Source organism: Rattus norvegicus, chromosome 9 (genome assembly GCF_021556685.1).
Source record: "Rattus norvegicus strain SHRSP/BbbUtx chromosome 9, alternate assembly SHRSP_T2T, whole genome shotgun sequence".
Lineage (NCBI taxonomy): Eukaryota > Metazoa > Chordata > Mammalia > Rodentia > Muridae > Rattus > Rattus norvegicus.
The window spans coordinates 124,812,047-124,884,135 of NC_141542.1; positions in this window are offsets into that span (position 1 = coordinate 124,812,047).

Below are 72,089 nucleotides of genomic sequence, written 5' to 3' on the forward strand. Positions count from 1 at the left end.
GCTGCTGCCATACTTTCCAGTGGACTCCCTGTTCTCCCCTGAGTCAGGCTTCTCTGAATGCACTTCTCTCAGCCTCCTGGTCTTATAAGCTACTAAGGGAATGAGCCACTAAGCTCTGCTTGTGCTACTCAAGGGCTTCCCTAGCCTAACGTTCCAACATCTTCCACATTCATTTTGGAAAGCAGTCCCAAAGGCTTGGGAGTCACACAGAATGGCTAAGTTTATTACAGCCACAGCCAGTTTCTTCATACAAATTTTTCTGTCTTAGTTACTTTTCTTGCTCCTGGACTGAACTGTCCTGACGAAAACAATGTGAGGGTAAAAAGTGCTCAGGCTCACAGTTTAAGGGCACCGTCTCCCATCACAGTAGGAAAGTCACACTGTCAGGAGGCAGAGAAGGCAGCCGCTCACCTGGCATCCATGGTCACAAGGCACAGAACTATGAATGTGACTGACTCCCTTTTTATTAAAGGATGCCATCCCATGGAAGGTTCCACCCACAATTAGAGTGCTTCCTCCCATGGCAACCTAATCTAAATAACCCTTCACTGACCTGCCAGAGGCTTATCTCCAAGGTGATTCTAAATCCTTCCATAGAATCCTTCAATAATGTAGGAATTCTTAAACAATTTTAAAAGTATTTATGTGGTTTCCAAGTTTCCTTCTCTTTTTGGAATCTAATTAAATTTTGCTGTGATCTGTTTGAATGATTTAACCTTATAAATTTTAATCAGATTGGCTCTATGTTCTAATATTTGTTTTATCCCGAATAACTCCCTGGGCACACTTAAGACTGTATTCTGTAGCTTGAACAGTCTATAGTTCCTACTCAAATTATACGGCTAAAATTCAGTCATGGTTGTTTGGCAATATTCTTAGTGCTGTTCTGTTTAGTGAATATTTCAGTCATTAGACTGGAAAACGTGAGTGTGCTGATTTGAACATGCTTGGCCCAGGGAGTGGCACTATTAAGTGTGCCCTTGTTGGCGGCCATGTGTCACTGTAGGGGTGGGCTTGGAGATCTTTCTCCTCACTGCCTGCAAACAGCCTGCTCCTGGTCTCCTTTAGATGAAGATGTAGAGCTCTCAGCATCTCCTGCACCACATATTCCTGGACACTGCCATACTTCCTGCCATAGACCCAAAGAAGCTAAACAAGAAGAAAGGCTCAAATGACAGTGCTTGAATCTTACTTAGACAGTGAAATAAAATAATCATAGGAGGCAGAGGGAGGGTAGGGAGAGGAGAGGGGAGAGGAGGAGGAGCTCAGGATCAGGAGTGGGAAGAGACAGGAGAGCCAGAAGGCCAGGAGAATGAGTGGAAATCTGGAACATGGGGGTTGGGGGTATCTCCAGGACATGCCAGTGAACTGAGATGGGGGGAGACTCCCAAGAATCAATGTGGGAGACCTTAGCTGAGACTCACAGCAGTAGGGATGTGGAACCCGAAGAGGCCATCTCCTGTAGCCAGGCAGGAACAAATCAAAATGCAGAGTTATGGAGCCTAGCTCCATCTACAGAACACTCCTCAACCTAGGCCTAGGCTCCATAACTCTGCATTTTGATTGGGTTGGGTCCTTTTCCCATTTGTATATGAGCTAGAATGTTTGAGCCTTTATTTATGTCTTACATTGTATACAGAGAAAAGCGTTGGATAATATGCTGCATCAGCCTTGGAACCTGATTTCTTCCTCAGCACTTGGTTTTTAAATAGTCTCATATCACATATCCTCCACAGAGTAGGATTGATGAGCCCTTTGTTTCATATGCTAATGGCAAGCGTCTGAAGCTGAATGTTTTACTTTACAAAGGGAATTGTTTGCTTTTGACTAGAGAGCTTAGAGGATCCAAAGAGTATGGGACCACCATCTTAGTGAGAATTCCCTGGCTGTAGAAAACATGGCCAAGAAGCCAAACAGGGAAACAGACACATAGAGGAGTCAGATGGTAAGGCAGAAAAATCAAAAGAAGTCAGACAAGGCTTGCTTTGCTGCTGCTGCTGCTGCTGCTGCTGCTGCTGCTGCTGCTGCTGCTGCTGCTGCTGCTGCTGTTAAATAACAACTTTGGAAACAGTGAGTTCCATCTTGAAGATTACATCAGTCCCTCTTAATGACTCAAATGACATAAACACCCAACTGGCTCTGTAGCTGAAAGACTCCACCACCTCTTCACTAGCTCTCTGACCAGGGTTTCAGCACAGAAATCTTCACAGATCATAGCCAAACCCCATCAAAGCCATATTGCTCCTTTACTTATAGTAGCCTAACTTTCACTTTTAAGCCTGGCTTCTTAGGGTTCTGCCCCCGAATCATCTTTATCTCATTGCCCTCTAAGAAGCAGTCAAGGTTTTTTCCTTGAGCCAATAATTTTTTTTTCTTTTTTCTTTTTTTTCAGAGCTGGGGACCAAACCCAGGGCCTTGCGCTTCCTAGGCAAGCGCTCTACCACTGAGCTAAATCCCCAACCCCGAGCCAATAAATTTTTATTGTTTGGCCCAAGAGATTTGTGTGTGAACAGCTCTAATTTTCAGGCATTATAAAAGTTAACTTCCATTTACTGTTTGATCAGTCATTCAATAACTAACTAGAATCTACTCTTTCTCAGTTCTGGGCTGGACATGCAGTAAATGCTGCTCAGACTTACATTTAGTTATGCGTCTGTGAGCATAACAGGCTGTCAAAGGGCATGATGGTCAGTTCTTACCCAGGGATTCTTTAGTCTCTTGTTCAACTCACTGGGATCCGATTTGTGTGCTGGTGAGGTAGCCACAAGAGTTGGTTGCTATTGTTTTGACTCATACCTTGAGGTTAAGACTTATTCTGAGGAGCTAATCTTTAAGTTTGATAACTGGGAATCTGTCTTCTAGTTTCATGGGTCTCCCAGGTGACTAAAATAGTTCATGACTAAAATATCACATGAGAAGTCTAGGACCAGAACTTTGTTTTTCAAATTGAAGTTTAAAGTTAGATCTGTCTCCTTGTTGGTATGAAGACACTTCAGCTTCATGGTTCTGGAGAGCTGAGAAAGGAGTTGCCCTGGTTTTGATTGTATGACAGATTTTGTGGTGGTTTTCTTTTTTCTTGCATTAATAAGCTTTTGTGTTTTTATTTGTTTATTTATTTATTATGAGTACACTGTCACTGTCTTCAGACACACCAGAAGAGGGCATCAGATCCCATTACAGATGGTTGTGAGCCACCATGTGGTTGCTGGGAATTGAACTCAGGATCTCTGGAAGAGCAGTCAGTGCTCTTATCCACTGAGCCATCTCTCCAGCCCTTACTTTTGTGTTTTTAACTGAATTTTCAGAATGTGAAATGATTCATATTGACAACATTACCATTTTTAGGTTTTGTTATTTCTTTTACCTTTGAAATCTGAAGTATAATTATATCATTTTCCTTCTGAACCCTCCCTTATGCCCTACCTGCTCTCTTTCAAATTTACAGCCTTTTAAAATTAATTGTTGTTACATGCATATATGTACATACATATATTCCTAAATATGTTACAACAGTATTTTTAATTCCTAGAGAATTTTGCATGCATACACTGTATTTTTGATCTTATCTATTCATTCTTCCAGATTCACTCCTTACTTCCCATGTCCCTCTCAACTTCATATACAGTCCACCATAACCAATTTGTTCTGCCTACAGACTCATGGGCATAGAGCAATCTATTTGAGAATGGTTAAAATTCCACTGGCTACAACCTTAAAGAAAATTGACTCTTCCTCTCTCGGGAGCCATCTACCATCAGTAGCACTCAGTCTGGGCTGGGGGCCTCTGAGACTCTCGCCTTCATTGTGGGAATGTTGACTAGCTGGATCCTGTTCAGTTCTTATGTCATCTCACCAATATTCTCATTGATTTTATGAGATAAGTAGACACAGTGAGAGCTTTGCTTCCTCCCATGGATCTCACCTGCCTCTGCTCTTTAACATAAGAATTGAACACCATTGGATTTGTTACTTTTATTTATTAATAAATAAAGAGCTCCTCTTACTTAGTTTATGGGTGAGAAGTCAAATACTGATTAAAACACCTTGGTAAATGAAATTATATTTTGTAAAACCCAGTTGTACTTTCCAACATTCTAAGTTGAAAAGTTTCAGATTTAAAGTACAATGTTAACTAGCAAATCATATTAAATTGGTAGCAGCACTATCAAGAGTTGCCTTGGTCACAAGAATATAAATAGTAAACCTTTTATCAAATACTGAAAGAATTTATGTGACATAAGTTTTAGTGCATTAGATTAGGTTATATGATATTATTCATGTGTTTTCCCAAGTTAATACCATAAAAAATATAAAACACTATATTCATGACAGTCAAGGCTGTGCTGCATTCATTTACAAATAAATAAGATACCTATTTTGATTTTTATTGATATATACAAGTCAGCTTGCCTGTGACAAAGTCAACTATGCATTTCAGCTACAGAAATATAAACATTTTTTTCAAGTGTTAGGTTTTTATTTGAAGGAAAAATACATCATCCTTCCGTCATCAAGAAATTTGTTTTTATCAGATTTTCTTTTTAAAAGTCAAACATGAGGCTAAAGAGATGGCTTAGTAGATAAAGTCCTTACCATAAAGAGCTGACAACTTGAATTCAGATCCTCAGAACCCATGTAAAAGCCAGTCTCGATAGTGTAAGTCTGTAATCATAGAAGGCTCCCCCCTCCTGCCCTTTCCCCACCCCCGTGGGAGATGCCTATAGGCATGATAATTATTCTGGGTTCACAGCAGTGCACAGAAAGACACACCCTGTCTCAAAAGTATATGAGAGCAAGCCTGAGCCTGAGGTTCTATTCTAATTTCAATGTGCATGCCTTCTCCCTCTCCCTCCCTCTCTCTCTCTCTCTCTCTCTCTCTCTCTCTCTCTCTCTCTCACACACACACACACACACACACACACACACACACACACACACACACCCCATTTTTGAAAGAAATCAAACTCGATGGTTAATTTTGATCAACTGAAAAGCTTTGGCTCAGAAAGTGTGCGGTTACTCCCTCTTTCACCTGCAGGTCTTTCAAGTCGCACAAGAACTCTTTACAAGATCAGTATTGTGCATGTTGGTGAAGAGAAACTTCTCACCAGCCGTGTGAAAGGTGATGCTCGAGTCTAGAGGAGCCCCACCATTCCTTTTATTTTCACTCATTATTATTTGCCGAGTCTCAGAGAAGTTGAATGAAGCCCTTACCACCACAAGCTTCCAGCAATCTTTCAGAAGAGGGAACATCTTGCTGTGACGCATGACCTTGTGCTTACTGTGTCCTGTCAATGGCGTCCTCAGAAACCTTGTGTCTATGTGACTCATCTATTAAACAGGTGAGAACGGCCGCTTGCATTCCATTAGTTCAAGGAAGCGTGCAAAGCACTTAGCACATTTCTCACACATCTGAGCTGAACGTTAGGCATCAGAATAGCCTTGACCTTGGAGGAGATACTAAATTTTAAAGGAGGTGAAATAGTTTTAACCTAAGGACTCTTTGGGTCAACAATCAGTAACACGTTACTAGCAAACCAGCAAGTAACAGTAAGAAAATACAGAACTTAAGTGTATATCCTCACAAACTTCATCCAAAGGAGTCTTTGCTCATGTTCTCCCCAAAGATGCTTTATTGCCAAATATCAGAGTTATCAATGTTCAACAGCTGTTGATTATGAACGATTAAAATCTACATTATCTCACCCCCCCACACACACAAAGAGTATATACCCCTTGAAGACAGTCATGCTTTGATTTGCTCTGAAGAATCAGAATCTAGCAAGCACTAAAGAGATAATACTTGGAAATTTAATCAAGGTTTATGTTTCAAAAAGTAATAATAAAAATTAGGATGAAACTAAAGAATAACAAAATAAGATTTATGCTTCTGAGTCATTAAAAATCTTCCCAACGTAATGGCTTGTTCTGGTAATGAGAACAAATCATTCTATTAATGTGATTCATGTCAGAAATATAAGCAAAGATGCTGTGTGTTCTCAGTAAAGCAGGCTGACACGTCCTGTCTTATCAAATGTTCCCAGGAAAATTGATAACCTCAGTAAAGGTTTGTCTGTGTGGGGAGAAGAAAGAACATGAGATGGAGACATCTGAAATCTCCTCATCACTTTTAGCATAATATTTATCTCTTATATTATCAATCAGTCTTTTAACGATTAGTTCAGATTCACTGAGCAGCATAATGCCTAACTCATGATCTTCAACATCATGTCCAACAGTGTCTTACCTGGTCAGTCTCCCGTGTGCTCATGTTTAAGGAGCCAAGTGCTTCTTAATTACCAAAACAATAAGATGGGTATTCAATGAACATTTCACCAGAAAGAAAGCCACTGGACAAAGGGGGACTCTGTAAATGAAGACTCTTCTTTGGAGAGGCAGGACCTTGTATTCACAGTAACAATGTACCTTCTACTCTGGATGTCTATATTAAAAAGGAACACTTTATGTGCCTTTACTTTTGAAAAACCAAACTGATCCAGAGAACTGAGATAACCTGGCAATTTTCCATCCAAGTATGCTACAGAAATTACATAGGAATAGGATAATAAACACAGCCATACAGAACAAGAAACAGCATTTAGGTGATTTAACTCTGGAAAAAAACTTCTAATATATGAGGTAGAAATATACATGTTATATATATTATGTATATATGTTATATATACATACATGTAATATATATATATATGAATGCATATGTTTATGTATATAAATGTGTGCCAATATACACACATACATACATACATACATACATACATACATACATACATACATACATACATATATACCTACATACTATTTTCTATCATTTGCCCAAAGGATTTCTTTCTGACTAGAGAATTCAGTGTTAGCCTGCCAGGCTATATGGAAAAGAAATGAAAAGACTACAAATTCAAAGGTGATATAATGGTCCACATTAGGGCCTTTCTGACTAGTAACCCAGAGGGGGGGGTACTGCATGAGTGACACTGAGATTTTCATTTAATAACATGTGGAGAAGTATTCTCCCTAAGGTGGGAGAACTGCCATTAAAAATCCCTTCTAATAATGAACATTGTTATTTAGCTGACAGACAGGTTTGGTTCCATAAGTCTTCATACTTCCTGTTCCCAAGGCATCATCCTTACCCCTGATCATCATTCCCATCTCCTAGTCATCCACCCCACCCCCATGTCATCATCCCCATCTCCAGATCATCATCCCTATTCCAAAGTCACCATCCCCATCATCGGGTCATAAACCCCATTCTCTGGTCATCATCCCTATCCAGAGTCATCATCTTCATCCTGAGTCAACATCTCCATCCCCAGATCATCATCCCTATCCCCAAGTCATCACCCCCATCCCTGGGTCATCATAAATGGGAGTGATTGGTATTGTACTATAGATCTGAATTATATTTTCATGTTGGCTAATACTGTGAGACACCTTTTTATATGCTTGTTGGCACTTATATATCTTTTTTGGAGAACTTAGGTTCTTTGCTCATTTTAAAATATGCCATTAGTGTCGCTATTATGATGATGAGTCCTTTATGTGTTCTGGATACATCCCATATTGAATTTATGCTCTACAAGCTTCCCATGCTTTGTCTCGCAGTTTCTCAATGTTTCCATTTGAAGAGCAAATTTACATTTGATGGGGTACACTTTACTTTTGTTTTCTTTTACCCCTTGTACTTTTTTGATTGTTTCTAGGAAGCCTTTGCCTAACTCAAGGTCATTAAGGTTTAATTCTAAGAATACTATTTCATTGTAACCTTTCCCCAACTTGAGGTACTATTTAATTTATGATGTTTTGGAATAGGTGAGACTCCATTCTTTCTGGTTGTTCTGACACATTTGTTTAAGAGAACAAAATTTCAACTCAGTTCAATGTTCCTGGAACCTGAATACCATTACATTTTTTATTAAATGCAGAATAATTTCAGTCGAGCATGAGAATGTTCTTGATCAGGGCAGTGATATCAAGTACATAATTTCTCTCCTCTTTTCCAATTGCTATCATTATGACTCTAGACCCTCTAAAACCAGAATGCTTTATTACCAATAAATAGAATCAGAATAAAGTCTCAAATATAAAAGCCAATTTTTTTATTGGTGTATTTAATGTTGTCTTTGCTCTTGAGTACACAAGTGCAGGCAGCCTCTCACGGAGCAGCTTGGTACGTGGCCTGTTGCATAAGCACTTCAGTGTGTGATGCCATAATACCATCCCCATCATTTAGTGCCATTATGTCCACGTCAACTGAATACAGATAAATGTGATGAATGACTTCTCAGACATTCTGCGGTAACAGATGGAACTCGTTTCCCCACAGCCACTTAATCCACAGCAGCCCAATACAGTCCACGTATTGTTCATGAGCCACAGACATAGCACATTCATCTCCAATAAGATTTGCCCACGACAGAGAAATACTATGAACTGTCGTCCCCCATAGCAAGAGGATTCTTCAAGAACTTCAAATGCTATATAGAGAACACACCCCAAATCAAACATGGCTGGTTTGGGAAATTATTGTTAGACCGAAAAAAAAAATCAAACTTCATTTCTGTTGGTTTGTTTGATACTATTAGAGTACGAATTAAAAATTGCATTTCACGAGGATCGTCAATTTTTGGATTAGTAGGGAAAATACTCTAAAAATAACTGATTAAAATATAACTCAGCTGTTACAAGACAGATTTGATACTAGGTTCTAATATATGTATATATCTATATCTGTATCTATATCTGTATCTGTATCTATATCTTTATCTATATCTAAATCTATCTATTTATCTATCATCTATCATCTATCTATCTACCCATCCATCCATTATCTATCCATCCATTATCTATCTATCTATCTATCTATCTATCTATCTATCTATCTATCTATGTATCTATCTATCTATCTATCTATCTATGTATCTATCTATCTATCTATCTATCTATCTATCTATCTATGTATCTATCTATCTATCTATCTATCTATCTATCTATCTATGTATCTATCTATCTATCTATCTATGTATCTATCTATCTATCTATCTATCCATCCATTATCTATCTATCTATCTATCATCTATCTATCCATCCATTATCTATCTATCTATCATCTATCTATCCATCCATTATCTATCTATCTATCTATCTATCTATCTATCTATCTATCTATCATCTATCTATCTATCATCTATCTATCATCTATCTATCATCTATCTATCATCTATCTATCTATCTATCTATCTATCTATCTATCTATCTATCATCTATCTATCTATCATCTATCTATCTATCATCTATCTATCATCTATCTATCTATCTATCATCTATCTATCTATCATCTGTCTATCTATCATTTATCTATCTATCATCTATCTATCATCTATCATCTATCATCTATCTATCTATATCTATCTATCATTTATCTATCTATCATCTATCTATCGATCATCTATCTATCTATCTATCTATCTATCTATCTATCTATCTATCTATCTAATCTGGTATCAAAAGCACAGGCAACTAAAGAAAATTCATGACATGAAAATTAAAAAAAAATCAAAAGATACTGTTAAGGGGATGCAAAACAACTATATAATAAGAAAAAAAATTTTAAAACCATGTACCTGATTAGAGACTGAAATACAAAACCTATAAAGAGTTTTACAAAATGTAAGACTACAACAAATAGCCAATTTAAAGATGGAGAAACGGCTGGAAAATAAGTTTCTACGAAGAAAGCTAGCACATGCCCTGTAAGTACACAGAAGTATATTTGTTACTATTACTGATCATTAGTGAAATGCAAATCAATACCACAGCAAGGTGACACGTCATGTTCATTAGATAACTATTATTGAAAGAGTAAAATGGGAATGCCACACACATTGGCAAGGACATGGGGGAAACTGGCACTCTTGAGTGTTGCTAATGGAAATGTGGAATGGCACAGTCACTGTGGAAACAGTATAAATCAGAGAAAAAAAAATAGCATCTCAGCTAGCGAGTTCATGTATGTCTTCCAAGAAAGGAAAGCTTCAACATCCATGTCCATGGCAGCTCTCTTTGTAAGAGCGAAAACTCAAAAGCCACCCAGGTGTCCGCTAACAGACAATGGATAAACTAACTGTAGGGCCTAAACACTAGACGGTTACCCTACCTTAACAAATACGATTGTGTCTTATACCACAGTGTGAGCAAACCTAACTATATCTCTCTAGTTATGTGCCCAATCTGGAATTGACAGACGTCATACTGCTGGAGGGTTCACACGGACAAATAACGTTTTTTTAACTGTTCAGTCATTTAGCTAGGCTTGTTGGTTAAGTGAAAGCTTTATAGGTCTGTGTAAACCTGTCCATTTTTCTGACCTAGAATTTCCAATTTATTTTATATTTTATGTTATGTGTATGAATACTTTGCCTGCATGTGTGTGCATTGCCTGTGGAGGCCAGGACAGTGTGTTAGGTGCCCTTCGCTCATGATCAAACCTGTCCTTTCAGGAAGAGCAGCCGCTGCTCCTAACTGCTGAGCCTTCTCTCCAGCCGAAAATTTCCATTATTTTAAAGCTACCAATTCTAGTGAAATACACTGCTGTGTTTTAGCTACTGGCTTCTCTGAGCAGATTGCCTATTAGAACTCATAAATGCTTGTGGAATGTTCTATGTGCTGCAAATATATATATATATATATATATATATATTTCGGTGAATATAAAAGGAACATACCTTCTCTTTCTCTGATTAAGACTTTAAGGTTGTTGGGCACGATGGCATGTGTTTCTAATCCCGGCACAAAAGGGACAGACAGACAGGCGACTCTCTAAGTTCTACGTCAATGTGGCCTATATAGTTCCAGCCGTCCGTGATAGTTAGACTCTATCAACAAACAAACCATGAAACAAACACTCCCTCCCCAAATCACACAAATTAAACCCGCGAAGTCTTCATTTTCCTGAGGAACTTGCATCAGATATTGGTATGGTGATTGTTTTTTAGGTAGCTTTCACTTAGAGTCAAATAGGACAGAGAAGATGAGTTGGTTAACACACACACACACACACACACACACACACACACACACACCCTGTTGTATTTCAAAATCCTGGTCAAAACACATGGTGTCCTTGAATGGCCTTTGACCTACTTAACATGATATCTAACCCTAAGATTCACTATGAGCTCCTTTCACTGCCTTGAAGCCAAGAACAATCACAGTCATCATCAGTTAAAACTTGCACAGAATATGGGTAACAATATTGTCCTTGCTTTAACCTTGTGCAGGAGACTGACTTATTTTTTTAAGTTTCTTTTTTTTTTTTCCTTTTTTTTTCTGGAGCTGGGGACCAGAACCCAGGGCCTTGCAAGCTCTACCGCTGAGCTAAATCCCCAACCCCTACATTTACATTTCAGTTGTTATCCCCTTTCCTGGTTTCCCATCCATAAGCCCCCTATCCCATCTCCCTCCCCAAACACCACCCTGTTCCCCCCCTCCCCGCCCCGGACATTCCCCTACACTGGGGCATCGAGCCTTGGCAGGATAAAGGGCTTCTCCTCCCATTGATACACAACAAGGCAATCCTCTGCTACATATACAGCTGGAGCCATGGGAGAATGACTTTTTTTTAATCTTTATTAACTTGAGTATTTCTTATTTACATTTCGATTGTTATTCCCCTTCCCGGTTTCTGGGCCAACATCCCCCTAGCCCCTCCCCCTCCCCTTCTGTATGGGCTTCCCATCCTCCGTTAAAGGCTAAGGCTCACAACCAAAAATATAGGAGAATGACTTCTTAACCTGAGATCTCCTCTCTCCTCTGAAACAGAGGTACATTCTCATGTGAGCCGCTGTTAAATAAGTGCTGTCACTAAAAACATTTTCACAGAGGTCGGGTGGATACTTTACCTGGGTCAGCACTCTAGGGATTTTAACCATAGGAACAAGGGCTTCCTGTGACAATAAGGTAAGAACTGGATTAGTCATTCACCCTTCTTCATATAAAGGTAGAAGTGTCAGCCCAGGGTTTGCTATGAGATACTCTTGAATTATTTTTAGTTATTGACTTCTTAATCCAAATCTCTTCTTCTCAATATTGTTACTAGCAGCTGGAGCATTTATTTATTTATTTATTTATTTATTTATTTATTTGTTTGTTTGTTTGTTTGTTTGTTTATTTATTTAATTTTTAGCTGTGACAGGCTGCTGCCACCATGAGCTGATCTTCTTTCCATTCGGAGTTGACCCTGAGAATTTACAGCTACTGAATGTCCTTCATTCCAAGATTAGGGCTTTGCTGATTTCACTGTCAAAGTTTTTTATTAGTCATTTTATTTGTTTAGTTTTCAAATGATTTCCCCCTTCCAGGTTTCCCCTTCCAGGTTTCCCTTCCACAAAACTCCCATCCCATCCCCCTCCTCTTTGCCTCTATTAGGGTGCTCCTCCAACCACTCCTGCCTCACTACTCTAGCATTCCCCCTAGGCTGGGGCATCAAGCATTCACAGGACCAAGAGCCTCCCTCGCATTGATGTCAGATAAGGCCATCCTCTGCTACATATGCAGCTGGAGTCATGGCTTCCCCCCACCCATGTGTACTCTTTGGTTGGTGGTTTAGCCCCTGGGAGCTCTGGGTGGTCCGGTTAGTTGACATTGTTCTTCCTATGGGGTTGTAATTGCCTTCAGCTCCTTTAGTCCTTCACCCTAGCTCTTCCGTTGGGATCCCCTGGCTCAGTCTGATGGTTGGCTGTGAGTATCTGCATCTGAATTGGTCAGGTGCTGGCAGAAGCTATCAGGGGACAGCCATACCAGGTTCCTGTCAGCAAGCTCTTCTTGGCATCACTAATAGTGTCGGGGTCTGGTGTCAAACCCTAGATGGGATGGATCCCTAGGTGGGGTGGTCTCTGGATAGCCTTTCCTTAAGTCTCTGCCCCAATTTTTGTCCCTGCCTTTCCTTTAGACAGGAACAATTTTGGATTAAAAAATTTCAGATTTTTAAGAAGAATGTAAATGTGAACTTTAAGAAAACATAGTCCTCAGAAGGGCTCTTGGGAACTAATTGAGGCAAGTCAGTAATGGAGCCTGGTGGCCCCTTGCTCACTGGTGTCATGAACATGCTCTATGTTGTTTGGGAAAACCACACCTTGAAGTTTATCACTCTTACTAGTTCCAACTAGTAGAGAAAGAGCTGCTGCAAGTGTCCACTTACCCACCTGGAATGATGAATGAACTATGACCTGACAGCCAATCTTAAAACCCAGCACATTAGAATGGGGCAGGCTTGGAGTATTCCTTTCTAGCTTACCAGCCTGGGAACTTGGGTGGGAACATTCGACATTCAAGTTAATCCATCTCTTTGCCCTTCCGAGCACACCATGGTAGGGAAGGCTTTATATCCCTGGCTTGTAAACTTAACTGAAATGGAGCCTTTTCTTTTAAATTATTTCCTAGTGAGTTTCTTGGCAGTTGGCGCTCTCATTTTTATAGACATCTCTCGACTTCTAAGCAAATGGACAGAAGCCAGAGAAAGAGTAATTCGGAGTCTGTGTTGTAGTTTAGGGATTGCTATGGTAGCACAAAGCCAACTGGGGAAGTAATGTTGAAGAATCAGGGGAAAGAAAGAAAGAAAATCTCGTTTTTCCTGATATATGCTGGGTTCGTTTTTCCTGAATTTTAGGGAGGGAAAGAGGACACTAATGACATTTTGTTTGAATCACTTCTCTATTCTGATTCGTAGCCAGGTAAAAAACACCCGTCGTCCTTCAAATCACCTCCCGAGAGCCCTGCAGAAGATGCTAAGGTTTCCGACTTAATGCTCACAGCTCCAAGCTTCACCGTGGTGGCTCTACACCATCTGTTTTCTCATCTTCATTCCAAATTCAATCCTACCACAGCAGGATGAGCAATCACCGTGTGTTCAGTGGCATCCCCAGGCTGACGCAAGGAAGACAGACCATAAGCATTCATTTAACAAATGTATAAATGGCGATTGGCTACTCATCTGCTCCCTCCCACACTGTGAACCCTGTGAGAGCGGTGGTAACATTATATACTCAGCACAAAATTTAACTACCAGAGCATAAACATTTTTCCTGTGCTTTAAAGAAAAACTGAGTTTTCGAACTCGAAGTTTCCCATCATCTCTCTAGAATATAGGAATCATTTAAGTTCCTATAAATATAGGTGGTGTTGTATTTCATTCTGTCTTGTAATGCCTATGCAGCATATAGTACCTGGGTGATTTTTGTTAGCCTATCATATGCTTTGCATTTAAAGCTAAGCAACGGATCTCATCCAGCAGTAAGAATGAAAGATCTTTAATGTTGTTAAGTCATATTTATCTTAATCGTTAGAAATGCTCTCTCCTTGAGAAGGCAGATTAAACGTTCTTGCTGTTGTGTTTTAGAATCTGTTTTTAAATCAGAGTCTCATTTTGCTCTGGAGCTGTCCGCTGCATTGAAAGTTGCTTAGCAACATCTCTGACCACTGCCCTTTCGAATGCAGAAGCCCCTCCCCCGCCCAACAATCACGATGAGGAATTATGCCCAAAGCTGTTTCTCTATAGGTGTTGACAAGGGGAACAGTCACGGCTTGATATGATACTTGGCTTGATATGATACTTGGCTTGATATGATACTTGGATATTTCCCATACAGTTGAATTCTAAAGGAGCCAGTTCTAAAATAAATATTTAAAGGGGCAATTTTTTTTGTAGCAATGAAATAAACAGGTTTAACAATGATCCAGCAAAGTTAATGTTGAAGCATTCCCCAGGGCCCACTGAACCAATGTTACCTGCCATCTCTTCAAGCCTTTCACCAATTGCTAATGCTTTATTTATTTTTTTTAAAAAATTGGACATTTTATTTATTTGCATTTCAAATGTTATCCCCTTTCCCAGTCTCCCCTCTGCAAACCCCTTATCCCATCTCCCCTTACCCTGCTTTTATGCCGGTGCGCCCCTACCCACCCACCCACTCCTGTCTCACCACCCTAGCATTCCTTTACACTGGGGCATCGAGCCTTCACAGGACCAAGGGCCTCCCCTTCCACTGATGCCAGATAAGGCCCTTCAACTCCTTCAGTCCTTCCCCTAACTCCTACATTGTGGTCCCTGTGATCAGTCCGGTGGTTGGCTTTGAGCATCCACATCCTATTGGTCAGGATCTGGCAGAGCCTTTCAGGAGACAGCTGTATCAGGCTCCTGTCAGCGAATTGCTAATGCTTTAGGAGTTTAGTTTTAGAAGCAAAGTTCTTATGCTTGTTATGAATGCAACACTCACTGGGTGAGTCTTCCCTTGTATCCCTGGGAAAGCTGTGGAAGTTACTGGAGTTATTTTTGGTTCAAATAAGTCCTGAAGGAAGGAGCCCTTCAGCTGTCAGTCATCCCCATTTGTCTTTGGTGTTCAGAGTTCCTTTTACATTAGCTCCATCCTGTTGGAATGCAGACACATGAGAACAAAGCCCCACAGCAAAGGTGAGAAAAAGTTGAAGGGAATGTCATTTAAATTGCCTTCCTTCACCTGCTGCGTGAGGGAAAGTCTCCCTTTCTTAGCACAATGTCGCTCTTATATACCACTTACATTTTAGTCAGGGATTGAAATAATAGAGTGCTGGAAACCCAGAATAGTCTGAGCCAGCCTTTTCTTTTCCTTTTTAATGCACTGGAGTAATTTTCATAACCCCACAGACTACAGCTGTATGGATGAGTTTGAGTCTCGGATGACAGAAGTAAGACAGAGACACTTGGCTTCCAGGTTTTGCAAAACTGGTCTATTTATTGAATCATTTTCTTAGGGGAAGCCCTAAGAGGGCATTGTCCCGGTCATAGCCACAACCAGATTCAGGACCCAGTTACCCAATGCTACGCAGAACATCCCGAGGGGGTCAGTTCTTCCTCTGCTGGAGCACAGCCAGGATTAGCTCAGCAGAGGAGACACGGGCAGTGTGTAATTGCACTTAGTGTTAGTGACCATGGGCCAACCCCTTCTTCGTGGAGGGTGACAGCCAGGAACAAGTTGTATTTATGGCTGGTGGAACCCATCCAAGCCTCTAGGCCTGGCGGGCTTCTGGTGTGAGCTTTTGTCTCAGAGGTCAGCAGCTGTACAAGAAAGAAGAGGGTTGGTTTCCAACCTTTAGTTTTCTGTCTTTTACATGGGGACAATGGCACAGAGGACATGACTGTGTGCTCTGAACATCCCGTTTTTTAGGGCGTCTCCTGCAACCCTCGTGCAATTGCATTCATTTAACAAATGAGCTGCTCTTGACAGGACTTGCGTGCTGTCAGGTGGGAGGTTCCAAGCTCCTCTTTCTGATCATCCAGCTGAACCCCTCATTTTGTGGGGAGAGCAAGAGTAGTTAAGTATAGCTGCCAAGTCCAAATGAGTTATTTTTGGCAGAACCTGCCTTCTTTGATTTCCATAATATGAAAGAAATGTATCTCATAGAACACACTGTCTATATCTTATATTTTGATGACAAGGGGCAGAGGGTATTTTAATTAGCTAGGGCTACAAAACATGCCATAGATTAAAGAACAGGAAAATTTTCATTACAGCGCTGGAAACCTGGAAACCGAAAGTCTAAGATCAAAGTGCCAGAAGCACTGGTGTCTAGTGAGAACATGTGCTCACGTGTGTTTGTGTGTGTGCATGTGTGTGTGCATGTGTGTATGTGTGTGTTTGCATGCATAAATCTGTGTGAGTGTGCATGTGTATACTCATGTGTGCATGTCTGTCTGCACGTGATTGTGCACATGTGTATGTGCCCATGTGTGCTTGCGTGTGTGCGTGTGTGAGTTTATGTTTGCATTCGTGTGTGTGTGTGTGTATGTGAGTCCGTGTACACACATGTGTATGTGTGTGTGTTCGTACATGCACTTGGATGCCAAAAGTCACCAATAGGTGTATTTCTCTATTAATCCCAAAATTACTTAACTTTTTGAGACAGGGTCTCTCAGTGAGCCTGGGTCTTGAGTTCTAAAGCTCTTCGTTGGCTAGACTTTTCAGCTGTCAAACCCCATCGATCCTCCTTTGTGTCCACAATTCTAGGATGACAGATAGATGGTATCACAGGCAGATTTTGTGTTTCAGTTCTAGGAATCTGAACTCAGGGTCTTGTGCTCATGGTGTCATTGCATACATGAAGCCTTTTATTGGCTGAGCCATTTTCCTAACCCCAGAGTCACCCACTCATGGTCTCATATGACCATTCCTTAGTTCTAGTAAATGGACAAAGAGAGGTATCAAGTGTCTCCCTGCTCTTGCGATCTTATATGAACCTAACCATATCCCCTAAACCTTTTCCTAAATACTGCCATACTGTGACAGAATTTCCACCCAGAATGGGGGGGGGAGGCACGATCGAGTCTGTTGTAAATGGGAGGAGAAGTTTGGTTATATGACTCTTTTTGGACTTGGACACACTTAAGAAGAAGGATATTTGAATTATTACAAACTGTTGTTAGAAGACTGGTTGGGCCGCAGCCTACCTAGTGTAGGGATATTATCTAAGGTAGCCTAACAGTATATAAGGCAACGTTCACGACTTGCTCTGTTAGAAATCACTGCTGTACCAAAGAAGGGGCATTGTGCTGTATGAACAGCTCATGTCTACTGCTGGCTCCTGCCTGTGGCCACACCTTCTCACTGAGCTTTAAAGAGAAACTCCCCTTTCTCCATCCGACTACACTCCCAATACAGTTATTTTTAAGTAAAATGAACACTGGCTTCTCTTACTGTAACAGCATTGTGGCCTTCTCACTGTAGACTCCTTTTTTCACAACTCAATGTTCATGAGCTCCTGGAGCTGTACAAAATTACCCAGTGCGGGTAGTGGCCCCTGAAGACATTGTACCAACCGCAAAGGACCACTAGGAGGCAGTGTTGGCTACGCAGCACAATTAGCAGGAGCCCCTTCCCCCTTCTCAATTCTGTGGAACACCTATTGGAGGCCCGCATTGAGTAGTTGAGCTTTGGTGCCTTTCTGCCTTGCTGCTTTTTTTATCCACTGCGTTTTATGCCAGCATACTCTTAGTTTTATTATTTGAAGCTACGCAGAGCATTTTCCCTTCATTTCAAGATGACATTCTGGTAAAATAAAATCATTTCCGAAATCACAGTTACTCAACTTTAGTGCCACGAGCCTTGTAAGAGTACATCCCAGATATACTGGACATTTCAAGAATAAAAGCATGTTCAAATATGTGCTTTTCTACTTATTTTAGCTTTTATGTTGTCATTTATAATTCAGATAAGTATTGGTTTGTTCTGTTAGAGCACAAAGAATAAGTTGGAGAAGGCTGTCCGTTCTGAATGGTCTAAATTCTGGTTCTATAGACTTCACTATAAATGCTTCCTTACCAATTTGTTCTGCCTGTATCACTGTTAGGACCTGTTCAGCCACTCGCCGTGAAATCTTCCTTCTTTTTATTCAATAACAACTTAGGTCACCTCAAACGACTAATTGTGCTCAAGAGCATCTGTCCCTTAATCAATCGAGGTTGTTCCCAGCGTTGTCACTGACATGGTAAACTCCTGCTCTTTCCAGCATGGCACCAGTCAGCTGGTGTGAAAAATGAGCACTGCTGGACTCCCAATTAAGGATCACCTGGGTTTGCACTCTGCTGCATGGGGTCCTCCCAAACACCTACTCTGACAATTAACACAAAACCGATGAAGGGTGCAGATAGAACATCAGACAGAATGTCAGATAGAAAACAGATAAGATATTGACTAGAGAACAATCAATGTGGGTGCCACAGAAGAAAACCTACATAGCATAGAGAAAATTTAAATGCAGTCTTATAAAATATAGTCATTAAGGCTGTAGAGTTGGAAACATTTATTTATCTGGCCAGTCTTGACAGAATATCCATTATATCTGGCTCTGAGCTCAGGGCTAGAATGAAGCTTAGAACAAAGCGTCTCCAAAGACAGAGGATGCTTCCATTGTCAAACGGCTACGGCACATCTTAAGTTCTAACAATGATACTAAACTTCCGAACATGCAAAAGCTAAGTTACCAAGAGAGGGAAACAGAGGGGTTTTGGATTTCAGCACTATTGATGATGACATATGAATTTGTATCATTCATTTTCCATTTCTGGAAAAAGGGTGGTCATTGCAGTATATCCCAGGGCTGATTGTGTTTAAGCAACTCATAGAAGTATTTAAAGTAGAGCTGAAAGAGGATAATCATTAAAGAAAACAGGAAAGTCTAATGCAGGGGCACAGCAGTGATGCAAAAGTTTCTGATTGTGTGTAGATTCAACAGGGAAGGTTTTCATGATTGATTATTAATGTCTGCAGTGAGTGTAAGCAGAGGTTGTAGTGGTATGTGTGTTCTCTTTTTTTTGCTCTGTATTTTGTAGATAAAGACACTGAAGTGTTGAAGGATTAAGACACGTTACCAAGGTGACACATGTAATCAGCAGCAAAGCTAGAATTAGAATTTAAGCTTAAAATAATTAGCTTAACCCTAAAATCTTTTATTAGATACAAACAAAAGATTTCCAGGCAGAACTAGACAAATCATTTATTAAACAAAGAAGAGGAAAATATCTAACGAAATATTTATCAAGACAGCTATACACAGATAAACTTAGGGTGTTTGCTTGGCTTGTTGGGTTATATAGTTTAGAGACTAATGTAAGAATTTGATTGCTGAATTACATTCTTTTTGTATTCATATCTTTTTAAAAAAAACATATCTTTTAAATATACTTGTTCAAATTGAACCTAAAGTCTTTTCATTTACTTTTCTGTGCTATTAGGCAATATTTCCAAAATGTTTTACATAAGAAATTGCAGAGTTAGAACATATGCTAACTGCTTCTCCTGTTTAGGAGTTTGTATTCTGACAGCTTTAAAACTACCCACATTTTGTAAGTTATAATATATTAAGTGATAAATATATTTTAAATGAAATGAAATTACTAAGCTAGTCATTGAATTGTTGTTCTTGTGTTCACAAAAGGAATAACTCTTTTTTTGTAACTGGGGGAATTAAGACACAGAAAAATAATGACCCACAAGAAACCAAATTAATTCCATCAGAAGTGGGATTATTCTTTCACAGATTTTCAACCTTCCAGCCTCCTGTTGGCTGCCCCTCTTTCTACCCCTGGCACACACATGAGAAATCCAAGGGTTGATATTTGTAAGACTTGAATGTTGTGTCTCCATTTCACAAAGAAAAAGTAGTATAAGTGAGGGCTCATCAGTTTGCGACCTTAAATCTATTTAAAGCTTGTAGTTTAATAGTAGAACTCCAGCAATCAGGTACACGTTGGATGCCAATAATTTATTATTAAATCCCAAAGTATAATGAGTTGTTATTTGGTTGAGAAGAATAAACACACAAACATTTTACTTCATTTAAAGTTTTTTTTTCCTCCCAGAGCTGAGGACCGAACCCAGGGCCTTGTGCTTGCTAGGCAAGTGCTCTACCATTGAGCTAAATCCCCAACCCCTCATTTAAAATTAGTGAACAGAACCTGAGAAGAAAGGCAACTTAGGTAAAATGCTCACATAAAAGATTTGAATCTGGTCCCAGCAGTCTACTAAAAAGCCAGTCAGGGACTGTGATAGGGGCTTATAATTCTACCCTGAGGGGCACATACTGGTAGACCCACAGAGTTCCCTGGCCAGCTATCCTAGCCTAGTCAGTGAGGTCCAGGTCCCAGGGAGAAAGCCTGCCTCAAAAACAAGAGTAAAGGGTCCTGAGGAATGAGGTTGACATGTGACATTCAGATGCACATGTGCACACATGTGAATGCATTCCCCCAACTATACACACAAGTGTACACCTGCACATGTATGGAATACACAGAGAGAGAGAGAGAGAGAGAGAGAGAGAGAGAGAGAGAGAGAGAGAGAGAGAGGGGGAGGGGGAGGGGGAGGGGGAGGGGGAGGGGGAGGGGGAGGGGGAGGGGGAGAGGGAGAGAGGGAGAGGGAGAGGGAGAGGGAGAGAGGGAGAGGGAGAGGGAGAGGGGGAGGGGGAGGGGGAGGGGGAGAGGGAGAGGGAGAGGGAGAGGGAGAGGGAGAGGGAGAGAGAGAGAGAGAGAGAGAGAGAGAGAGGCAGAGAGGCAGAGAGGCATATAAAATAATTGACGGGGGTTGGGGATTTAGCTCAGTGGTAGAGCGCTTCCTAGGAAGCGCAAGGCCCTGGGTTCAGTCCCCAGCTCCGAAAAAAAGAACCAAAAAAAAAAAAATAATAATTGACGACCCAAACACTCATCTCTAAAAACCGTGGAATTTGTTAACTAATTAGGGGTAGATATATTTGTTGAATTTGTTCAAAGGAACATAAAACTGACAGGGTAAGTTGCATCATCGATATTCTGTATTAAACAAAAATCTTAGTAAATGGGCAAGAATGCGAAAAGTTCAACAATTAAACCAAAACGTGGGTGTTTTAAACAGACTCTGCTCCACTAGGACATTCCAAGGGTTTAGAATCATAAGCAGCCAGAGAAAAACATTGTCCAACATGTACATTGTAGCTGGTGTGGTTGCTGGGGGTCTTTCTCCTGTATATGTTTCAGTTCCTCAGGAGGGGCAGAGCTAATCAGATTTCTCTGGGAGGCTGGCCTCAGGTTCAGCAGTGGCATCGATGGCTTTGACTCAGTCCCGGTTTTCTAATTCTTGATTCTTGTGTTTGTACTCATTTATAAACCACACCTGCCATCTTCCTTATTGTTTAATGTCTCATGGTGGTTAACTTTCATTGTTAATTCCCTGGGCTTTAAATTACCTAGGAGACAGCTAGCCAGAGTGTGGATGTGGATGTCTCCAGAAAGGAACTGGATTGAAACATTCTATAAAATGCCAGGCTTTGTGATTGAATTGTTTCTCTCTCTCTCTCTCTCTCTCTCTCTCTCTCTCTCTCTCTCTCTCTCTCTCTCTCTCTCTCTCTCTCTCTCTCTGTGTGTGTGTGTGTGTGTGTCTGTATGTCTGTCTGTCTGAATATTCCAAAGATCCACGATGTGAAAGAGTTGTTGTAAATTTTCAATAGATATTGATTAACTATTCTATATAAGGAAGCAATCCATCTATAATACAAGATTTATGGGCCAGACATGATCTCTGTAGAATACTCTTATTAAATTTATTTATTTATCCACTTCATATCCCGACATCAGTCTCCCCTCTCCTCCTAATATCTCTACACACAGAGCCTTCCCTCATTCTATCCTCTCCTTCTCCTTTGCAAAGGGGAATCCCTCCTCTGTGTGTTACTCCCTATACTACCCCCCCACCTCCCACCACCCCACCCTGCACATCAAGTTGCTGCAGGAGTGGGTGCATCCTCTTCCACAGAGGTCAGAAAGGCAGACTGTTTTGGGGAATGGGATCCATTGGCAGGCAGTCAACAGGCTCATGGGCAGCCCCTGCTCCACTTGTTGGGGTGCCACATGAAGGCCAAGCTAATCTGCTACATATGCACAGGGTACCTGGGTTTAGTCTGTGCTCAGTCTTTTGTTAGTAATTCAGTCTTTGGGAGCCCCCGAAAGTCTGACTTACTTGACTCTGTTGGCCTTCCTGTGGAGTCCCTGTCACTTCAGGACAGCACGTGCTGGTAAAGTTGTGGAGCAAGGTGAACACTCCTCACTGTTGGGAGTACAAATGTGTATAACCACTCTGGAAATCAATTTGGCAGTTTCTCAGAAAATTGTGAATAACTCTACCTCAAAAACTAGCTATATCACTTCTGGGCACATACCCAAAAGATGCTCCACCATTCCACAAGGACACTGGCCCCACTATGTCCAATAGCAGCTTTATTCCCAAGAGCCAGCAACTGGAAACAACCCAGATGTCCCTCAACTGAAAAATGGATAAAGAAAATGTGGCTCATTTACACAATGGAATACTACTCAGCCATTAAAAACAAGGACATGGTGAGTTTCACAGGCAAATGGATGGAACTAGAAAATATCATCCTGAGGGATACCCAAAAGGATATGCATGGTATGTACTCACTTATAAGTGGTTATTTGTCATTAAGTATTGGATAACCATGATACAATCCACAGGCCCAAAGAAAGGGTCCAAGGGAAGATGGTTGAATCTTTCTCAGAAGGGAAAACAAAATAGATATCAGAGATCAATGGAAGGAGGGAACTGAGGGTAGAGGGCAGGAGGAGGGTGAGCCAAATGTGGGGAGAGCAGGGGAGAGGGTTTATAGGGGCAACTTCAGCTGAGACTTTTAGCAGTGAAGGATATAGATCTTGATGAGGCCACTTCCTGTAGCTAGGCAGGACTCCCAGTGGTGGGATAAGGACAGGAACCCACTCAGAAAACCTCTAACTCACAATGTGTCCTTCCTACAAAAAAGATCTGCAAGATCAAAGATAGAGCAGAGACTGAGGGAATGGCTAACCAATGACTGGCCCAACTTGAGACCCATCCCATGGGCAAGGGCCAATCCCTGACGCCATTAATGATACTCTCTTACACTCATAAACAGGGGCCTAGCATAACTGTCCTCTGAGAGGCTCTACCCAGTAGCCAATGGAATAGATTCAGAGACCCACAGCCAAACATCAGATGGAGTTGGGCGGGGTTGTCTTGTGGTTTGGGGAGTCTTGTGGAAGAGTTGGGAGAAAGACTGTAGAATGCTGTAAAAACAAAGCAAAATTTTTGTTTAATTTCTGAAATGTTGGGAACCGATGACTAAAAATCAAACACGTCTTCAGAATGTAAAGTCTTAAGTCTTCTGCCATCTATTTCAGGCTTTGGGATTCAGTTTCCCTCACTGTCTAGCACACAAGGTCTTGGAACAAGGTTTCCATATATTATGCCTGTTTGTGTTTTCTGAAGCCAAGTTTATCTCGTTCTGGTTACCTCTAGTTCCGTTTTCATAAAAACATCCTGATTTCCTTCAGCTCCCACCATGTGCCATTCTTCCAAGTCTGTCAGGCTAAAAGGCTCCTTCAAGAAATTTCCTTTGGCTTAGTTGAATAGAGTGATTTCCTCAGATTAAAATCGGGGCCTCTGTAGACACTGTGCACCAGAGCCATCTGATTAAGATCATTTCCTGTGCTCTACGGGAGAAGAAAAGTATCAATTAGAATAGCATGGCAAAAACTGTATGATTTTTTTTGTTTTGAATCTTCTTTCTGAAACAGTAATTTGATTTTGAAAGGCTAATCATATACAAATCATATATGCAAAACACGTAAGATTTATAGGGATTTAATGAAAACCCACATGCATACACAACAACATGCACACATGCACATAAGCACACACATATGAGCACACACAAACTATTTCTAAATATGTACCAGATCTTTGCCCCCAGTAATATCATAAATTCCATCAGCAATCATACTCATTGTCCTTGGGATGACTTTAGGCTTTCCCAAGCTTATCAAAGCTGCAGAAACTTGCCTAATTTGATTTCTACGCCATCGGAGCCAGGGGCCATTTAAAGAACTGAGCCATGAGCTGTATAAAAATACTTTTTAAAGAAATAGAAACTGGCATCTCTTTCTCTTTCGATTAAACTTCTACACTCAGACTATAACTGTTTAAAGTTAGAGCTCTGAAGATTTTAAAGGGGAAGAGAGAAGAAGGGAAGTAAGGCGTTTGTGTTGAAGGTACCTGGCAGGGGGGGAAAAAAAGGAAAAAAGAAAGAAATGTCTGCATCTAGGAGAATTTGTCCTCAAGCTCCAAGTCTATAACTAAAGGAACACGACGACCTTGACTCATAGATGAACAGAAACAACAGTGGAAGACTAGAAACCCAGATTTATATGAATTCTCGGGCTTATGGATAGCGGTCTGAATCAGATCCTTTATCATTCTGTTCCTGGAGATCCTTTTCATGTGATACTAGAGCCAGGACTTAAAGCAACCAATAAGGAATAGCTTCTACAGACTTTTGATAAATGTCCCTGGCAACAGCTACTTCAGAGCCAGGATAGCTTAAATGAGCCCTTTCCGCGGGGGCAATGGTCTAGCGCCTGGCAGTCCCTTAACCTGAGTCTTATACTGTTATGTTAGTGAGGACTCTGGACTTCCTGCCGTCTTTGGTCAGGATTCTGGACTGTCTCCACCAAAAGGGTCCCCTTCATCCTTAAAATCTGTTTATTACCAACCCTCTTCACTCCATTTACTATTCCATGGACCAAGTCTTCATTATCCCCATTCTGTGCTATTTCTAAGTATTTACCTGCCCGAGTTCCATTTTGGCCAGTCTTTTAATCCTCTCCACAGAAGTGAGGTCATGAACTTTTCCTGCCTAATAAATACCCTTCAGTAACTTCCCACCTCACTCATGTGTGGCAGACCCTCTTGTGCCCCACCAATGCGGCAGCCTGGAGCGGATGCACACCCATCTAAATGGGTTTCTAAGAGATCAGCATTTACTAGGCTTCTCCCAGGCTGATCCCCAGACTCTGCAGACTGCTCTTCCTGAGGGCTTTTTGCCCAAATCTTTCCCACCTCAATTTCAGAAATTGGTCCTCCTCTCATCTCTTGAGAAAACAGACCGAGATTCCAAGCCATCCATAAAATCATTTCCTCTCAGCCCATCTTTTCATTTTCATGTCTCCACGGACACCTTGATTCATTCCTGACCTTGACGCAATTCAGGTCACCAATGCTGAAGGAAAGTGTTACGATACGCCTGCAAAGCATAAATGATATATTAAAATAGAAAATTAAATATATATATATATGGTCCTAAAATAGGAAAGAGTATATACGTGCCTGGGCTTCACAGACGCTTTGCTCCTCCAGGCCTCCCAGCATGCATTGCGGCTCTCACAGGCCAGCGGCTACCTATGGTAGCATCTTATTACCTGACAGGGGTAGGTAGTTTATGTTGCCCTCTCAAACCCTCTCACAGCCTTGAAATCTAGATGGGCACTTCCTTTGTCAATTTCGAGAGACATTTTCTGCCTGTAAATTTTCCTCATTATGCTAACAAAATTTGCAGATCTGTTATTTATACTTCCAGGTTTGTTGATAGTTTTAAAAGGGTAGCTTTCTTTTATTAGGTCAATTTGAAACTCACTGTTGAGGCTTCCCGGAGTGTGAGGCAAGGGCTGCATTCTGTTCTGTGTTTAAAACAGAGCAAGGCAAACAAACAAAAGGATTCGATGAGCGGAAACCTCTGCTATTCTACGATATTTAAACCACACATAGTTTGAAATACTTTAAAATCTGTTCGTGGAGAACTAGAGAGATGCGCTACACCAAAGGTGGCACACTTGCTGGTTGAATTTGCCAATCTACGGCGAATGGTAAAAATCCTTGAGAGGAGTGCATCGACTGATTTCATGAGGACAGGGAGGCTACAGGTGTTTCCACCTTGATGGAGGTCATGGCATTAGGTAAAACTAGAGTTAGATAATCTTCAACCACAATAAAATTTTTGTATATTCCTCTGTACAAACTGTCACACATTTTTAGAGAATTAAGCAGGCTAATACACACATTCCTACATGGGGGAAGGGAGCTGGTCATAGAAAATGGTCCAAGAAGAAACATACAAATTGTCAATATTTATCTCTTAATATTTAAATAATATTTTAAGTTTTATCAGAAAAATTTAGGTTGGTATTTTAAAATGTTGCTTCCCTTTGCAGTATCACGTACTTAAGCAACAGCATAGAACTTATCAGGGGACAATGCCAGATTACAAATGCCTGTAATCTAGTCACTCAAAGACAGAGACAGGAAGGCCATGAGTGTGAGGCTAGCCTGGGCTACAAGGAGAGAGCCTATCACAGATAAACAAAAAAAAATAGTTTGCGATTGCAGTCAAAATAACTTTTAATATTGAAAGGTCTATTCCAAAATTATGGTTTGGGAAGCTGAGCACTTGGGTATACGGGATTTCTTTTGTATGAATCAAAGAACCCTAGGTTATTTCCAGTGACAGGAGTTCATAGAGGATCCCTGGGTTCTAGGCTTACTCATGTAATAGAAGTCAAGTGTGCTTTGTGTCCATGACCTATTTTCTCAGCCTCTTCAATCGGGCTGTCAGGTACTAGGTGGCAAAGACTGTCTAGATCACCGTGTCTCTGATATTTGACTGAATAACCTAGCACCCCATATTGTAAGAGATGACCAAAGGAAAGTAATGGCAATAGATTTAGTATGACTAATTTGTAGTGTACATGTGATTAATCAGTAAGAGAAGGCATTACTCTAATTCAGTAAAGCAGTAGACTGGGTCTATTCAGGCAAGACAGTAACAGTTTGCTTTTTTAATGGGGTATGCTAGGAATAAGGTTACTTGTATACTACAGAGAAACAATGACCAGCACTTAGAATGGTTTTAAATAAGCAGTCAGAATCAAGCATGACTTTCAAATGATGGTCTCAAACAGTGGAACATAAGTGAAAGTGGGGGACTGCTTATGTATGAGGAGAGCATTCTTGGGTGTTACTTAGGCATTGAGAAGCAATGAGATACAGACAGACAACAAGCCCTGGCCTAATCTGAGGAAAGTGTGAAGGCCATGGGTACCAGGGTTAGCCTCACACATATTTACTGCATGGAGTAGATTGCCTCCCATGATGTTAATAAGTCATTTTATTTTTTAAAATAAACTTATGTTTGGCCTCTACTGAAGGTAGGTTATGTGTGTAAAGGCTTCATGGGACCTGGTCATTAATCACAAAATTTCTCAAAACATTGGAAATACATTGCTTTAAGGAAATGAGAAGAGCGGGGAGACACAAGGAGGGAGCGGGTGTTTGAAGCCTGCCTTTACTCTGTAATCTACTGGTTGCAAAATGAACACACAAAAACCAGCAACCAGAAGCTTCCCATCTAGCCTAGAATAGAAGCCTCTGCCTCTTTATTCTCTGCTTTCCTTTGAGAACCTGCCCACTAAGGTACAAGCACCCCTGTCCGAGATCACCTATGCAGAAGGAAAAAAATAAAGAACCTTCATAATCTTCATTCCCTGCTAGGAACTTTCTTCCTCCTCCCTTGCTCCATCTAGGTCACCTCCTGCCTTCTCATTGTCCTGGCAGATCAAAGAGGCCCGGGGAAGAAGAGAGCAGTGTGTGTGGGAGGATCCCAAAGACAGGCCACTTGCCCTGAATTCACAACTCTACCCTGCTTCCTCGATCCTCACTGTGACCGACAGGACACCTCAGGGTTGGGTGGAGGCCGCTGAGTCATGAATGCTTAGTACACAATTATTATTTCAAAATAGCATGGCTATATCACAAATAACTTGCTAGACTCAAACATCTTGTTCACGTCAGTTTTCTGTTGTATTCTTTCTCCAATTTATTTTTTATTTTTATTTTTTATTTTTGCATTTTAAACCATTTAGTTCATGGAGAACGTTATCGAGCGTATATACGGTACAGGGCATTTTAACAAACTATTTTGCTCTAAACTTTCAATCATTCTCCTTAGGGCATCTACAAAGGTAATAATAATCCTGTATTCACCACCACTTGGTGTCTTCCTTTCTGTGGCCTGCAGAAAACAAGAGACTAACTGTCATCTGTCAGAGAGGGTGTTTATAAGTACTTATACATTGTACTTATGATGTTCAATATTTCTTCTTCCCAAATTGATGATTTTATTCTGAAAAGGGTGCCCTTTTCAATTATATGTATCACGTGCTATATGTAAGTAGTCTTACTTATTACACAAGTAATCTTACTTATTACATGAAACAATTCAGCAAAGAGGCTATCATTGTACCTTTTAAATTAATGTTGAACTGTCAAAGAGTAACATCGTAGGCAGGGAAATGGCTCCTCAAGTAAAAGTCCTTGATGTGTAAGTACGTGGACCCAAGATAAATCCCCAAAAACCCACATGAGAAACCAGATACAGTGCTCAGGCTGTATAATAGTAACAATCTCAGTGGTTCTGTGGGGAGATGAGAAGCAGAGACTGGGGGACGTGTGTGACACACACACACAGTGGAAAAACAAGGAAGAATCTCTGTCTCAGACAAGGCAGATAAGAAGCAGGGTTAGAGGTTGTCTTCTGTTCCCCTGTGCCCTGTGGTGCATGCACACCTGAATCTTCACAGCACATGTGGGTGTGTGCACATGCATGAGTACACACACTCATAGGCACACACACACTAATACACACACACTCAGATACACACACACTCAGACACACACACATGCACACACACTCAGACACACACACTCATACACACACATACTCAAACATACACACACTCACACACACACTCATACACACACACTCAGATACACACACACTCAGACACACACACATGCACACACACTCATACACACACACTCAGACACACACACTCAGACACACACACACCAAGTCATATGCACGTGAATAATTAGATACATGGACATTCACACACACACACATACACACACACTCATACACACACACAAACTCATATACTCACACACCAAGGCATATTCACATGAATAATTAGACGCACACACATGCACAGCACACTCACACACATACACACACACTCATACACACACAGATACACACACACTCATACACACACACTCAGACACACACACATGCACACACACTCATACACACACACTCATACACACACATACTCAAACATACACACACACTCACACACACACTCATACACACACACTCAGATACACACACACTCATACACACACACACTCATACACACACACACTCATATACTCATACACCAAGGCATATTCACATGAATAATTAGACGCACACACATGCACAGCACACTCACACACATACACACACACTCATACACACACAGATACACACACACTCATATACACACACACTCATACACACACACATACCAAGTCATATGCACATGAATAACTAGATACACACACACACACCAAGTCATACACACATGAATAACTAGACAAATGAATAAATATAATAGCTAACTTAAAAATATAACATCTTGTAGAAAACTACCAAAATTTCCTCTTGAGATGAGGTAAAAGTAAAGTCCCTGCTGTGTCCAGTGTTTTCAGCATCGTGGGGTGGTTGTGGCCAGGGTAACAATGAAGAAAGAGAAAGTCTTAGGGATTTAAATGAAAAACTAAATATGTCAGTATGTTGAAGCCACTCTTGCTTCTATAAGGTACTTATTAAGGAGGACAAAAAGTATGAATATATATCGTATATTTAGAAGGAGATAAATACACCAGAGTAAACGCCCTAGAAGATACGGAGAGAACTATACAGTTAAGCTGCTCAGTTGATAAGCTGTAGAGTGTGAGGGCCATTGTCTGGGTCTGACAACTCAGTAAGATCCCAGTAAGGAGACTCAGGTTTGTAAGCTGGGTGCTGGGGAGCAGCAAACGGGCAGATCGTTGGGCCTCTGTACAGCTTGTCTCCATCAGCAAGCTGAGTTCACTGAAAGATCCTATCTCAGGAAGATCAATGGAGAATAATGGAGGAAGGTACAATGCCAAACTCCAGCCTCTAGATGCACACACACAGGCTAATGCACCCCCCACCCCAGCCCCAAAGAAATGAGGAGAATAATGAGCCAGGCAGGTGTCAAATCTTTGCTGGTTGATGTATAGATTCCATCCAATTTAATCAAATCTGGACTTCTCAAATAAACCCCGAACCATTCCACTTGGTTTTATTTTTGAGTGGAAATTGGAGAGTTTATTCTGACATGTGACTGAAGTGTAATGATATCACAAAACAGTCAAGAAACTCTCCTTAAGACTCGACTAGAGAAAACCTGAAATGCTGAGCACCAAGATATAGTATTGAGTTGTGGGATTAAGAGTATAAAATTAATACGGTAAGCAAGACAGATACACCAGGAGAGAAACAGTAGAAATACACATGAACACATAAGGACAACTGGCCTAGGACAAAGAAACACTACAAAGTAGGAGGCTTGGGGAAAGGTTTGAGCAGTATGGCATTCTATGCTAAAATAACAAGCAAAGGTCCATGACACCCCTTGCTTATACACAAATCCATTGACGTCCATAGTTGACTTGAATGTGAAAATCAAAATAATAAAGCTATTGGGATATGACCGAATGGCTTTATAATCTCTAGGTAGGGAATACTGAAACAAGACTCAGAAAGCACAACAGAAAAATAAACTTGCTAACTTTTACTATATTAAAATTTAAACTATAATCTTATCAGAGATAAAAATAAATACACAGCTTGTGAAAATAAATCTATTTTAACATACAGCCAGGAACAAGACAACACTCAGCAAATGGAAATATCCCCAAATTCAATAAGGAAACAAAAGACAATCTTGTCTCATACGAATAACTCATAACCTGAGTAGAATTACAGAAGACATCATGGCATCTAGCAGGGATTCAAATGTATCAAATCTCTTTATTCCAGCAAAGTCCGTATTTAATGTCACAGTGACTATGACATGGCTGTGATACCAGTATTTGCTCACCATATTGGTAGAAATCAGAGTGTCTGACAATGCCAAAAGTTGGAAACGAAATGGAGAGTGAGGATCTTTATATATCATGGACAGGAACAATGTCTCGTAAACCCTCTTCAACAGAAGCTAACAGCACTGACTAAACACGAAGGACCATGTGACCTTTTCTATTGATAGTTTTGTAGCCCCATAGAAAAATTTACTTTCAGATACCAGATTATATCCACAGAGTAGCCAGAGTAAATGGCTTCAGAACGGGCTCGACAAGAAATGGTCAAGTATTCAACAATAACAGAAAAGATAAAACACTACACCCTAAGTAAAAATTCTAGGACATAATAGTGCCAGAAGTGAACTTCAGAAACATGAATGGATTGTAAAGATGCAGCATTGAATAAATAAAGGACACCAGACCTAGCTGAGTGAATAGTCCATGTTCATTTATACTTTCATCACAAAGTATCACTGAGTGCATGGTTTAAACAGAAGCTTACTTTTCACAGACAAGGGGCTGATATTTGAGGTCCTGGTGCAAGCAGATCTGTGCCTACTGATGTTTCCTGATTCATTCCCTATGTCTTCACAGGGTATGGAAGTGAGGTGGCACCTTGAGGTCTCTTTTGCTGGGACACTGCCCCATTCATGAGAACTTTATATGCTATATGATTTCCATTGGAGACTCAATTTGCTTGGATAAGCATTACCCAGATCAGCACCCCCATGATGTTATTTGAGTTCTAGATGCTCCTGGGAACACATTGAAGGGGATACTGGTTCTCGAGCCTCTCTTCTCTATGAATCCCAGGCACTTTGGGTCAAGATAATTGACCCATCACACTCCCCTCTAATAGATGCTCCCTGTCCATAAGCCCCAAAGAAACAGGACCAGAATTTCTGGAACTTTCAGCCAGGGTACATCTTTTGTTTCTTTATTTAATTTGATTATCTCAGGCAGTTGTCTCATTAGTGGAAAGCTGACTAAGATATGAGGTTAGTAGTTTAGCATGTGAATCTGTATAGTGGGCACAAATTCTTTTGAACTTCTTATCTCCCTGACTCCCTTTTCTTAGTGTTGGTATTAGAGATGTGTGCCGCCAGTACCCAAGTCCTAGGGACCAAACCAACACCTCGGACATGCTAGACAAGCACTCTTTCAGATAGATTCATCTAGATACAACTACACTTGTGACTATTATTCCCACTTTATAAAAGAAATTGAGATCCAGGTATGATACTGTAGCCTATAGTCCCAGCACTTGGGAGCCTGAGGTCAGGAAAATCATGAGTTCCAGGCCTAAGTAGCAAGTTCAAGGCCAGTCTGTGACATGTACAGTAAGACTCTGTTTTAAATAAGATAAAATAAAATAAGGCTCAGAAATGTATAGAAAACACTGTAAGCAAATGACAAAGCCAGAGTTGGCTCATTCTTGCCTGATTCGGAACATTTGTCTTCTGTAAATATTATTGTTAAAATCATAGTGCATAGAGGAAGCATGGAAGCTTACAAATGCCTCCTTCAGATATAACTGCCCGAGTAGGATATACAGTAGGCCAGCTCCAGGAATCTGCTGTTTTCAGAGGCAACCATGAAGAGGCAAGCAAAATGAAATCCAAAACAACCACAGTAAATCCCACTTCATCTTCCTCAGAGGAGAAGGAATTATTAATACACCCCCGCTGGAGGCTCACCCCCCCCTCTCTCTCTTGATTCCGAAAGGGACTCATTTTGACAGTTTGAGAAAAGGTATCTAAGCATCCTGGGACCATAAGCAGATGTTCTGTGTGAGTGGAAACTGTCTCTGCATCTGGAGTAAACGTTAACACAGCTCAGAGGGAAGCGTCAGAGGTGCTGACAGTGCGCGAGGCAGCCAATCCGCTATCTGCATCCGCTAAGAAGACCTCTTAGCATTTGGATGCAGTGCAGTGTTTCTGAGTCATAGAAGAAACCACTTTCTTAGGGATTCTGTATTTATTTTTACGTATGTCCTTGCTGAATATCCTTGAGTATTCCGGTGTATCTCGGCTCTTCTAAAGTTAACTCCAGACTAAAGTGTCAAGGGATAAAAGGAAAAACATATTCCCGAGATGTTCTGTCTCAGTGAAGAAATCACGGCTTAGTAACCTGGATGGCTTTTCTCCAACAGTAACGATACTGCCCTGCCAAAAAGGTGTGTGTGTGTGTATGTGTGTGTGTGTGTGTGTGTGTGTGTGTGTGTGTGTGTGTGTGTGAAGAGGACACAGGTGGTGATGGACAGGATCAGATGTGACTTCTGAGAGAATTGTGAAAGCAGGCAGAATGCCAGTATGCATGGATGAGCCATGGAAACCAACCTAATGTGACTCTTTGGTTGAGCCCGATGATTGCAACTTCTCTGTGAGATCAGGCACATGCCGTACCATTCTGTAAGTGCTGCAGAACATGCAGACCCCTGGAGCTGGAGTACAGTGTGACTGCTCCCTCAGTGGGCAATGGGGTGCTTGGTTGACGTCACTTTGGAGAAAGACACTAATGTGGGTGTTGAGTGGTGACAGCTGGCTCAGCTGTGCTCTGCTCCTGTGTACCCATGGATGCTGCAGCCCACACTCTGCCCGGCAGCTCCACACTGGTCGTAATACTTGGGTTGACTTAACATTCTGAGTCTTTGAGCATCTCAACATTGTGTTTAAAAGGAACATCACAGGATAACATACCATCCACTGAAGAATGTGTGTGTTCACCTTCCTACACAGTAAGGAGCCTAATCATGCCTTGTTGATGATGGCCTCATTCATGGACAAAGCGTAGAGGAATTATTTTTATCTCTGGAGCACTGGTCCAAGAGAAAAATCAAACATTTCAGAGGTAGAATTTTTTATATTCTTAAGTGAAAACTTTTAAGAGATTTAAAAATAGATACAAGGAAAACAGACTACCTTGAAATAACATAAAATTCTGTTATGACTCTAGTGAGAAACTACTCCTGTGTCTTGATTAGTTTTTAACAACACAGTCTATATTTGATATCTGTCATCGATGTGCTGATTTTGAATGAAAATAGAAACTTGGAATTAAGCCTCACACAGGGCTGAGGGAACAGAAGTAAGTGAAAGTGAAGACAGGCTTACTGGTGATGAAAGTGGGTGGTTAGGAGGTGGGGAGAATGGGGCGACAGGGGAAAGAGCATACACCATGATGAAGCCACACAGAAACCTCCTGCCTTCCTTCAAAAACAAATTAACAATTAAAAATAAAATGTTAAAGAGAAATACTCTATGGAGTTACATAATGTTGTTGCCTCTAGAAGCAGAAACTTCCTAAACTATATCCTCATGCCAAGTTTGGGATACCTCTGTAGGAGTTTCGTCAGGGATGCCCAAGAACAGCTCCCTAATAGTACAGCTGTTGCCTTTCCTCTTGGTTGTTCACCAGAACTGAATGATAAGTCTCTATTACCAAAGACACCACACACCATGGCTGAAAGCTGTAGAGAAATCAAGCAGGAATTGACCTAAAAATTTTCCTCCTGCTGGTTAGATTTCAGAGTGCTTTAAGATGTGGTACAGACTGCTGGGGTGGGAAGGAAATGTCTATACTGCTCACTGTTGAACTCCATGAACGACAGCAACCTGTGGCCCCACATGTGCAAAAGTGGCATGGCTATCCCAGAGATAACCAACTGCTCTCTGGTTTAGTTCGAAGCCCTCTCTGTGGAAGGGATCTCATCCTGGTGCTGTAGGTCTGATTAAACAATTATGCCTCCGGAAGTCACGGGTACTTTAAGGATAATTACTACTGATCGTAGCTAAATACATCTGCTGCCAAACTGCCTTCTAAATATGTATGCCAGCACTCTTAGACAAAGGCTATTCTCAACTCTAATCAAAGAGGCTTCTATCTGCAGTGAATGTAGAGCCACATGGCTGCCCAAAGGCTAAAAATAAGTGACAGATAAGAGTTAAGCGCTAAAACTATCCATTTATCTGCACACTCCTCCCAGGAAGGCTCAAGGAACATTGCCTTAGAAGAGATGGAAAGAATTTAAGAGCCAGAAGGCAGACAGGACAATGAAATTCCCTCCTCTTGACAAAACACAACTGACATAACCATGAACACATAATTACTGTAAAATACTTGCACTGGGTCTCTACAAGACAGGCCTTCTTGATAATCAGTCCAGAAGACCCATGGGGCTCATCGGACCCCAATCCTTGCTGCCAAACTGTAGGATACAGATAGAATCTGAAAGAGGAGGAGACAGATTTGTCAGTTGTGGGTCACCACACTCCAATATGTAGTTCTAGCTCTATGGCTACACAGAAGGCCCTGGTCAAAGTTAAAAGAGCAAAACCAAAGCAGATTAAGATTAAGATTGGCAGGGAATAAGCTTAGCAGGGAAGTGGGGTGTGCAGGGTAGGGAGAGATATAAGGCAAGGTGGGGGTGAGGGCAATCAGAAAACATTATACATGTGTGAAATCATCAAAGAACAAAATTTAATGTTTTTAAATGAAGGGAAAAGAAAAGAGAAGTGGAATTAAATCAGATCCTACTCACATATTAATGTTTCTAAAGCATAATGCTTTTAAAATGTACCAATAAACTTTCTGGCATGGAATGATAAAAGCAGTGTGTAATTTTGTTTGTTCAGTAACAAATCTAAGGGAGTTGCAGATGTCCATATACTGTCACCATCCCTCCTGGAATGCTATCATCCTTGAATGAACCACATAATAATTTCCTCGCCTCACCAACAGATCTGTAAGAAAGGAAATAATGAAACTGGGTTAACTCTGTAGTATAACATACCCAGAGCCTATAATGTGCACAATGAATACTTTTTCTAGAAAGAATAGAAGACTAAGGTTATTATATGTTATTGTTTGTAATAGGGAAAAGAATGTATTAAATGTGTTTCTTATAGTACTATAATTAAGGGGCTATCACTAAGAAAACACAACATGCTTATTGAGAGGTAAGTATAATTAATAACAGATTAAAAAGCAATGAACATAATGTACATTATATTTTGTGACTTTGAGCAGTAACCCTTGGTTCCTACTTTAGACCATAAGGAACTGCAATAAAATCCTCTCTAGCCCAATTTCATATCAGTCAAACATTTCTAGTGATCATGTATCATTTCCCTCAAAAAACTACAACTACACACTTTAGTGAAGATAGGACTCTTAGCAAATGCATAGTTATAAAAAGCTAAGCTCAAGAGTGAATAAACTAAATGATAGATTAATAGTACACTTTAGAGATTAGTAAGTGGCATATATCAGTATATTTATATGTAATCAATCAAATATTAATATTTTACTGAAGTTTAAAAGTAAAAAAATTAAATTAGTAATGAGAAGAAACAATTTCTCCACTACAGTTATACAAATTCTTTTTGTAAAACAATATGAAAAAAAAAACCTGTTTTAGCTACACTTTCTGGGGAGATGTTTTCCTTTTTGGTTTATTTTTCCATGTGGAGAAACATCCCCCACAGGCAAAATTCTTTTTGTTGTTGTTGTTGTTGTCATTGTTGTTGTTGTTATTGTTGTTGTTTTGTTATTTTTTTTAATTCCAAGATTTCCAAAATGGTGCAAAGAGTACTAGCTCATGAATTGATGGCATTTCTTTTCAACAGATGTGTGCTAAGGTTGTTATCTGCCCTGGACCGTATGGCAGTGATTAATGGTATGTTCTACTAATCTACAGAATTAAAATTGTCATGATTATACTCTTCAAATTTCTTGATTCATGATTCATATCTATAATAAATACCAAATGCACTGTGTCCTACTGTCGAGAACCATGACTTGATATTGCTTGTGTCATTTATAAATACTTCATTAAGTGGTGTGTGTGTGTGTGTGTGTGTGTGTGTGTGTGTGTGTGTTAATTTTTCCAATGTCATGTGGGCAAAGAGATATTATATTCCCCCAAGTTCACATGTACATTTCTTGTGGAGGAATTAAAAATTGTTAATATTTAATGTAATTTATAGAGAGTATAAGGAGAAGAGATAGCAATGAGTCAACTACATGAAAAATTTTTGTAAAACAGATTATTTCCATGTCATCCCAAAGAGAAATATTTAATTTTTATTAAATATAGAGGACAATTTTAAGACAATCAGACGCAACATCATTTATTCTTTTATTCTTATGAAGGTACCACATACAAGACACTGAAGACAGCCACAGACCTGAGTAGAAGAATCCCCTCCACCATGATAGCCACCCATCAAAAGCAATGCCAAGCATGTCAAAAGCACACCGTGGGATCTGTGTTCTTGGGGAATAAGGATGTGGCTGGGGCACAGAGGACTCCTCCCCAAGGTCCAGGAATATGAGATGGATTTTCAGAGCAGCTGACATTGAGCTGGCAACTATACAGAACTAAAGGAACTGATCCAAGGGCATGGGGGACAGTGGCCACACAGTGTTCGCAGCAGTAGCAAGAGCACATGCAAACATTCAGTAAGGAATGGTATTTAGAGAGCCTTGACTTCATTCTAGACATATGAGCAATCCTTGAGAGCAGAAATGGACCGAAATCAGAAACCTAATCTTAAAATGATTATACTAAATGTACTGTAAAAATGGAGGAAGGACAGGCTGAGTTCATAAAGGCAGCAAAGGGAAGAGGATGGCAGGTTGTACTTATAAGAGGGAAGGAACAAGATGAGAGGTGGTGAGCTCCCCATTGCATGGGAAGCCACCAGGTCATCAGGCTGTTCTGGATATGCTCCAGGCATTGCTAGAACTGCATTGGTCTCCTGATGCTTCTAGACTCCTTCCTATGGCTTCTTAGCTGAGGTTAACATACCTGGGTAGAAGATGCTTCCAAACGAGGTTGGACGCTTTAACTGGTGGTCAGCTGAATCACCCATGCACCTCCAGTTAATTCTTCAAATCCATGGTGAACGGCAGATCCAGAAGTGCTGAGAACTTTGTTAAGTGAGACAAGATGAAGTTTCTGTCAAGTGTATTTTCAAAATAGCATCATGACTTGAAATTCCCTAGAGAGGTTCTTAGATAGTCTCCAGCGGCCTTTAGAGATAAGTGGAAGCAGTTTGCCCAAATCATGGCACACACACTTGTGCATTAACCTTTATTTCTATGTCTTCAAAGCTAGATAATAAACAGATTGGACTGAGATATCGATACTGAAAATCACCAAGCTCTCCCTGTTCTCTTCAGACCTCAAGGCGGCCCAGGGGCAGCCCTCACCTTCTCTTCTGTCACTCTCCTCACATCTGTCCTATTATTTCTTTATCTTTTAACACCCTTTTGCTCCAGTTGCTAGAGGTGAACTATTTTCTCTCTTTATGGATTTCACTGTTTTTTTCCTGTAAAACCTAAGAACACACTGACCATCTACACAACACTGGCCACCGTGCAGCACGGACCCGATTACCTTGGGGCTGAGTCACTGACACAGTCTATATTCAGGCTTCTTTCATCTGGATGATTTTTACACTCCCATGTAGAACCAACAGCTCACTAGATTTTGTTTTCTTGTAATTCTGGGGATCCCATCCAAAATTTTGAATGTATTGGGTAAATAATTCCAGGTACACTCCCTGAGGGCGTGCTGCATTTTAACAAGACATATTGGTGTGTCCTTGTTGTCCTGTGTCTAGATTTTTATTGCAGTTAGGTGTGGCTGGGTGTGGCTGGAAGAAAACATCATTTTAAAGGATATATAAACACTCTAAATTCTTCAGTCCTTCCCTAAAATCTGCAAAGCAGCCCACTTATTTCATTCCGCCATTCTATTCATCTTCTCTTGGCTCACCTTCAAAAAGTCATCAAAAAGCCACACGGACATGTTCTCCATCTTGGTTGTCTCCTATAACTGTCAGGGATTTTTGTCTTCAGAAATTCAGAGGCCAATAGGACCATGAGCATAGCCCACACGTCCTAGTTTGCTAAAATAGAGATCAGAAGCATCTTGGGACAAAACTTCAGGAGAATGCTTATGACTCGTGCCTCTCTGTTCTTCTCTCTTGTAAGTGTTTCCCTTGAAGAATTCATGGAAGAGTTTCTATGGGGTCAGTGAGTTCCTAGCCCTAGGTTTCTTGGTGGCAATGTCTTGGAAAAGAAAATTTATCTCAATTCCTGATTTTACAAAAAGGTGAGGGTCTTAGTGTAAAACGGCTTCATGCATGTTTCTAATTGGATTACTATGGCTGCAATTCAGGGATCCAGAGGAGTGGAGAAAGACAGGCCATCGGCTTATGGTTTTCCTGGATTACATAAGGCTTCCCCATTATACTTGATGCCATATTTGTAGTTCTCTCTTAAGAGAAATGAATGGATATTTTGGAAGGTAGAAAAAGCTTTACTAGCCCCCTGAATGCAAAAAATTTATACATATATACATACACACATATGAACATACAATTTGAGATGGGGTCTTGCTATGCTGCTCTAGATAGCCTGGACCATTCCGGCTTTGAGATTTTGTTTCTTCTGTCTTCTCTCCCCCAGCACTGAGATGACAGGTCGCAGAACTGTGCTGAGCTAAAATGTCCTCTTGGTGGGAAGAACCACTCTGCGATTTTGTTTGTCATACTGAAGAAAAAAGCCAGTGTTTTTTGCAGGCTAGGCAGGTTCTGTACATTCTGAGCTCCACCCAAGCCCCTGAAGAGGCATACTGAAGGCTTTCTCATCAGTTAACTCTAGACTAATTGTTAATTTTGTCATATTTCATACATTATTTCATTTATTTTTTCAAGCCTACTTTTTCTGATTTATTTTATTTACTAATAAAATACCAAGGATGATATTTTAGAATACATAAATATACTCACACTTTTGTCAGTTCCTTATATTTTTAAAGATGTTTATCATGTAAAAACCATTGTGCAAAGTTTAGCTTTACTATGGAGAGTCACCTTTACAAATGTGCCAAGCTCACAGAAATCAGAGAAGAATGAACGCTCACTAATTAGTAAGATAACTTTCTAGGTTTGTAAAATGAACTATTTTCTGCCTTAATACAAAATATATAAGACAGACTTTCAAAGTCAATATTAAAACTATATCGCCATTGGAAGAATGTGCAAGGGAAACTAAAAATTTGTAATTTCTTTAGGAACTCACCTAGCTCTCCAAGTCATTGTGATTCTCTGTTAGCTGGCCCCGTAGGGATCCATAAAAACAGTTCTGGTTGAAAAGCTGTAACTAGCAGAGCAGAAGAGAATTGTGTCGGGTTTATTTAGTCATGACATGGAGCCTTGAGGAAGGCAATAAAATCCCCGATGCTCTCCAGAAAGGCAGAAGCTTACTGCATGAGAACAAAGTTCTAAAAAGGCCGTTACTTCTGGCTCAACTACTTTTTAGAGAGGAAAGCAAGAAGTCATGAGGTAATGGATACTGGGGGGAAGGGAGGACATTACAGGACTCTGTGTGTAATAAAAAGAAAATCAGGCCAACAGCACGGGGGCAAAGGGTACTATAGATGACCAATGGCACATGAGAAGACAGCCAGTGTCATTCATCACCAAGGAAATGCTATCAGCACAATGAGCTTCTACTCACATCCATTAGGGAGGCTAGAATAAAAGGGGCAGATTGAAACAAGCAATAGTGACAAAGCCCAGATATTCCAACACTCTATGCAGCTAGTAAGAATACAATGTGGTGGGTCCCTTTGAAGATGACCTAGAAATTCACTGAATACTAAATGCAGAGTTCCCTTATATGCCTGTAAAATGGGGGCCACAAAGGTAGTTCAGTGGATAACTGTGGGTAAGCTTGCAGGAAACCAGAGTTTGACTTCCTAGCATTCATGGTAAACTTGGGCATGGCTCCCTGCAACCATTACCCTACTGTGTTGGTGGGCAGGGACAAGAAGCTTGCTAGGGCTTGCTTATCACCCACCTAGCTACAGATTCAGTAGGAGGCTGAACAATGAACAAGAAAGTGATAAAGCAGTACATTCAAAATTGCCCTTTGGCCTCTTCATGGATGTGTGCATCTTCACACCCTCGCATTGATGTGCATAACACACACACACACACACACACACACACACACACACACCCCATAAAAAGATGTCTACGCAAACCTTTTACATAAACTGGGCATAGCGGCACATGCCTTCAATCCCAGTAACAGAGAAACAAGGCAGGTGGATCCTTCTGATTCTGAGGACAGTCTAGTCCACATACGTAGTTTCAGGCTGGTTGTAGTCACACAGTGAGACACCCATCTCAACATAATTATAAATGTCTTTATTTGGGACAGAGTGACACCTCCATGGTTGGGAGAATGCACTGGTCTTTCAGACAACATGAGTTTGTTTCCAAGCACATGCACTTATTGACTGCTTCTAACTCTAGCCCCAGGAGAATCAAATGACTCTGGTCTCCAGACACCTGCGCTCATTAAAAATTATAAAATAAATCTTTAAAAAAATTTGAGCAATAATATGCATAATTGACAGCATTATCTGTGATAGCCACAAGCCAAAGGTTAATAGATGTCTAATTAAATTAGATAGACATGGTAGATATGTTCAATGAAAATTATTTGGCCATAGAATTCTAAAAACTGCTACAATGAACATGAATCTTAAAAACGTAACACCAAAGTCAGACACAAAAGGACACAAAGTTTATGAATTCTATTCACAGGACATGCCCTAAATTAGGAAGCCTACACATCTGAACATCTACTAGTCTTGCTTTAGGACTAGGTGTAGAAGGTGGAAGTGACTGGCAGCTAAGGTTACCAATTCCTTTTAGAGGTGATAAAAACAGCCCAAAACGTCAGTGTTAATTCCATAAAGCCAGTAGACTACAAGCTGTTGAACTTCACACTTTAATTGGGACTGCTGCTTGGGAAGGTAAGTTATTTCTGAGCAATGTTTCAAGAAAAGCTCTTTGGGGAATGGAGGAAAATTAGCCAATTCAAATAATTGTAACAACTTATCATGTTTATCCTTAACATTAATATGATTCCCACATAAAAGGGCACTGACACAGGATCGTCCTGATCATGTCCATGTAACACAGCAGGGCAGGCATGACAGCAATTACTTTCCTGGAGTGTATGCAGAACACAGCCTGCACACTCAATGGAGAACTCAAAAGAACGCAAACACTCGATGCCAATCTAATCAACAGTGGGAAATGAACCAGAATGCTAATTCTAAAAACAGAATCCCTTTGAGCCCTGTAACTTTCCTGAAAGGCAAAACTGGGTCAAATATAAAAAAATCCCATGTTTATTTATTCTTATTGCTAGAATCTTATACTCGAAGGTCAGGTCTATCTCCTCTGTTTTCATCTGCAGAATGCTTATCTTTATAGCCAGATTAGCCCATCTACCTATTTTCTCTAGAGGACCACATTCACAGGGAATGATGATAAATATACAGATATTCAACATGAAGATAATAAAACTTTTGGGTGCTTGGCTACAAATGGAACAACCATGTCTCCCACACCCCTGCCAAGTCTCAGATTGTCTTGGGAGAGAGGGTGGAAAGATTTTAAGAGCCAGAAGCAGTGGGTGTATTCACTAAGAAAATATCCAGTATTACCTGTGCATGACAGGGCTGTTGAACACATACATCCACAGTAGCTCTGATGGTTTGAAGAATATCTGCACAAAATCATGTCACCTCAAATCCAAGCATGGATGAGGGAAGTCTCAGGAACTCCCAATGCTAGCTGAGGAATTATTGAACATGTATGGCTTCTGTGGGAGGAAGATCATTTTTTTCTGCTGGAAGTCATCCCCTGAGAGGCTATTCATACACCAGGAGAGAGAGAGAGAGAGAGAGAGAGAGAGAGAGAGAGAGAGAGAGAGAGAGAGAGAGAGAGAGAGGGAGAGAGGGAGAGAAAGAGAGAGAGCAACTCAAGTTGGGAGGGGATGGTGTTGGGAGGAGGGCTTGGGGGAGGATTTGGATAAGAGGGGAAAGGGGTCAAACTATAATGTGCATGTATGAAATTCTTATACAAAACTATCAAAAATGTTTAAAAACTCATAACTTTATCGTGTTAACAGATGAAAGCCCACATAAGCAACAAAATCATTCACATACACTCAGCTCCCTTTTTGCTCAGCCTTCCCATTCCTTCCGTCACTTCCTACTAGGGATGATCAATATTAACCTGCCAGGGCTCAGAGGATAGTTCTTCTCAAGCTGGGTTGTCTTCTGGGAATCTCCCATTGTTCTTGTTACAGTAGCTAATTTCTACAGAAGTGTTTTCTTTTCTCTTCAGAAAGTGAAGTTAAGAGTTGTGTTATGTTCTTGATCAGAGTCCATTCATTAAGTAGAAAAAAAGCTCTCCTGTAGAATTCTATTCAAGACATTTCTCTTTCGTGTTTTACAACATGCTATGGTCCCCGTGTGACTCTATAGGCCAGTCTTACAACAGTAGCTCATGGTGTTCAAAATCTTCTGAAGGCACGCCACAACATGCCCTCTCCCAGGATATCCAGTATCCCGCCTGGGTGCCTGCTTAATGTAGTATCAATTAGACTTATTTGAAAGAATAACATTGATCTTATCCAAACAAGTAATGAACCACTTATCTCTGTAAAACGTCTCACAAAATATATCTATCAGGTAACATTCCAGAATTGAAAGAGGGAAAGTGATAATTTTAAGTGTGTTAATTTTAAGAGTAGCTCCCCTTACTTCACCTAGGTTTTGAGCAGTGGCTCCACACCAGCCCAGGTTGGAAACTGCAATGATGCACAACACATCAGAGGACATGGCTCAACTTTCCACGTGTAGAGTGTGATCGTTCTACTTGTCAGGTGCAATTGGGTGCTGGAATTTAGAAGTGCAAACTGTCTCCAGATATACAACAAATAGAGCAAACTCATAAAATATACAAAGAAATTATTTTAGTTTACCACTTTTATTTTTTGAGCATCTCAATTAAGACAGTAGAAGACTACTCCATGATCACAGCAAATGCCTAAGTCAAGCTATCATTAGTGAGGTATCACCAGGGTGAGGCACAAAATAAACCTTTGTCCTGAAGTTAGCCTAGGAGCTGATCTCCTGGCTTCTTTCCTTGAGTCTTCCCTTCATCCAATGGTGGGTATGCAGAATATGTAACCAAGGTGCCTGTTTCTCCCCATAGTCTGAAAGTCTCGTACAATTCTTTATTTTGTTCTCTAGCCCCAGGATGGAGATGCTTACTCCCCTAGACGGGAGAGGTACAGTAAGTCAGTGATAACTCCATATTAATTATCCAATTAACATTTGTTGAATTGAGCACGTTGCTACAAAAGCCCTTATCATTGTTGCCCAGCCTCTTACATAACTCTTCTCAAAAACTCAGTACTTGGAAGTACTAGTCTAGAGTGAGCCAGCTCCTTCCAGGGCTTAAACTTTGAACGGACTTGGTTAGGTAGTTTTAGAAACTCTGTACTCTTTAAAAAACCACAAGGGATCCATTGAGTAAATAGCTACTTCTGTGCTAATTTGCATGGCTGAGTTGCTCTAATTTTTGGATGGGATAGGAACTTTGTAGGGCAGAGTGAATGAACAGAGCTGTTGTGAATGGCTGTAAGTGAATGAGTCAAATCACCGTGAGGTGAACACTTTGGAGGATTTCGTAGTGTGTGGGATGCGTGCTATAGGTGATATTCAGGTTGAGGCATTGAAGCATAGTTTCTACTCAGCGGTTCGAATAAGCCCTGTCTGCTTTTTTGTCAATTGGTTTTGGGGTACAAGATAGAGAAAGAGAGAAGTTAGCCAAATATGTAGCAGGAGAGAGAAAGAGACCCACCCTGAGACCTTCCCAGAACTGAAGACTCCTCTGTCCTGAAATTTTGCTGGTTTTTTTTTAAGATTTTTTTTTTAATTTAATATATTTGAATACACTGTCGCTGTCCTCAGACACACCAGAACAGAGCACCGGATCTCATTACAGATGATTGTGAGCCACTGTGTGGTTGCTGGGATTTGAACTCGGGACCTTTGGAAGAGCGGTCAGTGCTCTTATCCACTGGGCCATCTCTCCAGCCCCCTTTTGCTGGGTTTTAAAGTGCTGTCTTCCCCTGGTTGAAACTTCTCTTTTCTACCATTTCTATTTTCTCTCAATAGTTTCCTGTTCCATTTAAAATCAATTATAAGCCTTTGCTTTTTGAATGGAGATGGGAAGAGAACCAAGCAAGGGGAAGAGGGGAAGTTATAAAAGCTGTGCTCTCCAGGGAACATTCAGAAAGATAGAGCTGATTGACAAACACATTCATTCAAATATTTAAGAAACTTATGTCTTCAGTGGTTGAGGCTTTTCTAAGAGCAAAGAAACTCAGTGACTATTTTCAGATTATCTTACCCCAATAAAGTGGATAAACTAGAGAAAATTACATCATCTAGTATAGTTCATGCCCTGTGTAAACTCTAAAGATACAGTGTTTCCAATTATCTCCAGCGCATTGAAAGTGGTGGGGAAAAAAAAAAACACAAGTTGATACTGGTATAAGCAGAAATGGACTGAAACTCCAAGATAATTAACAAGGTAGAAAAGGACAGTGGGCTTGAACACCCAAGAGTTTGTTTTTTGACTTGGAAATAGAAAATACAAACCACATATGGTTATGTACCTGAGGAAGAATAAAAAGGAAAAGAAAAAAACTTTAAAAAGGCTATGATCCAATTAAATAAGTGAGCAGAGGAAATGTAGGTTCAATTAAAATGTGGGTTATATGTTAGGAAAAGTATTTATCGATATTGGGAAGGTTGAACGCTCATAGTGAACACAAGCTGACGGAGAAAGATAAATCTCAAGTAGCGACGTGATTCGCGCTCTCCTGTCTACATCACCCGAAAGGCGGGATCGGGGCCGTCTTGCTTCTATGTGCTTGAGTATGGCTGCATCGAAGAAAACTCAGGAAACAATATATACATTCAGATATAGTCTATGGGAAGTGATGGTCGATGGTTTATATTTTCCCGGGCGTTTTTCATACCTACCTGGTCACGGTGCATGATCTCATCTTTTGTCCTCTATGCTCAGTGTCTTTCAGCCATTGAGGAAATGAGGCACCAGGAGAGAGCTGCGCACATTGACTTTGGGTAGCATTTATATGGTGTTAAGTTTGAGTGAAGTAAACTGAGAAGCATTTGTGAAAGCATTGTCTAAAAGGAGGGGCGCGGTGGGTGCAGAGGCGGAGGACGGAGGCTTTTCTGAGGTTTTATTTAAAATAATGGGACCCACTGGGGTCATCATCCATTCAATTATTTGCCTATGCTTCTACCGATGTCTGACTTGCTCTTGGAGTAAATGCTACGGGTGAGAGCCTTGTATATTTGACACATCTGCTGAGAGATAAAGAATGTCCATTTTTTTTTAAAATGTAGTAAGTAGTCATGTAATGGAAGGAAGAAACTAAGGGAATAAAAGAAAAAGGGGACAAGAATGCTTTTTATTCAGGCTTTTAAAAAACGGTATGTTTTATATTTTAAATATCATATATTATTTTCTGTAATTGATCACTCAGAAAAACATAAAAAATTATAGTGACAACATAAGACAATTAGGTAAGCATCTTATAGAGGCACTGTCAGAGGTGTACTCTGGCTTCATGTATATTAATAGCTATTTCATGCAAAATTGGGGGAGTTGTCTAAATAAGATAACATACTTCTAGTCTTTTTAAAAATAGAACTTAATCTTTTTTAGTATCAATGTTTGTGCTTAATCTACCTGACTCATATTCCAATATTTTGGCCTGAGAATATTGAAAAATACATTTTTTTTTACTTTTTGTTCTTTTGTTGGTTATTTTATTTATTTACATTTCAAATGTCTCCTTTCCTGGTTTCCCCTCTGAGAACTCCCTATCACATCCCCACCTTCCCCCCCCCCCCCCGCTTCTATGAGGTTGCTCCCCCATCCCTTCACCCACTCCCACCTCAGAGTCCTAGCATCCCCTACACTGGGGCATCGAGCCTCCACAGGACCAAGGGCCTCCCCTCCCAGTGACCGCAGATAAGACCATCCTCTGCTACATCTGCAGCTGGAGCCATGGTTCCTTCCATGTGTATTCTTTGGTTTAGTCTCTGGGAGATCTGGTGGGAGCTCTGAAAAGTAAAAATTTATATATGTGCTTTTGAAATGCAGGTACTAGCTTATTCAAACCTTTGAGCTGAATAAAGGGGAAAATATCATCTATCATCCAATTCTTCCCTAATTCTGAATTAATTAATTCTTAATTCTCTTTTCTGTATTTATCTCCGATTTTTCTCATGACAACTCTACTCTCACTTCCTCTGCAGACTTCTGTTAAGGCTCCCACAATGAAAGCTGATGGCCCTTATGTCCCCGAGAACTGCCGTTCCAGCCTGGTGTGCTCAATGTGTGTGCAGTGGTATTATTCAACAGATTCATCTCTGAGTACAAGTCATCACAGCAAAGCTAAAGCGTTTGCTAGAGGGGCTGCCTAAGGAATCAAAGTTTAACAGAGAGTGACATGGGCTGTTGCTGGTAGTGTCAACTTTGGGCAGTTTATCGTTTTGGTCCCCAGAGATATACAAAGATGGTATTATCTGTGGCTCACTTTCTTACTGTTAATGCAAAACTACCAAATCCTACAAGTCAGGAGCAAGCTCTTGCAAGCATTTAGGTCACATGACTATAGTAGAGCTGGCATTAAAACCTGGAAGATGTCTGCCCATCCGTGAGGTATTGTGAGAAATACCTTTGCTCAAGAAGGACGTAGTTAAGGATTAATGGCAGTTGCAGGCATATCATGGGTGCTGGGGAACACACAAAGAAAGAAACAGTGGTGCTTAGAAGCAGGAATAAAATCTCTCAAACCTCAAGTTCCCTTCGCAGATGTAGCATGTGTCATCGCTCAAGCGTGTTCAGTGTCATGTTCTAAGCTATGTGTAGTGCACTGCCAATGCTCAGAGCATGTGTAGATTGTTGTCTATATGCGGGCGAGGGCTGGCACAAATTAAGACAAGGCGTTTGATTGGACAGTGAAAAAGTAAGGCGGGCACAGAGTCTTGAAGGGAGAAGGGGGCCGGGGAAACGAAGGGGGCCAGAATCAAGATGGAGGCAGAGAAGGACGACCCAGATCCGTGTGACCTTAAATGGCCACAGGTAGGTGTGAATGTTTCTTAAGGGATGGGTTTTTATAGGACAATTCGTCTTATCTAGGTGGGCAGTTTATATCATTATCAATCGGTTGTGATTTTATTCTTAATTGAGTTTTGATTTTTAACAGGTAACTAGGAGTTGTTTCTGTAACCACAGGGGGCAGATGCTGGGAATGTGAGCAGAGTTTGGTGGCAGAGATCCAGGAGGGCAGCTGCCGCTGGAACCAGATGATAGCTAGAGGTATAGCATGGTAACCTAGAACTGGCCGCCGCTGAGATGAATATATCCCACTGATGCTGTATGGCTTGACAATGTTGGCCAGCGAGCATTTGTTATTCTTGATATCTATCACGACAGGCATAGATAGTATTTCTGTTATGTTACTTTAAGGTGACGATTAGCCAGAGAGCTCCACTGCAGTTTGAAACAGTCAATCTCTTGGAAGAAAGATGGTTCCACTCGACAACAAACCATTTACCCAGGTTGATTTCTCAAGTCTGAGTTGTGTGACGGGTGGAATGCCATGCGCTGGCCTTACTTCTTTCTGGTCATTCATGGTGTATGTCAGCGTGTCAAGAGTTTGAGAAGTTCTGTATTACGATGACCATGTCCCCAAATGGCTTGACTATGAACATTATTTTTTTGCCTAAAATATTTCCATTCATACGTATTCCAAAACTCTAGGAAACTCCTATCAGTGGAAGTTCCATCACTCCAGTGAAGGATCATCGCTAAGTGCTTAATAACCTTGAATCATTTTACAATGCCAGAACAGCCCAGATCCTAGGAGGTGACTGAAAACAGTGATTTCCGGCTGAACAGTCTACACAAAAATTCAGTGTACCCAACCCAAGACTAGTAACACGCAACTTATACTTTTATAACTGAGAACACAGAGCGTAAACAGAGACAAACACCATCCTGGGAAATACCAGGAAGTGATGGATGTCACAGAGACAATTGGTCGAGGTCACAGACCATTAACAGACTCTTAAAAATAGACAAACAAATAAATAAAAACAGAAACTGAATTTATGAAGTGACAGGATTAAAAAGAGAGGCATGTGCTCTGTCATAAGTACTCCTTCCTCGATCAAAATGGACTTTTCCAACTGACTTTGGTCATAGTGGGGGAAGTTTGAATAAAATGAATCCAATTAAATGATGTGGAATGTAATTATCTTAGAAAAAGGACCATGAGAAGAAAGAACCACAGAGTGTGTTTTTCGTTATTATTATTGTTTTGTTATTTTTGTTTGTTTTAAAAATAGAGAATTCCGCGAGGCTTACGCATGGACAAAGCGAACTATACATATGTCCTTATTTGGAACTTTGATATAATTATGAAAAAAAAATCATAGCTTAATTTATTCATAAAACCTGCTCCCCCCTTCCAATCATCCTTCTGTTCTATTTTTATTCTTTTTTATTTCAGGATGTATCAGTCAAAGCTGAGCCAGAGAAATGAAATCAATCCTGACACTTATTTAGAGGTTTCATGAAGAAAATCCCTCGAGTGGTTATGGGGCAGGGGAGGGGGATTATCAATGTGTAGACCCGTAGGGCAGCCAGGGGAAGGACAGGCTGGGACTTGTGTATGAGCAGATGTGTAGGTAGAGTTGTTACCTCGGAAGCTTGAGTCTCCTTTGGGGCTTTTCAAGAAACTGACAGAGGGCTCAAAGCATGTAGGGCCACTGAGGAGTGGCTCCCTTAAGAGTTACTTGATTATAGACGAGTTCAAAATCATAGACATATTCAGAATGCCTCATAGATATGATGTGGTCCATTAAAAATTACTCAGCTCAGATAATATACTCACACATGCACTGTATATAAATCAACAAAATACCACAATAATAATGGCCTATGGTCTGATATAATTTTAGAATATTTATTTTTTGGGTTGGTTTCAGCCCAGGATAAAGTTGCCTTTAGAAAACACAGTTCACTTCTCATTCCCTTGAAATCACCTTGGAGGTAGACTACCGGGGTAGCGCCGTAGCTGCTGACTCATCAGTGGCTTGGAGTCTTATTTTTCCGGCATATTTCTTCCCTACTGGCTTAGGCAGTTCTCTTTCATCAGTAAGGTGGGCCGACTGCGTCTTTGCTCCCGTTCTCTAAGCAATAAAAAAGGGCAAGAGGCAGAAAAAACCCGCTCCCCTCCCCTTTATCGGTCTTCCTGGAAGTCCATCCGTTTACCTCTGCTTCACTGACCAGTACTGTCCACACACAGCCACGCGGGAGCTGTAAGGTGGAGCGAGGGGTTGTTTTAATGGTACAGGAAAGAGTAGATAGATAGCAAGGGATACTTGTGGTGTTTATGCTGGCACAAATGATTCTTGCAGGTGAGCCGAGTGACCGGGATGCACATGCTTTTCGGGTCGGCTGCGTTGCGCATGCTCTTCAGGTATGCTGCGTTTTCCCTCCGGCATTTCAAGACCTTGCCAGGTCAGCAACATCTAAAGCTTCCTGGTTCTGAATAATGTGCTGATTTTGGCAAATGTTTATCTTATTTTCAGACATACGTTACCGTACGTATACTTCGTATTTGTTTTGAATGACCGGCTGTGTATATACACACAGGTGCATTATTTACAGTCTTGTGTTATTCCCTTACACATATGTTAGACTTTAAGCGTCTGTGGGGAATGCTGAGGTGAACCTTGTGAAGGACAAAGTGGAATGGAGAGCGGGGTGCCACAGGCTCCTGTGACTCCTCAAAGGGTCCTGATCTGCCATACAGGGCATTAGATCTAAGATGGCTCCAGGAACGCCAGTGAGACAGAGAAAAGGAACCAAGGACAGGGCAGTGGCTGCTTCCTCCTCCCCACCCCAGTCCCATCTCTGTCTTCATGGAAGTCCTAACAGGTGACATGTTCCCTTGATCCTTCTGAGTTGCCTCACCATGTCTTGCCATTCTCTCACCAAAACAACTGTAGGATTTTGTGTGTTTCTTATATTGTTAAAGAAATGAGTGTGTATTCATATGTTTGTGTATGTATGTGTTTTTATATACATGCATATGTGTATATATTTGTATATATATGTATGCATGCATGTGTAGATATATGTGTGTCTATATATACAGATATGCGTGTGTGTATGTGTGTATATATGTGTGTGTATATATATTGTGTATATATGTGTGTATATACACATTCATTCATATGTGTATGTGTGTATACATGTATGTGTCTATGTATGTGTATATATGTGTGTATATGTGCGTGTATACATATGTGCTTGTGTGTTGATTTCTGAAAGTTATTTGAAAGTTTCCAGTGTACAATATTGTTACTTCCTTTTCTTATTATCTCTCCAAAGACAATCTGTCCCTTTAAATGCTTATATAATATTATCTGTCTTATGTCCAGTGAGGGAGGTTTAAACACCAGAATAAAGAAATGAGCTATGTGGTAAGTGGCAATCTTTTGGGAGGAACAGAATTTACCTTTATGTTTTAAACTCACAAAGAGGATTCAGTGTGCAGACCAATAATATTCACTTCCACTGGCGCAAAGAAAGGCTCCCAGGCTCACACGGGATTTCTTCTGCCAATGCTGGAACTCCCTGAGTGTGCGCTGCGAGGCTGATGTCTTTCCTTTTAGAAACGTGTGATCATTTACAAGGTGGCAGAGTAATAATTTTATTATTACTGTTAGGAGACGAGTCCGTTAGGAAACAAAAGTTGTCACGCGTCCATTCCTCACAGCCCCGTAAAAAGACTAATGAGCCAATCACTGGTGTTCCATGAGATGTTGGTCCTTAACTGGTAAGACCCGAGTACAGTAACGGCCAGCAGAGCACTGCTTAAAGCAATCGTTTTTACCCCAGTTTGTCGTAAAAGGACTATTGTCTTTGTAAAGTGTAAGTAGTTCTTTAGGTCTGTATTTTGTGTTCTCTGCAGTTTTGACCATTTTCTCATCTTTTTGTTTTGTTTGTTTTTGTTGTTGTTATTGTCATTGCTGTTCCATTGTTTCCTCTGGGATAGCTCTTACCATTACACTCATGTCACTTACTCGTATTAAAAATCCAACTCATAAATGTGTGTCTAAATGGGTATTGTATTGTTCAAGGTTTTCTTCGTCCCTTCAGAAAGTAGGTGACTGATTTCAGCCCAGAAATGGACACAGCTAGAGAGTGCATTATTCCCACCACTCCAACAAGGAAAAACACACAGAATAATTTACAAACTAATAACTTTTCCATCACAGAACATAGGAAATAGAGCTCGACATGAAGTTGGGTATTGCATGAATCTGATACATGACATTCTGGAAAAAAATAAATAAAAAGATGGCAGGGAAAACAGGTACATGATCACCACAGTAAAGTGTAGGGAAAGGACTGGCTGTGTGAGAAACTCAGAATGGAATTTCAGGGTGCGAGAAGGATAACAGAAATTAGGTGGGCTACTCATCTGGGTACCTCATGACTCTTTCATCATTGAAACAGTCTGAGAGGCTTATAGCTCAGGAGCCCTCTTTCTTCTGGGTAAATCAGGGTCATTGGGGACACTGAATGCAAGTATTTTTCCTAATACATGGGTGATGGGTGTGTGACTATGTGCTGTTGTCACAATTTATTGACCTGGACATCACAAAAACTGAGACTTTCCATTAAAAAAATGGTTCACAAAGTCAAATAATGTCGCAGATCTCAGGATTCAATATGGGCTGTGACAAATGACCCTGACTGTATTAGTCAAGGATTCGACCCCATTCATTTATTTATTTCTGAGATTATAATATAATTACAAGGTTTCTTCTTTGCCTTTTTCCCTCTAAACCCTCCTATGTACCCCTCTTTGCTCTATTTCAAGTTCATGACCTCTTTTTAATTAATTTTTATTATGTGCATATACATACATATACATATATATGGATATATATTCCTAAATACAGCCTGTTCAGTCCATGTAATGTTACTTGTACACATGTTTTCAGAGATTTTTGGTATTAGGTAATCAATCTCTGTTCTCTTCTAGGGAGAAGACCATTTATCCCTCTCTCAGTATTCCTTAGCTGCCAAAGAGGAGTTAGAAAAATTGTAGGCCCCAGATGACCAAGAAGTTTCCTTTGAGACTATATCACTTAGTAATGTCTAAAGCTACATCCATAAAGTCTCACCAACATGGCTGCCAAAACATGAGCTGAAGAAGGGTGACATCAATAAGCATGCCAGTGTGAAGACGTCTTGATGAGAAATTAGAGTCTGCTCACCTGGGCCTCCAGGTTATACAAGAATTTGGAATATTGTCTCAAGGTAGATACATTATGTCTTGAGATGCACATGATAAGGATTTACATGTATGGCTATTGTGAAGAAAATGGATCAAAGCCTTTAAGCTCTATCTGCATGGTATAACTGACACTCTTGATTTGGGCAGTGTGCAATATGAATAACCATGTTCCATGGCCCAGCCCTAAAACTTTGCTTAACAAGCAAATGTCCAAGGACATCATCTTTCTCAGTCCTGCCACGAACAGCTATACTTCTACTCTCCTTGGAAGTTATTTTCTGAGTCATGGGCTCTGGAATTCACCATGGATTTATCTAAATCATGATACGCAAACTTTCTAGTTCCATGACTTTGGTTAAATTATTTATCTATCTGTGCTCTGGTGTCCTCTTGTTCGAATCCAAGCTTTGGTGTGTGCCCTCTCCATTTCTGAATACAGGTAAAATGATACCACGTAGTCATGGACCGGGACCCACCTGTGCACAGCAAATGGGCGGTGAACATAATGTCATCCACCCTCCAGTCGTTTTGATAGCAGTATCATGTTGCATTTCTAATTTTTAAACTTATGTAATATAGACTATAAAAGCTAAAATGTCACAAAAGGCTCTTTTCAGGTTAAAAAAGAAAAGAAAAATAGCATTGCCATTCTTATAAATTTAACTTTGTCACCTACATTCAAGAATGGAGTTAGCAAGAACATGGAAGAATGTTACAGGCAAGAGATGGTTACATAACAGAAAAACAAGTCCCCAAGACTGAGCACTTTTCTTGTCTGACCTTGAGCTAGGACTTCTGTGTCTCAGAGTTTAGAGTGTCTTGTGGTAATAATGGCACGCCAGAATTAAAGAGCTAGGACTTTTTAATCATCGTCGACAAGTCGATTGAAAGTTACCACACACAGATGTTAACTAATGACTTGTTCAAACCCCAGCAAAGGTCAGTCCTTCTGCTTCATTGACACTCATCTGAAACATGCAGGCTTTATTCTTTCTAAAGGCCATGCTTAATACAAGCCCCAGAAACCTAAAATGAATATGGATCAGCATAACAATCAATGGAAAAATTCCGATTCCCAAATCAGTACTCATTACTTACATTTTGATGAAGGACTTAAGAGAGTCTAGTAGGGAAAATTCTCTTGAACAAACAGCATTGGAACAACTGTATATTCACTTGCAAGTGGCAACACTGGACCCTTGCTTCTTACAAAGTTAATTCAAAAAGGACTACGGACTTACGTGTCAGGGCTACTACATAAGACTCTTTGATGGCATGAAATCTTTGTGACCTCAGATTATAAATGTTTTTCAAGGCCATGACACAAAAACACACAAGGGAAGTGAAAGTGAGTAGCATGTCAAAAATTAAAATAATATTAGAGTCTACATTCTTGGATCCGATTCAGTTAAACAAGAATTTGGAATATTATCTCAAAGTAGATACATTATATTCTGAGATGCACGTAAGAATTTGCATGTAGGGCTATTGTGAAGAAAATGCAATGAAGCCTTAGCTTCATAGTGTAACTGACCCTGGTAGTTTGTGCAGTGGACAATATGACTAGCTATGTTCACTCACAGAAAGCAGTAAGGGTTTAATGTTGCCACTTGCAAGTGAAACAAAGAATCAATCAATAAAGTGGGACATCCCCACTGGATGCTAATTGGATGAGGAACTTGTAGCTACAGCTTGTGGAGATATAGTGTATAACTCAGTAGCAAATGAAAAGTAAGTGAATCAGATATGGGCAAATGGTGCTCACCTCCTTTTGTCCCCAGTCATATGAATGGCCAACTCGCCTATGGAAATATAACTGATGTCACTAATTAGATAATAAATATTGAAACCAGGATGAGAGGTTACTTTATACCATATCCCTGGGTGTGTGAGATTTGAAATAGACACTACTGATAAGAATGTAAAATGAAGGTGCCAGTATAGAAATCAGGACGGTCCCCTAAAAGGTTAAACATGGAGTTTCCCACTGATCCAACAGTCTACTAGACATAAACACAAGAGGACTTGAAACAGAACATCTGTGCAACGTTCTGTAGGTGTGTACTCACAGCAACACTTTAAAATATCTGAAAACTGGAAACAACCAAAGTGTTCAGGCCATGAACATATCAGAGGAATGTGGCATATCCACATAATATGGTCCATTGCATCTCTGTTGCCTTAAGAAAACATTTTAGATAAGCATTTTTTTAAAAGCATAAGGCTTATTTGACTCAAAGTTTAGAAAGTTCAGTCAAGATTGATTGGCCCTTTAGCTTTGAGTTCTAAGCCCAGGCATTGTTATATAGCAATCGGTCTGTAGAAAAGCAGAACTATTCACCTCCTGACTGAAAATAAAAACAAGAGACCAGGGTTTCACAATATACCTCAGTGGCATACTTGTATCCTTTCTTTGACCCAAGATCTCTTGCTGGGTATGACTACATTGTGTTATTTGCATGTGTATTTGTGTGCATGTATATGTTTGTGTGCATGTGCATGTATATGCATATGTGTGCATGTGTGTGCATGTGTATGTTTGCATGATGTATGTGTTTGTGTGCATGTGTGTATGTATATGTATACATACTTGTGTAAATGTATATGTTTGTATATACATATGCATGTATATATATGTTTATGTGTATATGTGTATGCATGTGTGTGTATGTGTGTGCTTGTATATCTACGTATTTTTGTGTATTGTGTGTATGCATATGTATGTATATATATGCAGATTTGTGTATGTATGTGTATGTGCACATATAAGTTTATGGATGTTCATGTGCATGTTCACATGTGTGTTTATGTGTATGTGCCTCCAGTTTCTGTGAATCCTTCTTTACAAACAAAACAAAAACAAAACTAAATAAATAAAAAACTAAATAAATAAAATGAATAAAACTTCACAAAACTATTAACTTTCAATATACTTGCAAGATTTATAGGTTTATAATTAATATAGTTACATTCATTTAAATTTTAAGACCATCTTATTCATGTATCTGATCTATTGTCATAGTAAATATATATAATTTCATCATAGCATACATTAAATACATAGGATAAATACACACATACATGAAAACTTCCTAGAAAAGAAAATGAGAAGTTAGAAGTCTCTGATCCAATTCTTTCAGAAATAAAATTTCTGGAGTTCACTAGTGAAGAGTGTTCTCTGCTCTTGCAGAGGAACTGGGTTTGGTTCTCAGTACCCATACTAGGATGCTACCAACCAACTGCACATCCAGTCACAGGGAAATTGTGTCACCTACCATCCCATGGGATGACAACTAAGGATAGAAAAACACATTGCTTATTAAACCTTAGCCCTTCCTTTCTTGTTTATCCCTAAAGTTCTCCTATTAATATCACAATATATACATGGTATAGCTTTGAAAGAACTATAGTCCCTAAAACCTTCAACTCTTTAAAAGTCTAAGACCTGTTAAAAATCCAAAATATATATTCCAAGTCTTTTAACTATGGGTTTCTGTAAAATTGAAAACAAATCAAATACTTCTTGACTGCCTAGGGAAGAATCAGGAAACACTCAAAGTCAAATCAAACTAAATACAATTCTAATATTGTAAATAGCAAATGTCTGGGACTCATTCATCATCTTCTGGGCTTCACGGGGCCTGAGCATCTCTACTTCCCCAGGTCTGACATTCACAGCACACATATATCACTTTGCAGGCTCAGCCCGCTGCCACTACACAGCTACTGCTGTTCCTAGTTGTCATCTTGTGGTACTAGCATTTCCAGACTGCTGAGGTCCTCACCAAAATTGGCATCTTCACCAGTAACCTCTCCTGGCCTACATTCTGAGACTCTGACTTTATTGTATGTTGCAAAGCTTCTATCTATGCCTCTTGCAATATTGCAACCAAGGCATCACCTTTACCAGGGGTCTCTCCTGGCCTCTCACAGTGCCAAGCCTCAGATGCTCTCCATGACCCTTCAAACTATCAAAAACTGAACCATGTGGGAAATTCACACATTGCGAAATCCAGCGGCCAGCATAAAGTACATACAGCCTTTGGACTACAGTTTCTGTGTATTGCCTCTGAGGAAACACTTGGTAAATGATTTTGCTTCTATGAAGATGGCCTCTTCATAATCACAGATGATTCTTCATCCTCAGATTCCCAGAGTTTAAATTAAAATACTATACCAATGTTTCTGATAGAATCTTCACTTGAGTTGGAAACTCACAAGTCAGACCTCTTACATTCCTCTTTACATTCCAAGCCCTACAGCAATGACACATTAAACTCTAAGTATGCAATGGATTTTCTATCCCAAATGTACAAACACTCCCACAGTATGAACTGGGCAGATGCTGTAGGTAGTGTGAGAAAGTAAACCAAGCAAGCCAGGGGGAGCAAGCCAGTGAGCAGCATTCCTTCATGGTTTCAGCTTCAGCTCCTGTCCCAAGGTTTCTACCTTGAGTTTTTGCCATGGCTTCCTTTGCTGATGGTGTATGCTGTGGACATGTTAAGATGAAGTTCCCCCCATGTTGCTTTTTACCATGGTAGACTAGAAACTCTTAAGACATGAACAAACAAACGAATGATTAAGTTAATCACCTTTGTGGGACGGATGTTGAGTGAATAATTTTTTATAAGTTACATGATATTATTCTCTTAAGGTGAAAACATTTATCTGGTGGTTCTCTTTTAATACATGAGGATGAAGGTTTTCTGCCACTGATAAATCTTCCATCTGGCATCTAGTTCTCCTGAAGCAAATGTTTTCAAAGCTTTTCCTTCAACACTTGTTATTAGAACCCTTGGTGCACCTTATCCTAATTACCTCATTGCTCCCTGTTTCTGCAGATTCCACCTGAAGCAACTAAACTATTATCCAGAAGGAAAAAAAAAACATTTCAGACAATCTTAATGGAGCACCACAAAGGTTATCTACCTTAATTATCAAAATAATTTTAAGGCATTGTGTGAGAATGTATTGTCATTTGAAAGAAGAGAGGAAAAAGCCATTCAAAGAAAAATCATGAACCAATACAGGATCTTTGGGGAATCTGATTTCATGCCATGGTTAAAATAGTCTAATTCATTCTCATTTTATTTTTAATCTACATTAATTAAGATTGTCAAATAAATTATAATAGGGCACAAGCAGCAGCAGAGGAAAAGATTTTCAGAAATGTTAAGGTATTAGAATAAATGTGAAATACCAGGGCTTTTTCATTATTTATTTATTTATTTATTCCCATTACATCCCTGCTGCGGTCCTCTTTCCTCCTCTCTTCTCAGTCCCACCCTCACAAATCCCTCCCCCATGACCTCCTCTCCTCCTCAGAGAAGGGGAAGTCCACTTTGGGTACTATCTAGCCCTGGGGCATCAAGTCACAGTAGAACTAAGCCCATCTTCTCGTGCTGGGGCCTAACCAGTCAGTCTAGCTCCAGGAAGGGGATCCATAGGCAAACAACAGAGTCAGAGACAGCTTCTGCTCCCTAACAACTGGAGTTGTTAGGGAACTCACATGAAGACCAAGCTTCACATATAACACAAATGTGTAGGGGCCCAGGTCTAGCCCCTGCATGCCTTTTGTTGGGTAGTTCATGGGCTCAGGTGTGGGGAGAGGTTGGGCCAGAGAGGGCTGGGAGAGAGAACTTTCCAGGTCTCTGGTCTGAAAGGTAGAAATGAGTCCAGTTCATTTCTTTGAAGGGAAAATGATATATGCCTTAGAGTGTGAACAGAGGTATCTGGCACAGCAAATGGTCACTTATAAGAACATAATTAATTAACATAATTAGTTGCTATAAAGGGTTACATTCTTACGGTGCTTGTCTATGTTCAAAGATATTCATAGAGCTGAAAAGTTTGTGATATCTTACAAGAAACAAAAGGCTTAACTGCACAGCCACATTCCCCAACTTGTATTTGGATAAACTTGAAATAGTGAGAAGACGTTCTGGAATGGTACAGTGGGCACTACTCCCTCACTGAGGCTTAGATAGTCTTCACCTGCAGCCCCAAAGAGCACAGCTTTCCATCATCAAGTTTAATGGACCTGGGGCTATTTTATTGGAAGCATGTCCCTGCACCTGTATCTCTTCGGCACAGCGATCATAAGCTTGAGCTTTACTACTTATATATGCGACTGTCACACTTCTATGCCTGTGACAAACCACGTGAGAAAAATACTTAAGAGTAAGAAAGGTTTGTTTTACCTCATCCTTCTGTTGTTCAGTCTATTTTAGGCCTATCACAGATGACCAGTGTCAGAAGAGGGAGAACATGGTGTTTACATCATGGTGGCCAGAAACAGAGATGGGGAATGGTAGGGACCAGGGAGAAAAATACACCTTGCTCATGAGCTATTTCCTCCAACTAGGCTGACTCTCCTAACGTGTCCACATATCCCAACAGCTCATTAGTGTACGGAGGTATTATGAATTTATCCATTCCTGAGATCAGAGCTCTCATGGTCCAATAACATCCCAAAGAGCCCCCAGTGACTACTACTGTACAATCTTTTCCAGGGTGGGGGCACTTAAGTTATAAACCCTTCTAGCATTATAAAACACTCAGCTTATAATATAATACATAGGCCATGTTATTCAGATCTCATCAACCATTCTAATAATGTTTTACATCTGTTTTGTTAATTTCATTTTGGCCTAGAACACAAATGTTGAATTGTCAGCTGTTACTGCTTTTGTCTCTCCTCATCCAGAGAAATCCCCACATTTCTTTTTTTTTTTGTTGTTGTTCTTTACAATATTGATTTCAAGATCATACTCACATCCCTAGATCTGGACTCTATCAATTTGAATTTGTCTGATTCATTCTCAACTTCCTGACAAGATGGCACCATCAATGGAGGTTTTCTATGTGTCACGGTGAGGAGCTCATGGTGTGTGATCTTAAAGTATAGTCTCTGGTAGTGTCCTATTGACAGATTACATCACTAATTAGCTTTTGTGATCCTTTTATAACAAATAATAAAGGAAGTGAGACCCTGAGAATATGTGTTTCTTATTCCCAGACACTTTTCAGCAAATGGATTCAGCACTGAATTACGATTCTCCCCTGAGTCACTTATTGCAATAGTGTTTGCAAAGTGGGGGCTTCCCCCCTTTTTTACAGTTTTATTTTTGATTGGATATTTTATATATTTACATTTCAAATATTATCTCCTTCCCTCCTCTCCCATTCCCCTCCCCCTGTTTCGATGAAGATCCTCCCACTCCCACCTGCCCTCTCCCACCTCAACACCCTGGCATTCCCCTACAGTGAGAATTAGTGGTTCCCTTAAATGAGCCTTCACAGGACAATGCCATCCTTTGATACATATGTGGTTGGAGCCCTGGGTCTCTCCATGTGTACTCTTTGGTTGGTGGTTTAGTCCCTGGGAACTCTGGGGGGGGGCAGTGTCTGGTTGGTTAATATTGTTCTTCCTATGGTATTGTAAACCCCTCAGTTACCTCAGTCCTTTCTCTAACTCATCTGTTGGGATCCTGGTGCTCATTCTAATGGTTAGCTGCAAGCAAGCATGTAGAAGAATGCAAATCAACCCATTCTTATCTCCTTGTACAAATCTCCAGTCCAAGTGGATCAAAGACCTCCACATAAAACCAGATACACTAAAACAAATAGAAGAGAAAGTGGGAAAGAGCCTCGAACACATAGGCACAGGGGAAAATTTCCTGAACAGACTACCAATGGTTTATGCTATAAGATCAAGAATTGACAAATGGAACCTCATAAAATTGCTTTAAATCCGATATGAACTTCAGAGATGTACCTATGCTTTATTGATGCTTCGCAATGCTATTGCTCTGTATATAGACAGAAGACTATAGAGTTCTGTCAGTTGCACAGTATTTAGGCTGCGCATGGTATCATTCATGCTATGGAAAGCACAAAAATGAAAGTAACTAGAGCCCAGAGGTTTTCCTCTGTTTACTCCAACCCTATCAAATGGCAGGCTGTATAAACACAGTAATTATCATTGTGCCCTTCAGATGGCATCTTCAAATATTTATTCTTCACAGAGTGAGGAAAACAGACTTTTAACCAAAGGGTAGGAATCTTGCTGGTTTCCATTTTCAGTCCTATACTGTGTGGTACTGATGCCCTAGAAGAGAAGTGTTCCCAGATTCTACTAATGCTCCCAGTTATACATTTTATTGTGAGAAGTTATTGTTAAGTGTGTTGACCAAAACTATAGCTATTTCCCTGTAAACACTCTGTTTTCCAGTCGGATCTGCTCAGGGTTTTATCTGTACTCAGTTTTCTGAAACTGTAAGAGGAGGCATCTATATCTTTTCTTGGCTCTTTACTCTCTCCTTGCTTCTTATGAAACTGTTTTCAAGTATGTAGAGTCTTTTCTTTTATCCATGGTGTTGCTTATTTGTCTATATTTCCAGCCTGGTCACAACTCTGCATGGCATTGTGTGTATCCTTTTCCCACCCCCTTATCTTTTGGTATTTTCATCTTTGTTTAATCTACCTAAATATATTGTGGTGTGTCTGAATTTCTATTTACACAATTTTTAGATTCTTTTATTCTTGCTAATGCACTATTTTGTTTTCTGTAGAATGTCATTTTTCTTTTGCATCTAGGATTAATTTTAAAATACTCCTATTTTACTTCTTCATGTTGCCATCCTCCAAGATTTGATGACTTATTTAGTTACTTTTTATTACAACTCTTAATACCAGAGTTAACCCTGGGATGAAACTTATTGCCTTGTACAGGGTAGATAATCAGACCAGTAACCTAATCAAGTGGCTTGGACCATTTTTTCAGAGTTGGGTATAATTGACTGTGCTTGAGAGAAGGAACAACCTATGCCAAGGAAGGTGCTCTATTGAAGGAAGGCTGAGTGCACTGACCCTTCTGCACATCCAAAGGGAGGTCCCCATGGCTAGTGACTCTGCATAGCACTGACCTAAAGGACACCAAGTGAATAATACTGCTACAGACTTCCTGTAAAGTCTGACATACTGTGAGACTTTGGTCATGTCAAGGCAGAAGATGTTGTTGGCATGTTTGTTCTTATTTGAATCATGTAACTTCTGTGAGTGTCTACGAATAAGTCAGAGATTTGTCATACGCTACTGAATACCAAGGATCACATGTCTGAGGAATACAATGTGAAAGAACCTTTTCTCTTCCTCTGTACACCAGAGAGCAAGTGACTTGGTTAGGGTCTATTGCTGCATGACAAATCACCCAAAACTCAGTGGCTTCAGTTGTTGGCAATGCTGAATTCACTATGTATCTGTAGTAAGCAGGCTCAGTGACAAGGACCGTAGACAATTCTAGTTTCATGTTCTCTTGTTTTCTATACCGAGCCTGCTTACTGCAGATACATCCTCGCCAGGATCTACTGCCACCTGACTTTTTGATCTTAGCCATTCTGACTGGTGTGAGTTGGAATCTCATGGTCTTTTTGATTTGCATTTCCCTGATGACTAAGGATGTTGAGCATTTCTTTAGGTGCTTCTCAGCCATTCGGTATTCCTCAGTTGAGAATTCTTGTTTAGCTCTGTACCCCATTTTAAAAATAGGATTATTTGAGTCTCTGGAGTCTAACTTCTTTAGTTCTTTATATATATTAGATATTAGCCCTCTATCGGATGTAGGCGTGGTAAAGACCTTTCCCCAATATGTTGGTTGTCATTTTCTCCTATTAACAGTGTCCTTTGCCTTACAGAAGCTTTGCAGTTTTATGAGGTCCCATTTGTCAATTCTTATCTTAGAGCATAAGCCATTGGTGTTTTGTTCAAGAAATTTTCCCCTGTGTCTATGTGCTGAGGCCTTTTTTGACAATGTAGGCTGAGTCTTTAGCAGACTCCACCATGTGTAGCACCTTATCAAGCCTCTCAATTTGATACAGGTGTGTATGTGTATGCTCATGGGTGAGCATGCACATGCATGAATAAACACACATGCTTGTTCATGCAGGTACATGTGGAAACCATAGGTTGATGCCTGACAGCTCTCTTATATAGCTATTCATATTTGGGGAGGTGTTTACTTCTTCAACTGTACTTATTGGCGAGCAAGACCCTGAGATCTTCTTGACTTCATCTCAAGTCCCGTGGTTAGAGGCACAGGCCTCTGTAGATGCCTCAGAACAACACATGTTCTCCAGTCTAGGCCTCAAGTACTTTACTCTCTGATTCTATGGTTTTTTTGTTTTGTTTTGTTTTGTTTTACCAAGTAAGTCCAAGAACAAGTAAGTGTCCCTACAGAGAGAAGCAAACTAGCTGTGAGCTGAGTCACCTTCTGGGATTCAGCATTGAAAGTCACACTTTGCCATGCCTGCCACATTCCGTTTGTCAAGCTATCCACAGGGCTGTACCACATTCCACTTGGTAAAGGATTGCCACAGTTCCCGAAGAGCACATTGGAGGAAAATGATCACTATAGCTATTTCAGGGAAGCATAATGTGCTGTCATTTGCCCTTTGGCCACAATTTACACCCCTCCCACACACAAAGTACACTTTGCTGCATTTTCTATTTCTTCTCTGATGAGTTTCTTACTTCTTTGCCTTGGTATTTGCATTAAGATTGAATTGTATTCTTTTGCTTTTTTAAACTTTTCTCTTTCTCTCTCCTTTTTTTGTCCCTTCCAGGACTGTAGACATTACTCCCTTGAGTTTTGAAAACACACACTCCAGGTATTTTACATATGTACTAATCTAGCATATTTTAAAATTAAGGGTAGCTTGACATTTATCACAAGAAGTGAAATTCATTGGCCCAGTTTAACTGTGATTATCCCTCTATCTGACTGAATCTCTGTCTTAGTTCAGGCTGTAGGAATAAAGCACCTTGGCCTGGGAGGCTAGTTTAAACTGAACTTAGTTTCTCTTCACAAGCCATGTGTTGAAACATTACCCCTATCCCTATGTGGCAAGGATAATGAGAACGTTTGGAAGGAACTCAGGATTAGGCAGAGGGCTTGGGAATGGAGTCCATGCCTTGCAAGTTTCCTGACAGAATATTCCTCCTTCAACGACTATATTCACTGAAAAGTCACTCTTTAGATAGAAATGGTAATAGTGTCCATGAAGTTTGGTGTATGTATTTATACGAACAAGAGGATGCAGCGGTTCCTCCATTTCTAGAAATGAAACAAAGAATGCCATTGGTCCCATAAAATAGGGGAAAGTCTGGAGTATTTAAATAGCAGTCTGAAGTGAGGAGTATGTATTCAAGCCCACTTAAATTTGTTTATTTTCTTTTCATTTGAGAAGAACCAATCCTGATATCATATGTAGAAGCTAGAAAACAAATAGAACAAAGAAAAGACTTCTTACCTTCCTGTTGACAAAAATGTGACAAAATAAGTAACAATTAACAACCTAGTTGTGCTGCAGGTCTGAATTAGGGTCTACACGGCAGGGTGGGCTTCTCCGCATGCACACTGCAGGTTCCTTCTAGAACAGGCTACACACCATCTCTGGAGGCCAGGCATCCTACGAGACTTTTACACGTGCAAAGTGTCAGGTTCAACCTTGTAGTGTTGAACAGTGCACTGTACTGGAGATCTCAAGGCCCGTCACCGGCAACTAGACGCTCCTCACCCCACACTTCCCTCATCAGTTCCTGCAAAGCCCACTCTTCCCTCCCTGCCCTGAGCTTCAGCTCCCATTTGCTGTCTCTGCTGGTTTGGGCAGGAGAGCAGCTGGAGGCTATTTCTGAACAGAGAAAACAGTCATCAAAGGATAGTCTCTGCCATCGACTCCCTTTGTTATGCTGGAAATAATAGCAGTTCCTTTGAAGTTCATTTTTCTTTTTTTTTTTGTAAAACATTATGGTAAAAATGTTCCCTTAGGTTGATCTTGGTATATGTGCTGTGACCATAAATTCTGAAGCGACAATTTTTACCAGGTTTTATATATATGTAATTATCTAAGGGAAGCTAAATTGTTGAGTTACAGCCCAGAATCTGACCAACTTACATGCTTCAAATGTCTAACATATACTAAGCCAAAAGAGAAACTGCCTCCCAAAGAGGTGTTTAGTACTGACTACTGCTTTGTTAACATGCCACCCCACAAATAAGTGGCTTAAAACCCAATGGCCGTTTGCTGGTTTTCATGAGCCTACAGACATTTGGAGATTCAGCTGTGGAGACCTGACCTGCTGGTCTTGGTCTTTTCTGAAATCTCTGATATACTATTACCAGAAGTTGCCCAAAGTTTAGCTGACCTATGATCGTCAGTGCTGAAATTCCATTGACTAGGATGATGGTTTCCTTCAGGTGTCTCCTAGAAGCCTCCAGCAAGATAGTCCAGGATGTCTGACAAGAAAGGAACAAGAGGTAAAACTGAAAGGGAATATGCAGAAGAACCTGCCTACTCCTAAAACCTGGCCCTTGCTGACATTTACTTACCTTCTCTTGTAATCCAGGTGATTCTGTCCTTTTCAAATCATGCATTGAAACTTCATGTCCAATATGATAATAAGACAAGGCGGGTCCTTTGGGAAGTAGCCAGGTTTAGATAGGTCATAAGGGTTGGAACCCTGTGATGGGCTCAGTGCTATAGCTTCTCCTTCCCACCATATGAGAAGGCCGTTTGTAGCTTTGGAGCCAACAAGAGAATCCTCATGGAACAAAGCAACAAACAAACAAAAACAAACAAGCCCCCCAAAAACAAACAAAAGTAAAATGAAAGAGAACAAAAACAAACAACAAGACAACAACAAAGACAACAAAACCAATCTATCAATTTGACATTGGAGTTCTCAACTTCCCAAACTATGAGAAACACATGCCTGCATTCAGGACTTTTACAATGGTGGGCTACAGCAAAATGAGCTAAGATCCCTTCTCCCGATTGAACAACGTGCACGTGAAGCGCTCAGTTGTCATGGGGAGCTAGTAGTTGGACAATACTTACTCTCTACATTTGCCCAGAAATCATATAGTCTGAGGACATTGAGGGCTTGCTCTTATGTAATTGCTCTTTAAGCATCCATAGCAGGAAATTGATAATTAGCTGCTATTATTATCTCCCTTGTGCCTCGTTGCTGGGTTTACCTAGCGATGACATTTCACTTTCTTTTTAACTATCATTAATTTATATGTCCATGTTTTAAGGTTATAGGAATCTCTAACAGCCACAGCCAGTTTTTTGGAACCTTTGAAATTTCAAACTTTTTACTTAGATTTTTTTTAAGCTCTATTTTTTAATTACATAGTAGTCTCTGTAGGGAAAACAGTAAAAATAAGTCACAATATTTTTTGGAAATGAATACATTTAGATATTTGTCCAAGATACTTGTTTGGAGTGTAAAGTGTATAAAACACATAATATGTTTTTCTGAAATGAGTGGTCCTAAGACCAAGTTCCCAGATGACTAACATAAGTGCACTCAATGTATAGGAAGAACATATTTCCCCAACTTGCCAGCACAGGAAGTTATTAAACAGTTTGTCAATCCACTAAATGAAAATGAAAATTTTCACTGCACTTTTTATGTTATCTTTAAATTTTCTCTTAAAGTAAGCATGCTGCATGCCTTAAGATAGACAAAGCCATCATTCCTTTATAGCTACTGGCTCATAGCCACCTTCTGAGACTTAAAATATGCATACCATTGTGGAGTCTAGAGTAAATAATTATTTTGGAGCTATAATTAAAAATATTTGTGTATTTAATTTTATTTTTTATGAGTACTTGAACATACACTCATGCACACAGATGTACACGCTTGTGTATGTGTATGTGTGTATATGTGTATGTGTGTATATGTGTGTATGTGTGTATATGTGTGTATGTATATGTGTGTATATGTGTGTGTATTTGTGTATGTGTGTATGTGCATTGGTATATGTAAATATGTGTGTGTATGTGTATGTGTGTATATGTGCGTGTATGTATGTGTGTTTATATATATATGCGTGAGTATGTGTGTGTGTGTGCATGTGTGTGTATGTGTGTGTGTGTCTGTGTGTGTGTGTGTGTCTATACATCAGAGGCTTGCAGGAGCCCACATTGACTAAAACAAGGTGGTTGAAAGGCACAGTGTAGGTATTAGAGATGAAATTGCAGGTCCTCTGCAATATCTTTAACCCCAAGTTTTTATTTTAAAAAGTTATTATGCTTATTTCCAAATTAGCTTTCTAGTTTTATGTGAACTAAGCTTAACATGGTGAATTTGAAAGAACACATCTTTCTCACAAAACTCCAGGTCATACATATTTTACCTAGTTAGAATGTTATTACATTTTAAGATCAACAATTAGTAGAATTAATTTTGATTTTAAGTTATTTATTTACTTATTTTTAGATTTTGCTATGTTGTTGAGACTGACCTCCAATTTATTAATCCTGCTGACTCGTCTTCCTGAGGACCAGAGTGAAAGTCATGTGTCACTATTCTTTGATTGGCCATTTTTCAATCATAGATGAGCACAGGTACCCATGGATATCTTGCAAACTCTACCTTTATTTACTGAAGTGATCAGTATAACCAAAATTGCCTGAAAATCTTTTGTTCTATACCACTCTGGCTTTATTAAATTGTATACTACTCGGTCATGTTGTGGACCTCAAAGGGGATAGGAACTCTACAGTCAGACCAGCAGATTCAACTAACCTTGACCTTTGAGGCTCTCAGTCTGAAACACCAACCAGAGAACATACAGGGCTGGACCTAGGCCTCCCTGCACATATATAGCAGATGCGCAGCTTGGTCTTCATGTGGGTCCTGAACAAGTACAGCATGTATTAGCATTTCTTCTATGCTCTGCCCATCGTTACCTGGCAACAGCCAGGTATTCCTGACTCACTGTAAAAGGACCTGTTTGCCCCCTTCTCACCCCCCTCCTCACTCTCTTACTTTCTTATTCTTTTATCCTCTTACTGTCTTACCCTATCTTCTTCTCTCCCCATTCCCCTCCCACCTCTGTCTCCACTTGTTCATGGCCAGCCTTCCCTCCTCCTCCTCCTCCTCTTCCTCCTCCTCCTCCTTCTACTCTCTCTCTCTCTCTCTCTCTCTCTCTCTCTCTCTCTCTCTCTTTCTCCTTTCCTAACTCCCCTTCCCATGCCCTAAATAAACTCTACTTTTTGGGGAAGAAAGGCCCCAGCATGGGCCCACAGAAACATCCCCTCCCCCGCACCATATTGCATCTCTATCAAACATATCCTGGTTCTTTCTTTTTTATAAGACACAACAGCAAGGACTGTCTCAATAGCCTTTGCCTGAATATGAGATGTGTTCTTCTAGCTGGGCTGCCTTGTCTGGCCTCAGTGGGAGAGGTCACACCTAGACTTTTAGAGACTTGAAGTGCCACAGTAGGGGGTGGGATACCCAAGGAGGCCCCCACCTGATCAGAGAAGGTGATGGGGTATGTGGAAGGATTGGGGGAGGAGGTGACCACCAGAAGGGGGGCAATAAATGGGATGTAAAGTGAATAAGTAAAATTTAATTTAAAATAAAAAGAGAAAAACTAAAGAAAAGTAAGGGGAAAGCATAAAGGATAATTTATAATAATTTGCGTCCTACAGCTACTTAGACTTCAGGAGCCTTGGTGGATACTGGGGCCTCCATAATGGATATACTTAGAAGGTTGTTCCTTCATAGTCAGGGCTATAAAACAAGCCTGGATCTGCAGGCTCTAATTGCTGTTCAGAAGAATGAGAGATGAGTCCAGTCACTAACTCTAAGAGGAAACATGTTATCCTGAACAGTGCAGAAGGTCATTAATACATAATTATCTAAATTTGGCTCTGGGAGCCCTGAGGCTTGTAGGATTGCTATAAATTAAATGGCTTTCTGATTTAGGACAAGGATATACTATTGTCCTTTCTCTAGGATTCAATACACATGGGCAGGACAAAGATCTCCAGGGAAAGCTGGTTGTTGTGGAAATTCTAGCAACTCTATAAAGCCTTCCTGAAATGCAGATAGACATGTGGTCCCTTTGTACATTGTCCATTCTAACCATTGGAGCCTGAAACGTTTTACTCTGCACCTTTACTCTTGACTTGTCTTTGACACTACTGTGTGTACGCCATCTGAATTATTCCAACATTGACTACAGGGAATGGGAACAAAAACAGTGTACAGAGATCTCAGTGATGACAGATGTAATTAACATATCAGCAGACAGTGATTGTGATTGGTTGATGCAAGAAAAGCTATGTAGGGAATGAATGGGTCCTCTTTCCGTATTTTTAGAAATTAACCCCCCTTCCCATGATTAAAAATGAGAACCCCAAATCTCCTTTAGGACTATCAGCCATTCCATACTGAAATCAAAAGATTCCTTAGAAGTCATATGACTAGACAATTATTTGCCTTTGATCAAGTAATTCCATAAAGTAGGTAATTAATTGATAAAGGTATAAAGGAAAGTTTCCTTAAATGGCAATAGAGGCTATTAAACACTACTCAAGGATCAATAATAGAATTTGCAGCATTAACTTTCAAAAACATTATTCCACTGAATTCTGCGCTTGCAATTAAGTATCTCCCTTTAGTTTTCTCTCAGAGACTCCCGATGCCTTTGAATCAATGATATATACCTGCAGCAGCCTCCCTGTTACCCATCTTAACAGCCGCTTGAGTTTGTGATGTGCAAGACCAATGTCAGAGCCAGCAGCAAAGAGACTAGATGAGAGTTTATCATAGCTGAGGGAATTTTCACTTCACACTTGAGGACCCACACTGGAACAATGACTCAGGAGAAAGCAGTTGCCCGCTGATAGTGACTCCATTCACACGTCCGGAAGCGTATCTGCCTAATAACGCTAGAGTAAGTTTCTAGAGGCCCGCAGAGACGATGAAAACTGCCTTCATCTTCATTCGAAGAGAGATGGCGATAGAAAAACGAAATGAGAAAGAAGATTCGCCATTTCCGGGTTTATTTGCAAGTCATTTGTGGCCAAGTTCTAGGAAAATGAAGATTCATTATTACCAGACTCTAACACGATATTTAAGACCAACAGAAATGAATAAATTTGATTTTCGTGAAGCCATATGGATGAGTCTGTCAGAACTAATTGGCAAGGATAAAAGACAGGTTGGAAGAGAATGGCACAATTCAAACAGAGTCCAGAATTGTATAATAAGTATAGATATAAAATCCATATAAATATGTGGGTAGATGTGGAAATATGCAAGGGGATTGAAATATCAAATTAAGCTATGACATATTTTTTGTGGTATTGGTGTATAATCACCCTTCCGTTTTTGGGTGGCTTTGAAGCTTGAATTTTCACTTCTAGGGAGAACTATGCGCTATAAAAATCCTTGTGCCAGAGTCTGTGTGGTGTGTTTCCCTAAGGTAAATATGCTTTCTTAATACCCTTCTATGACACACATTGCAATTATTTTTCTTGGATTTACGCTTGTTATTAAACATCATGGCATTTTTGATGTAGAAAAACGTATATGATTGAATTTATCACTTTTTTCCTGTCTTAGTTTTAAATTCAAGTTAAAATTACAAAAGTATTATTTTTTCTCCATGATAATTCCAATAGGTGCTGTGTTTTCTTTTTTCGGATTTTCAGTTTTCTGTGATTTTTTTTTTTTTTTTTTTTTTTTTTTTTGCGTTCGGCGCTTCTATCTGAAGCACTACAGAGGAAAATTTTCAACATCCGAATCACATTTTGATACACATTTCATAGTTGCGATATTTGAAATAGCTGGCTTCACTTTAATCATTTCGTTGCTTCATTTGTGACCTTCTATTTTTATATCAAGTGTCTTTTTTGATATTGGCTACTATAAAATAATAACAGACTCCATACCCGACTCAGGCCAAAAGGCAGATGTGTGATATGCTCGGCTACAGTCGTGTTCTTATATTCCTGAACATAATTAACTCCATTGACCTCTCTTTGGCATTAAAAATAAATATTATTTGGTGCATCTATCCTTAGTTATATTTTTTCAAACAGTTTGCTTCATGACTCAAACTTGGAAAACATCTTGGAACTTTGAAAGGATCCGATTCCAACTTATCATTTTATTTTAATATATTTTTAATTAAAATAGAATTACTTCACTTTCTTTCTTACCTTTCCTCCCTTCATCCTTTCCAGGATGTTCTAGCCACTCCCCATCTTCGCCTCATTCTTAAATCAATAGCATTGCAAATACACACAGTATCTAAATAAAACCTACTTTTTCTGCTTTTGTTGTTTGTACAGATTTGGTTTAAGCAAATAATGTCTAATGCTTATTTTAATGTGCTTTTCCCCCTGAGGTTTATAGTTAATATTTAATGAAATTTCTTGATTTTTAGTCAGCTATGGAACTAGTATTTGTTTCTTTATCCCTCCCCCTCTGCCAGACATCTCTGTTGACTCTTTCTTTGTTCAGATTTCTTCTGAACAGATCAGTATACCTCTCCTGCAGTATACATTTAATATTTCAATGAGA